The sequence below is a fragment of the Perca fluviatilis genome, chromosome 19 (assembly GCF_010015445.1).
Source record: "Perca fluviatilis chromosome 19, GENO_Pfluv_1.0, whole genome shotgun sequence".
Taxonomy (NCBI): Eukaryota; Metazoa; Chordata; class Actinopteri; order Perciformes; family Percidae; genus Perca; species Perca fluviatilis.
The window spans coordinates 13974124-14046212 of NC_053130.1; the positions used below are offsets into that span (position 1 = coordinate 13974124).

Here is a 72089-nt window from a genome sequence, read left to right on the forward strand (position 1 = left end):
TGCTGAAATCCATGAACTTGTCTTGACAGTGTTTCAATGAAATCCATTCTTTTCGCCCAACATCCATGAGACGTTTTAACGTATTATACTTTATTTGTCATGATGCAATCATTGGAGTAATCAGTGCTTCAGCTGCACTACAATAATGTTATTATTCTATGAAAACTGTTGTCTTCACTATCCTATCCATTCAGAGTCACTTTACTTATTTCCCCAACATCAAATAAACATGCTGTTGTACGTGTGCCTTGTGTCATTTTGCTATAAAACCCTTTGCTAAACCTCTGGCTATAAGCTGATGCTATGAAATGCTTCTGACAGCTGATTCCACTTTTTTCATTACTGTGCTGTCAGCTGCAGTGAAAGCTGTTTGTGATAAAAATGTGCCAGAAAGACCCACTCTGACATGAAGTACCATTAGAAATCCCATCAGACAATAATTGAGACCAAAGAGGGGCATGTCTAAAATGACACAGGGAGGACATGGGCTTTTTTTAAGGTGCGTTAGAGCTCAGAGAAGGTAAAAAGTTAAGCAGAAGTGAAGACACCACTCACTGATGTGTTTTAATAGATAGCATAATGCCCCTTGGAGAAAAACTAAACAAAAAACAGAATATCCTAATGCTGAGTGGCACAATGTGGTGAGGATAGCGTGACATTCAAATGCAACAGGATGTGACTGTAGCTCAATGACCATACATGTGTTCTTCCAGCCCCATTTCACTCAGTCAAATGTCAGGAGGAACTATTATAAAAGGCAGAGAAAACCCAATAGGAGGGGATTGGGATTCTATCGAAAGGACGGAGAACACAACTGATCCACGCAATTATTGTTTCAGTCAGCCATGGCTTAGGGAAAATCCATCAAGTCATTTCATTAGGAAAGACCTCTGCAGTGAAAAGATCCAGAGACAATGGAACCACTTTCTGGAGAACGGTGGTTACACATGAATAGGCCGCTCTCAAAGAGGTAAAATGAATAAGCAGGCTCATGTCCTGTGAAAAGGTGAATTGCTGTCAAATGAAAACACTTGATGACAATAACTAAGGGAGACCTGGGATTGCAAATGCTTTTCTTGTAATTAAAAAAAATACGGACAAAAAAAAAACATTTGAATCATCTAAAAAAAAGGGGAGATGATCTAATGAGAAATAGAAAGGTTTCTTACTAAATACTAAGGATACTATTTAGAAAGTATACATGAAATTACTGTATTTTTCTTTGCATAATGTTGTCAAGAAATGATGCAAGGCACTGGGTTGACCTGTAGCAGCTGAGGAACGACTTCAAATGAAAGGTTTTCAACACTTGTGGAACATCCACAGGAAGATCCACTGGCCTGGAGTTTTTATGTTCCCCAGTGTCTGCATCGGTTTTCCTCTGAGTGCTCCAGTTTCCTCCTACAGTGCAATCATACACAGCTTGGTTAACTGGAAACTGTAGGTGCGATTGCTTTGTCTATGCGTCAGCCCTCTGAGACTGCCTCTCGCCAAGTGTGAGAGCTGGGATAGGCTGCAGGATAAGTGCGTACAGATAATGGAGAGATGGCAAACCAATTTTAAGTTTTAAACATCACCCAGTGCTAAAAAAAAAAGTCTATCTAATGGTTTAGTACTACAATTCACACACTATGATTTATGACCAAATACCTGTAAAACTAGTGCCATTCCCATAAACCTCAGCTTGTGTTTAGTACTAATTATCAAATGTTAGCATGCTAACACACTTAGCTAAGATGGTGAACATGGTTATCATTATACCTGCTACGCAAATGGGACATAGTGCTAGTCTATGGCTGGAGAGTATTGACTGCAGTAGTGGAAAATAGGGAGTATGGATGTTTTCTGTGTGTGTGTGTGTGTGTGTGTGTGTGTGTGTGTGTGTGTGTGTGTGTGTGTGTGTGTGTGTGTGTGTGTGTGTGTGTGTGTGTGTGTGTGTGTGTGTGTGTGTGTGTGTGTGAGCCTTCACTCAATTACTGTAATACAAGCAACAACATCATCATTGACAGCAGCAGACAGACATTAGCAGGCAAGAAAGCGGAATAACGAGACAGTCATGACATTAAACCTGACAGTTTGGAAACATCTACACCTGCTGTGAACTACAAAGACTCTATATTCATTTCCATTGGTTCACTGGTGACATCACTTACTAATAGGGAGAGAAAGAAATTAAGAAAATGTATGGTACTGTGTGTAAGATCCAAGCTGACCTGATCTACTTGTTAACCATAAGACAAGAAAAAGACAACAAACTGCATGTATTTCTATGTGAGATTTTCTTAAGGATAAGACACAGGATATTAGATATTGTTTACACATACAGGACTTATATATAAATCTTCTCAGGGAGATTTTAATATTCTTTAGTTATTATCCTGAACGTAAAATGTGATTGATACTGAAATTCAGATTTTTTACCAAATGTCAAAATTTAAATGCAAAAGTGACATAATAAATACAACAAATCTGATCTGAGTCACAATTTCTCACAATATCACATAACAAAAGTGACTATCACTGCATTTTAAAGTGCACATATTATGTCTTTTGGCTTTTTCCCTTTCCTTTATTGTGTTATATCGTGTGTTATATATGTGTTATATCAGATATTGTGAGAAATTGTATCAAAGGCAGCAGTCAAATCAAGGAGGATGAGTATAGTGAGAAAACCTGAGTCAGCGGCCATCAATAGGTCATTGGTGACCTTGACTAATGCAGTTTCTGTGCTATGAAGAGGGCGAAAACCAACTATTTCAAAAGGCAATTCACACATTACATTTCAGATGATTGTCTATTCATTTCATTACAATGATCTAACTATCAATTGATACAACTGCTCAAAATGATAAGTAACTGTTGCATTACTCTTAATGCATAGTTGTATGGAAAGAGACAAACAATATACCATGATTATATCATGAAAGTTTCAAGATAACGAGATTCATTGTCACCATTAGCATGGAGCATGAACCAATTAGACTACATTATCTATGGATGTAATATTTTATCATCCTTCTTCACTGTAATGACTACTGTTTATGAGACACTGTTTCTATGGTCCCATGTACCACCTTTACTGTAATATACTACTGTATATCAGACACTGTTTCTATGGTCCCATGTACCACCTTTACTGTAATATACTACTGTTTATCAGACACTGTTTCTATGGTCCCATGTACCACCTTTAAGACTATTTACAGTATTGACAGTACTGCACTATATGGATGCAGGCCCTTGGAATTGCTTGTCCAATTCTGCCAACTCGTTACTGATGATTGAGATATATACTTTACAGTATATATACTATATATATAAAGTACTATATATATATATATATATATATATATATATATATATATATATATATATATATATTAGATCCTGCTTGCAAGTGTCCGCTCATTTAGACCACAAACTGGACTACATCCAACTTCAACGAAACTCCCAACGTGAGTTCAGAGACTGCTGTGTTTTTGTTGTGGAAACATGCCTGAATAGTGTACCGGACTGTCTAGCTACCACGCCTGCTAGCCCTCCGAGCTAGAGATGCTCTGTCGCCGGGTAAAAGAGGTGGGCTGTGTTAACACGAAGTGGTGCAGAAACGTGGTGATTTGTATCCATTTAACTGCTAACTGCTGGTGGAGTTTGTGACTGTTAAATGCCGACCATTCTACATTACACACTAATTCACGGCTGTGTTTATGCTCGATGTTTACAGCCCACCAAGCGCTAATGCTAGTATGTGTTAGCTGAACTTCACGGAGTCTATAAAGTGTGTGTACTAAATGTCGCCCGTTTACATTGTCGTCGTTTTTATATAATGTCGTTTTAATATATTTTCTTTTTATATAATGTCCGTTTTAATATAATGTCCTTTTTTATATAATGTCCTTTTTTATATAATGTCGTTTTTATATTTAAATGTGTAACACCACTTGAATCACGCATAAAACGTTGTTTCGTGTATATGGTTGAAATGACAATAAAAACGCCTTGAGTTGAGTTGAATGCCTCTGTCGGTCTGTCAAGTGGTAGGCGTGGCTTGGGAGTGGACTCAAAGCAACGAAGCAGGTGCATTCTGGGATTTGGTGTTTTTCATCCATATAAGACCAAAACACATTTTCTGGCTTTTCTCGGCCTAGAAGGCACCAATTTAAATTTTTTTTTCACATTTCTACTACATAAGTGACCCAATTTAAAGATATATTCAGCTTTCCAGCGGTGAAATATTCCTTTAATGCCGAACGATGACACAGTGGGTAGCTATGGGTAGCTTGTGTGTGGGTGATCTAAAGTAACGTTTCAATGGTATTTCACAATCAATTAGTGTTTTGATTGTGCAAGTGCAAGATTTATTTAAAGATATGAATGCACAATGCAATGTTTTGAACATTGGAAAATAATTAATAACTATTTGGAACGAATGACAAGAATGAGACATTATAAATCAATACAGATGATATGCCACCAAGAAGATCAGTGTGTTCATCAGCACATTCGTGGTGTGCTTTACCCCTTATATCATTACTAGGTGAGCAGAGATTTATAATATTTTAAGGTGTGTGTGTGTGTGTGTGTGTGTGTGTGTGTGTGTGTGTGTGTGTGTGTGTGCGTGTGCGTGTGTTTATGTGTGAAAGAAGAGTTGTTTTGAAGACCTACTTTTGAACGTCAAAGTGAAAAAGACTGAACTTGATGCATCTTAAGTATTTTTTTTAAAGCCGATTATGATTCTGATTTTTAATGGCCAAGAAAGCATGTTGGAGGAGGAATTTGACCCTGTTTCGTAGTTGCTCTCAATGTACAATAAGACTAATTATTATTCTAATAAGGGACTATTTTCAGTCTCTATTCAGAAGAATGTTAAACAAAATGAATACTTGCGTGTATTATGCAAAGTAATTTCCCTTGCATAATCAATTAGGAGAATCTAACATTGTAGATATTTTCGTCTTCTTTTTGACCAATTTTCATCAAAATGATGATAAAAATGGAGTGGTCAGAAGAAGAAAAAAATACACTGCATAGAGAAGGATTCAAACATTTAATGCACATGGGATTGCACATGGGCACTTAGCATCTGAATGTAATCTACCTTCAATTCCATGTGAGCTGTTCAAAATCTGCAGGGCTTTCTCATCAGTAGCCGAGACGAGGTGGCTAACCGTAGCTAGCGCTAGCATGCTAGCTCGTTCTCAATGGCAAAACACTGCTACAACATACTAGTTCACCATAATCTACAAAAGAACTACTTCATGTCCCTGTTCTGCGCCCTTGTTTAGAAGAAGTCTCCCGGCTAATCCTGCCTTGTACTAACTGAAGTTGTAGAAACAAAAAGATAGCTGATGTGATCCTTACCTAGCTACTGCGCAGAGTAAGCCCTGACTGCAGTACGCAGATCGAGGAGTGGCTCAATGTGGGTGGAGCTAAACGTTTGACTCCGCCCACTTGCCAAATAGCAATAGCAAATTTCTCTATCACTCTGGCAATTGGTCTGAGTGGAAAACACAGGAGTTTCAAGCTGACCGGAGATCTTTTCCCGCGTGTGAAGTTTGCTTTTCCCGTTGTTGTTGTTTTTCTTAACCCAACCCTCCATGATTGGCGTCCCCCAGAGACATGGGCTCATTCCCGCTAGTCACGTTTGCTTTCCCAGTTATCCTTTTCCTTTTCCAGCGGCGGAGTGGAACCAAAACATCTACCGGGAAATTTTGTAGACCACCGGCCGGCAGGCAGCGTCCGTCCGCGGGCAGGTAGCGTCCATCTGCGGGCAGTCAGCCGGCAGGCAGTGTCCATACTTAGGCAGGCAGCGTCCGTCCGCGGGCAGGCAGCCAGCAGGTATCGTCCGTCCGCGGGCAGGCAGCATCCGTCCGCGGGCAGGCAGCCGGCAGGCAGTGTCCATACGCGGGCAGGCAGCGTCCGTCCGCGGGCAGGCAGCGTCCGTCCGCGGGCAGGCAGCGTCCGTCCGCGGGCAGGCAGCGTCCGTCCGCGGGCAGTCAGCCGGCAGGCAGTGTCCATACGCACGCAGGCAGCCAGCGTCCATCCACGGGCAGGCAGCCAGCAGGTTTTTTAACAACCGTCAGTTGTTGTCTGGTGTTCCCCAGAGACCAGGGCTCATTTCGAGTCATGTTTGCTTTCTCCGTTCTTCTTTTCCTAAACCCAACCCTGTTCTTTTTCCTTTTTACAATTCAAATATAATTATTTATTATAATCTATATATCTATATATAATATTATATTATAAAGGTGTTGCATTGACGTTTGAGAATGTGCTGCCTGATGTCCGCCACCAGAGTCAAACGTTTAGCTCCGCCCACAACGTTTAGCTCCGCCCACATTTGGACCAACCACGATCTGCTTACTCCAGTCAGGTGCAATTGACTGCGCATGTGTGCCTCCCAACAAAGATGGCATAGAAGTGTGATGCCTCACTCTGTAGCTAAAATAGAGACCTGAATGCAGCAATGTGCAGTACAACAAAAATATGTTTTTTTTTTTTAAATCAAGCCATGTAAACCTATTCTGGTACAACTTCAAAATATAATTATGAACCTGAAATGAGCATAATATGGGCACTTTAACATGTCCATATTGTGTGGCTTTTTGCACATTGTCAGCATGTGTGAATTTCTTTGTTACAAGAATCATTCACAAAAATGTTGCATTTCTCCATTTTACCCGGATGAAATAAACAGTCCCAGCAGTGGGAATCTCTATTGTCCAATCAAATGAGATAGCAGAATGAGTTTCCTCTCACTGAAATTGAAGTCATAGCACAGTTCAACCATGACTGATTGCCTCCGCTCAGGCCCAGTAGTACACAGAGATGTATCTCTTATCTCATTCTTTTACTCTGTTTGTCTCCGCGAGGGTGAAACGAGACATGCCACCTTATGTAGCTGGCTGTTTGTGCTGCTGATGGGTGGCCACGAGTTGGCCAAAACACACACAGGACATATGCCACTGCAACACATGGCTGGTTCAACAGGGGGTTAGATGTTTGGGTTCAGTTCTGTGGAAATCAAACATGAAAATCCATCTGAAAGAATATTTCACATATTTCTATAAACTAAGCTTTTATTTGTAAATCTAAACCAGTCTTTTTATATGAACAACACAGACTGTGGTGATAATCCTGGAGCTGCTCCGTATACAGAACAACTCCTGGGACTTGATGACAGCACACATAGTGACTTTTTTTCATTTTCGGATTCACTAATTCCCTGCATTCAAATTAAATTCCTTTGGATGTAATATTTATGTTGGGTCAAATATGTTGCCTTTTTACAAACATACTGTGTTTCCCATTGTTTGCCGGGCATTTTAAATATATTTGATTTCATATTTGTTCTAGCTTTTCAGCTAGGTGATGTTTACACTGAGTGAATATTTCATGTTTTTTATTGCACATTTCCATCAAAGAAATCATCACTATTTGTTGTGCATTATTTAGGCCTACAGAATCTTTGGAAACGTTGCGGTCTCCACTGAGATTAAAAACAAAGAGTTTGAACAATGAAGATCTGATTTCCACATGAGGGAGACTTTTATTCTGGTATATTCAGACAGACAGTATAATAAAAATGTGTTGTTTTTTTACATTAAAGCATGTTCCCCATTCTTTAGTCATACAGTGACATATTTTAACATCAGCAGAATATGCCACATCTGTAACTAAAATGTGTATTCCTTTAGTAGTAGCCTTCTGCAAAAAATGTAAATTGTCTTAATTACGGACCTATTAAAAAAATTGCAATAGCGTTACAATTATGAGAATGATTCAGAATCAGGTCTGACTCTCCATCTGATTAGAGATGAACCATCATATAATTGGATTAATTAGGCTGAGTACTATCTGAATCATAGTGTCGGATGTCTGCAATCTGCTATTCTCAGTACAGTTGACAAGACTGCTTTATATTGGACGTTAATTTGTTTGCCTCAAATTACCTTTTTTGGACAAACTGAATATGGTTGTTTAATCACCTCCTATTTTTATTTTACTGTCAGCAACATCAGTTGTCTCCTGCAGACCAAAGATATTTCTTTAATGGAAAAGTTTAATTCTGTGCCAGCCAACAGCAACTAGTGGAGTTTTCAGTAAAGAACAACCAGTTTAGCAGAGGACAGTTAACAACACAAACAAAAACAGAAAATGAAGGTGAAAAAGTTAAATGGACAACAGCATGATTTGTTCCTATCCTGTACAAAACACATTTCCCAGTATTACAGACTTTTTTGGTTAGAGTGTCTGCTGATAAGTGGGTTGTTTTTTCCTCAGCACTGACGTAGACCTGAAGTATTAAGTTAACCCTGACCACAGTTCTCGTTTTGGTAAAAGCACATATGTTTTCAGCCAATTATAAAGCTTATTACAAAGCTTTTTTCCTTGTTATTTCTGTTACAGTTTGCTCTGTTGAAACCCAATCATTTGTAAAACATTGCTTTCCTCAGTCAACTGAGGAGATTGGTATAAAAATAAAATTGACCTCTGTGAGTTGATGTCAGGAGACTATCAAATGTCATTGTATATGTTAGCTAATGTGACATCACAGATACATTTTGTCATGGAGCACATCTCAATCTTTGTAAAATGTATTATCAAAAGTAAAACAATCAACATAAACAGAATAGTTTGACATTTTAGTAAATTTACTTATTTGCTTTCTTTCCAAGGGTTAGATAAGAAGATTGATACCTGTCTCACCTCCAGCTAACGTTGCAGCCAGCAACTGATTAGTTTATCTTGTAGCATTAAGACTAAATATGTGGAAACAGCTAGTCTGGCAGTTGAAGTGAAAAAGAACCAACCCAAATGGTTTTTTTTAAGCCTATCCCTAAAAATCAGTACTCCATTACACCTTTGTCTCCTTCAGTAGCTTTTGTGCTTCTGTGTTCTCCATTGATTCACTGACTAATCAACAAGCTGAGGATGCTCCAAAGCTTCAATAGCCTTCTTCCTCCCCACCATACATAATTTACTTCAGGTAATCACAGATGAGCCAAACAAAACCAAGTAGGAAGATACTTCTAGGCAAAGGATCAACATACAAATCATTTATCACATGAACTTCATCTTTTCAAACCCTTATCACTTTTGGGAAACTGCCCTTATAAAGGCACAAGAGGGTTAGACTACTGTGTCAGTTATGTTACACATTACCAGTGAAAACATGGACTTGAAAGAAACCATATCAGTGAATGCCACTGTGTTAGTGGACTGTAGGCTGATAGATGATATAATCAGTGAAAAATGTCAGTCTGTCTTTACTAGATTAACTAGTAGAAGTCAGTTCAGTTGGGAAATTTGGCTTGCAGTATGGCAAAAACAGACACACCAAAACATCTCATTCCTCAGTTAAACAAAATGAACAGAAATATCAGTTATTAAAAAAGAAACACAAAATAGCAGTGAAAAAGTAAAAAAAAACTTGTATGTAATTAATATTGTCAAGCAATCATGACAGATTGTGCTGTAGAAGGTTATTGTTTGCCATAGGCCTTTTCACAGCAAATCATTTGACCAGACATAAAGAAAAAGCACAGGTGTTACTTATAATATTAACAATTGCTTTGTTCTATTCAAGTGTCCCAGTAAGCCATGACAGTGTAACAGTGAGCCATCGTGCACAATTCCAGGACCCTGAAACTGAAGCAGCTAAATGGAATTCAGCTACAGTTATTTTTACACCTTTGCTTTTCCTACTGTAACATGCCAAAGTGTCTACGGCGAAAAAATAATACTTTTATTTTTGTATTTTGTAACATATTCAGCTTTCTCTACTAGATTGTGCTAATGAAAACATTGTTCGTTTTGGAAACTAGATTTGTTGAACCTCAGCTGTGGGTGTGCTGCAACAGTTTTCCATTTTTAATTGATGAAAAATACAAATTTCACTCTGTGACCAACTTGAGCTGATGATGATGATGATGATGATGATGACGATGATGTTTTTTTTTGTCATTTCTTAGGGTGAATGAGTTGAAACTGTGAAATTAGATGTGAAGAGAATCTTCAATTGACGCTCACCTCACTCCAGCTCCTGAAATGCATCCACCACACTCACACATAAACAAATACAAATGTGTGCAAAATACAATGTCTTGCGTCCTTGACAAAATGAAGAAATGTCAAAAGACACCTTATTGGTTTCTTCCGCCTTTGAAAATCCTGGAGAGGATTACCATAAGTATCACATGAAGAGAGCAATCAGTCAAGCCTATCTTTCTCTCTTCAGGCCTGCGGCTACCCAAACTTTGTCGTCATCCATGAGACCAATCACATTGTAAATGCACATAATCAGAGCAAAAGGTGATTATCTGGCACAGAGCCCTCCTCAGTGTCTTATCTTTGATTGTCTTTCCTCAATAAGTGCATGTTGACAATGACATAAGTAAAATGTCACCTGTAATCCGTATGGCTTTAAATGTAGTAGGTAATCAACCCAACAAGGGAGCCACAGTTAAAATGTAAAGTATCAGTTTAAAGTTCCATTGTGTAATGTTTTGAGTTGATTCTTAGTGAAAAAAAACATAATGTAGGTCAATAGCGGCCAAACGGCGTTGATAAACACGCTAAAAAGCGATTATGCGTCTTGATAACTCGCCAAAATGGCATACGAATTGGCGAGTCATACATACGCCACTTTATGAGATCAGTCTGAAATTCGAAGTTTTATAGTTGCTTGGCTAACTATAGCATGCTTGTGCATAACGCTAGAACGACGTCCAGGATACTTTTCCTCGCGTCAATGATGAAAAAGGATTGTCTACCTTAACATAAACGTAATCTATGTAATATGTGTTGTGATTTCCCTGGCAAACAACTCACGTTATGTGCAGTTGTAACACAGACTAGCTATAGCTAGAAGAGCTGCGGTAACGGTACCAAAATAACGTAAAACTATTATTACACTGGAGGGAACACTCACGGACGAAGTTTTACTTCTTGGAATAATACAGCCACCATAGGAGTTAAAATGCGCCCGGAATGGGAGGGGCTAGAAAGACATTCAGTTGGTTGTCATACAATTTCACCGCTAGATGGGAGAAATTCTTACACAATGTAGCTTTGAGCAAGCAAATGGTATTTCACAAACTCAAGTAAATTAGGCTTTCAGACAAGAACATGTTAAAGCAATTCATTATGCACACATTATTATTTTTCCATGACAGAAAAATAGTGCTATGGATCACAGGCAAGAGGATGAAGCTAAAATAGTTTTATTTTCTCCTTCATTATCACGTTACTGCTTTACAACTGCCCAATTGCAGTGGGTGACTAGCTGTGGAGCACCAAATGCTCCTATAGGATGTAAAAGCCCCAGCATTCAGAATGACTCATTCTCTTTCACCTGCAACTACAGGTTGAGAATTGTTGAATATAGTTGTCATAATCTGTCGGCCAGATTATGACAACTATATTCAACAATTCTCAAGCAAACTTGGTTTTGCTTTTTGTTTTGTTTAGTCGTATTTTTATTTGTTTATTGTGTTTTGTTTATACATATCTGAAGCAAAAGAACAATACAAAAGTTGATCACAAAAAACATTGTATCCTTGTCAGATGGTGTGATGTGTATGTGCATGTGGATATATAGGTACATTAATGTGGGTATACCATATGCAAAAAGAATTGCATTGCATTTTTTTCTATTTTTGGTCAACGTGATTTTCTGTGTAATTATTTGGGACAGATTATAAATATATATAATTATTATGATCACCTGGAGGAATTTGATTCAGGGGTTCAGTCTGGTGCCTGAAGGGTGGAGTCAGGTCATCAGGTATGATTGCTTGATACACTATTAAACTCCCTCTCGCTCTGGATTTCATCATTTTGGTTTGGTTATAATGTATTTGGTACTGATGTTTAATGTTTTATCATTGCAATGATGGCGCAGCCTAAAGATACACCTGATGGTGAGCACATTGGCCTTTAATACTGTATACGAAATACTCATAACTAAGAAATGAAATTATCATTTATAAGTCTGTATGGGGAGGCTTTAACAACCATGGCTGTATTGACCTGTATTGTATCCGACATAAAACACTGGGAGATACCACATCAGGTCTGAGGAACTGTGGAGTGTTTGGATGTTGAGTTACTGGAGTTTTGTGTTTTAGTGCCCTCTTGTGATTAATCACAGAACATGATGTCATGACATTATTGGGTCAGTAATGTTTAACAGGGTAAAACACTTGAACTGCTTGTATTGAAATATGTTGGCTTCAAAAGGTTCCTTGATCACCCACTGCACAATGCTGTAAAATCATTATAATAATATGTATCCATTGTGAGGACTGTTGACTTTCTCTTAGATGCTCTGATATCTAACATTACAAGTATAAATTAGTTTTTTTTTTTCTTTCTAGTGAAGTTAAAGAAATGGATAATAAGGGCATATTTCTTTGTATAAAAAGCCAAGTTCAAATTACCATGACCACATGATATTTAACTCAGCCATTTGAGACATACATTAAAGTGAAACTTTATCCAAAGGTGTAGATGAATGAATGTGTGGTGCATTTTGTGGACTTTTATTCGGCAGTGGCTTAATGACTTTTCAACACTGTAAAAGCATCAAATTAAAATGCAAAATCAGATTACTTTATTATTACCTTGACTAGATGAGTCATTCACATTCTTTCAAGAGCAAATAAATATCACAAACAAAACCCATAAATGTATTCAGACCTTAATAAAACTCACTATACAACTATACACCTGTGTATGAGCCCTCCCACTGTAAATTAATTTATATCAATAGGCATTCCTGCTCTAGCTCCTTGCTCCGGTTGTTCATTCACATCCTTACACATTTTCGTCCATGCTCATGTCCATTCAATTGTTACTCCAGAGCAAGGCCTTGTTGTCCAACACACTGGCCAGTTTATGGTTGAAGGGCTGGTGAAATTCCCTGAGGAGGTCTCTGCTAGCTGGAAGCATAGGACCCAGGTTTTTGTCTGCGGCCCGCCGGGTGTTTGACATAGGCCGTTTGGTCAGTGTGGCCTCCACCTGCTCCGACAGAGGACCTGTGGGGAGGATGTCAGAGTCCTTAACATTACAGAAGTGAAGGCTTAAGGCAGAAACAACCATATAAATACACAGCCAATACAGGCACTTATTGGATACGTACCAACACTCAGAAAATCAAAAACTTTCTTGATTGTCCCTTTGAGATTTGCTGCGTAGTCCTCGAGTCGAAGAACTAAAATCTGCTCCCTGTCGAAAACTGTCAGCCAATCCAGCAAGAAGATGATGTACATCCCCAAATTTAGCCTCACCTATGGGTAGAAAAATCTAAATAAGTCAACAACATAAGTCTCAAAGGTCAAAGGTGAATTTTCCATCTCAACTGTTAAAGCTATAGTGTGTAGTTTCTGTCTCCCCCATGAGGAATTCTAAGTAATAACAACAATTCCGTCGGTGCATCCGCATGACACGAGCCTTCCGTGATCGCACTTCACCCCCACCCCTCCTCCACACAGCTGCTAGTAGCCAAGGAGGACACGGAGGATTAAAAAAACACAATGAACTTTTCAGAAGTGGTAATTATCTTTAATTGAGTTTCTTCGCGCAAAAGTCGCCGGATGACATCAATTTCTAAACACAGCCATGCTGAGAAATACAGAAAGTTTTGTAGAGCCAATAAGCTTAATTAGCTTTGTATCAACTCATTTGGCAATGGCTTAAATGTAACGGACGTTCATTAATATAAAAAAGTTACGCACTAAAGCTTTAAACATGAACAAGAAGTCCTTGTCTGTGTGATCATTGTCTGTGTATCCATAGCCTGATGTACCTCGGTGTCACAGAGCTTCATCATTGTCAAACAACTATTAAAACCACCTCAATGAGCCACTCTGTTGCACTGGGTGACATGTTCCTTCATTATGATGAAAATGGGCACTGCAGTTTATTTTGAGTCACACACTGTCCTGCTGAAATAAATACTCGCAAATAGCATTTGCCAACAAATGCACTACTTACTCCTGTTTAAGCAACATTTGCTAAAAAACTAGAATGGCCAGCTTATTTAGGACATTATCCAAAGTATATAATTCAGTAGAAAGAATTTGCATTGAGCTGCGTGCCACAGACAGGGCAGGGAAGCTGGAAAGTGCATTGTTGATTTTGCTATTTTTCGTGGGATTTGTCGACAATAAAAAAAAAGGAATATAGCAAGTATTATTCTTTTCCGTTTTTCCACTTCAAAGTACGTAATCACAACAACAAACACTGTTACAATGATTGGTGATATAAGGTTAGATGTCAGCAGAAATTGGTCAGTTATTAAAGAGCTCTGCAGTCAATACTTTGAAATAATGTATGAGCAGAAAACTACATAACAATTACATATCATATAGAAACTGAAACTGTCAGCTCATGACTTCTATAAAAAATATTATTTAATCTGTTTTGGTGTTTAAGTGTGCTTAAGGTCAGACCAGTGAAAATAACAAAAAAAAATATTGTTTTTTTAAAGAGAATATAAAACCAACCAACTGGATATATGGTGGACATTTTCCATATAGGGACACGATTTCTAATTGTGAGGCAACCTAATGTGACCCACACTTACAGCAGTGATTTTACTGGTCATTGTGTGCCTTTAAAGTCTGAGTCCTTCATTAAGCCATTGTTTAATTCCTTTTGTTGAATCTTAAAATAAAGAGTGAGTTTTTTTCATTTATTCCAGATGCACAGACACTCATAGTCCTCAAGAGGGAACCACAGTGCAACACAAAAACTAAAATACTGTGCTGTGATTCAAGCAGAGTGGCAGAAACAGATTTTGAAAGCCCTCATCTTCCTCTCATCCGTAGCAGAAAAGTCATGTAAACAAAAAGAACCTAATGGTGTTTTTCTGAATGTTTTTTTTTTTTTTGTTACATTTGAGACAGATTCTGTTTCTGTTCCAATGGTTTCAGGTCGAGCTGATTGCTGCTTTTACTGTAGTAAATCTCCCTGGATAATAGTGCTGTCTCTGACATGTTGTGATTAAGGGTGACAACCAACAGAGCTCATAACTCAGCTTACTGTCTGATAGGATGTATGCTGAAGGGTCTGAAGTGATTCTGGGCAGCTAGTTGGTTGTATTTTTCACTACACAGAACCAGAGTGCAGTAAACTCCATTTACAATCACTCACAGGACAGGTAGAAAGTTTCAAGAAGAAATTCTGTGTTTGCCGTTAGGTTTAATTCAATATAGTTATAAATCTGTAATCTTATGTAAACTCAGTTAAAAGTGAGAACATCATTTCAGCTAACCGGCATGGCGTTGGAGAGGCTAGTGTTGTAGACGCAGGAACGAAGTGACCTCTCATACAGGCAGGACTGAAACAACTGTACAGAGTCTAGGACCTTCTGGTGGAAGTCCTCTGCTGACTTGTTGGCCATCTTAAAGTACAGGTAGTCAGAATAAAGTCTGGGAACAGAAAATAACAGAGTTGTAAGCCTGTTGGAACTACAAAAAGGACATTTTGCTGGATGATGATGGGCGAACAATAGGAGTTATGATTTTAAACATATATGCTCCGCAGGAAAATCCTTCAGAAGCAATCTAAACTGAAAATCACATTTGTATATATACAAACAGATGTGTGGATGGATTTCACTACAGTACCTCTCTACTGGATCTCTAAGCATAATGATGATTTTGGCACCGGGCTGGACTGTGTGGATGAAGTCCTGGGCCAGGAAAGGAGGCTGTGTCTCCTCCCTGTCTCCGTGAAGATACCTCCAGGCTTGGTTGTCCCACATAGTGGATGCACTGGCTTCACCTGTCAATTTATAATGCAGCAAGTATTGCAGACACTGCATAATTGGCACAGTTGAGCTGAACATTGCAGACCAAAATATGCAAGAGATGTTGCAAACCCTTTCCTTATGTGGTAACATTATGTTCTCCAAATCCACACATAAAGAGATTTGTGACGGTGCAGTTGCAACTTTTTAGATTTGATTGAAATGTATTAATACAAAAATTAAAAAATTAAATAGTGTCATTTCATTATCATCCTTATTATCCTTGCAAAATCTAAATAAGGAGTTTGTTTCACTTCCACAACCAAAGCTTTAATTTAACCAAGATCATTTATTTATTTATGTATTAGATGGTGCTGTCTACTGTCTCTCAGGGCCAGGCCCAAAGTTTGAGTCAACCTTATTTATAATCGTAGATGCATGGAGAGAGAATAAAGGTGGCTGTGACAGGCCCCAGGGGCATTTGAGACTCTGTGTACACTTCTTAAGACACTGTGTTGTTAGACCACAGAATATCTAGAATATGTGAGCACCACTATGAGCTCCTGAGGTGAGCCACTGAAAAAGAATGAGGCCTGACACGAAAGAAAAGGAAAACAAAAGAGACCTGTAATTTGGATCATGGACAGGATCCAATTGTTTTGCCGGTCAAATGTCCTCAGAAAACACCAAAAGCATGTCTGAATGATAAATGGTGCTAATAAAAAAATCATATAAATAAAAAGAAAACACCAAATGAAAACTATAAAGGCAAAAGATTATTCCATCTGATGCACAATGGACACCCACACACACAAACACTCTCACATGTGTTCACCTGTTATGAGTGTGCGGTAGTCTCCAGATGAATTTCCACTGATTCCATCTTGGATGTTTTGGGCTGCCAAGTCAAACAGATCCAGGTAATCTTCTACAGGAAAATTTTCCTGGAAGCCATCTTTGAAACGGATATAACCTGCACCCCAAAGTACAGCCAAAAATAACAATCATTATGAGCACTTTTTTATAGACTTCAGCATCATAAAATTATCTCAATGGATTGTTCAGTAAGCTTTGAATCAGGTTGACTTAAAAGCCTTAGTTACTTGAGAATAATCAGAAGTGTTTGGTCAGGTCTACCTAAACATAGAAGAAGTTTATTGGGAGATGGCAAGAAATGCTCAATCTGGAAGCACTGTCTGGAGTCATGACTGTTTAACTACTTATATGTAGAAGCAAGTAAATTGGAACAGATTGCAGTGAGTTTAGAAGTCAGGAATGGGTTTATCCATTATTATTTTTTGTTTACTATACACAGCACTACTAATTAATCCTGTTTAATTCCTTGAAGATACATAATCAATTTTCCAGAGGAGTCCTGATGAAGCTACACGTTTACATACGTGTATTACATAAAACACAGACATTACATCACAGTTACCCTAAATTAGTAGTAGAAGTAGGTTTTAAAAACTGCAGCCAAGCAACAAATATTTTCTTTGTATATTAATCTGCCTTATTTTCTTGATTAATTGATTAACCATTTAGTCTGTAAATCATCAGAAAACTGGAAAATGCACAAAACAATATCCTAGAGCATTGGTTTTCAAACTGTGGTACAAGTACCACTGGTGGTACGTGACCTCCCTCTAGTGGTACGCTGGTGGAATCTCTAATATATTTTTAAAAAATGAAATAAATTAAGTTAAAAACATATAGAAATACTACAAAATTTGTTTGTTTAAGTGAAAACATTTTTTTTTAGATATCAGCTTGCTACATAGTTACTTTCATGAACGGTGTGCGCATACATCCACGATTAGTTATGAGTTGTGATGGCAAGATAGTAAGCAGAGGTAAAATAAATGGTTCAAAAACACTGCATTGTGTCTCCAAACTTTAACTATTGGGAAGAGACGTGTGAATGAGGAGAATATTTCGAGAAGCCCTGTTGAAACTATATATGGACGAGCACAAGTGCTAGTCGCTACTGAAGCAGCGGCGGTGAAGTCTCCACAGTACCTGCTAACAGCAAATGATGCAAAACAGTAAGAAGTTATCTCAAACCTCAAATTTAGATTCAGTTGGAGCAGGACGGATGATGTACAGCGTGGCTGTCGACAATATTGTTTATAGGAATAAACCTGCCTCCTGCGTGAACTGTCCGTATCTGAATAAGGTAGGCCTATGCCATCTATTTTAACGTGGGCCTTATGGTGGTACTAAGAGAGTCTAATATTTTTTCAGAACCACTGTCCTAGAGCACAAGGTGACATTAATAAATGTCTTGTTTTGCCCAGTCTATAACCAAAACCTAAAAATATTAAATTTACTATGATGTTAGACCTGGGAAAGCAGCTACTTGATCAAAATAGTTGCTTCTTTAAATCAATGAATCAACTAATCATCGCAGCTCTTTTCTAAATACGTGTATTTTCTGCCATCTGTTTCGGTCTTTTGGATGCATTCAATCTGCAGTTATAACTTTTTTCAATCCATTAGCTAGCTTCCACAGTCAATGTTTCAAAACATTTAGATGACTTACCAAAGCGTTTCCTGGTCCACCAGTGGGGCTCCTTCATCGTGTTGAACTTTACCTCTGGATGCAGCAGCAGCCTGTGGAACAAGTCAGTCGTGCCACACTTGGGCTGGCCGATGATGTAGAAGAAAGGCAAGCAGCGTAGACGAAACAGTTTGCCGCCTCTGTGGTATAAGTGCTGGTGGAAGTTGGTCCTCAGGTGGTCACACACAGTCTTGAAACTCTTTGAACGCAGAGTGAAGCGGTTCCTCCTGTACAGATCAGTGCTGAGTTCAGTAGAGAACTCCTCATACCAGCAAGGGCTCTTGATGCCGGGCAGGAAATGGCGAGGAATTACAGAGAACAACTGTAGAGAGGAACAAAAAGGAAATCAGGCAATACAGAGGATTGACAAAATAATGGAAATACTGGCCCTCTAGCCCATTGGTGAATCATGATTTGGAGAACGATATCATGTTTTTCATGAAACTCTGAGAGGTAACAATTGTCATTCTTGTGAAAATTGCAGCTTTTGGTTACAGGTGGTGGCTGGTAAAAGAGATTCTACTTTCATTGGGAACAGCAGATACTTTATATTCATGTAATTTACACTGTAGGACAGCAGTTACAAGTTCTCATGACATAAAAAGTATCAAAACATCCATAATTTATGGCCACATGACATGATTTTGCAGCTGTGCAAGTGATGCATCCCAACCTGCAGTGTTTGAAAACTGAATTAGATATAACACTGACACACAACACTAATTGGTCATTCAACTTACTAACTTACTTGTGTTGCTTTCTCTGTAATTGTGATTCAGGGAGTTGATGATGCCTTAGTCATAAACACTCCAAAATCACGTACAGTAACGTGGAGACGCATGATGAGAACATACACCAAACACAGGAGAATTACAGTACATTAGCACATAGTAACAGCAGTCTTTAGGGCCTTAGCAACACATAGCGAGACATGTAACCTGATATTTACTTAACATCCCTGCGAACGTGGGCTCCAAGTTGAATTAACACCTCTGTCAGTCTCAACAAACACCAGTCATTATGAGCTTCACAAAACAGGCAATTACTGTAGAGTTGATTGTAAGGTGTTTGTTGTTTGTCAGTCTCCTACTATTCACTTATCTCAACAAAAAATAAAGCAATCATAGCGGTCACTTCTTAATATTTTCTAGTGTGGCCTGAATTATCATTTGCCAGCATTTTGTTTGAGTGAAAACATTGCTTAATTGCAGCCTGGAGCTGTAATAAAAACATCCTTTATTTTGGTTGGCCAACTCATGCACAGCAAAACTGAGTCAGACACATTTTCCACAGACTTACATGGGAGTCCGTTCCAACGACATCCTTTTCATCAGGCACCTTCCTTGGTGTGTATTCAAGTTTAGAGCCGATGAGCTTCACTAGCAGTTTCATGTCTCCTAAGTTGTTTTCAGAGGAAATTTCAGCTGCTGCTGTGCTGGTTGGCATGACCACAGGTCTGAGCTGATAGGGTAAGGGGGTAAGCAAGAGTCTTTTCCTATCCCACATCAGGATGTAGGACGCCATGATAAGAAAAGTCATTATCAAGCCCATCAGGAAGCTAACCACTTTGACTTTTGAGACGCTCCGCAGGTTAGTCCGGGACAACAGAGAAACCCACTTGACATCCAGATTCTCAGTCACGTTTGTGTGCCTGAAGTCAAACAATGTCCTAACAGGACTTTTCACATAGTTCTCAGTCATGGGCAAGGTGTGAAGGCTGTAAGTGTGCTCCGTATGAGTCTTGCTCCCATATTTGCAGTCTGATAGTGACATACTGACATAAAAGCGCAGTATGCATGTAGAAAGAGGAGAATTATTCTCTCAAGAAAAAGTTTCACCTACAGGAGGTTGTGTGCTCTGATGTATCCATATTCTCTATGTCACTTGTCTTCATTTCTTACATGCTCCCCAGTCTTCAGCAGGACCTCCTGTAAATCACAAACACTTGTTAAAACATGGCTTTTTATTAATATCACTTCAACTTTCTTTTCACCAAAATTGCAGCAGTGTTGTTTCCTTTGAAGTATTTCAGTCATCTCCCATTATTCCAAGAAAGGTGGTATGAACATTTTTAATATTAGGGTATCTGAGAGAGCTTAATCCCACTCCGAGGCATCAGTCAGTGAATTTCAAACTATACTCCCTTCTATAGCACCAGTCACCTCTAAAAATGTTTGAGGTTAGCTGCAGAGTGTGTGGTCTGCTGCATGGAGATCCCTTGCTTCATGATGAGGGCTATATAGCACAGCTTTACTAAGAGACTTTCAAGGTCAGAATAATAGTTACTCTGTAATTCAAAACTAAAAACACACGATTATTCTCTATGAGCTAAAAGCCTGCTGCGAGTTTCATTTTGTTAACCTGGAAGTATCATTTTCAAGATCAAGGTTTTTCACAGAGAAAACCAAGTTCGGTATTGATACAGGTGAACATGCAGTGTAGCAAGTGCAAGTATTTTCTTTTCTTTTCCCACCCCCTGAATAATAAGAAAGTAGCCATTGTTATTTCAGTGCTAATGAACTCCAGACATCGAAGTGTAAAATGTTTTTAAAACACTTCTGACACTTCCTCAGCCAGTAACATATTTCTTTTTCTTTTTTTGTAGTTTGTAGAGTTTAACAATCCCACTGGACCTGGGGTTTGAAATCCTGCACCAGTATACTACAATTCTCTAATTTTAGAGTTTTTTTTTTTTACTGCACAACAGGGGCCTGATAAAGTGCAGCCAACATTATGTGACTCAACATGTTCACACTTACATCAATGAAGGTGCATATTTAGAGCATAATGAAAGGCCACTCTGTATCATTTTAGGTGACTACGCTGGATTGAGTCTAATACACAATCAAAAGTGCATTATGGAAAGTGTAGGATCAAGTCTTTTTGTAGCTTGAAGCATACAAATGGTCATATCAAATCATCATTTGCCGACGCAAATGACGTGAGGCAAATGGCACGATTACAAGAAAAAGGTTTTTTTAACCCTCTGAGGACAAAAGACGCACCGGCGTGATGTTTGACAACAGTCCTACTCAAAAAGCAATATTACAAAATTTAATTTCAGACATTTATTTACTATTTAAATCATATATAACCTAAGACTTTGGTAAACTAATTTCAAGAATTTTTTCAAAATTCTTTTGAGGAATTTCATAAAAAGCGAACATCAACGTTTCAGCTTTAGCGCCAAATTATCTCTTTACACATTGCTCTAGAAAAACTTTGGGCTTTTTCCTTTTATTACAGTGACAGTGCATTGACATGAAAGGGGGAGAGAGATGGGGGATGACACACAGCAAAGGGCCACAGGTTGGATTTGAACCTGGACCTTTGCAGGACTCAGCCAACATGGGGTGAACACTCTTACTGGGTGAGCTAGAGGATGGAGGAAAATTTGCTTCGTTTTTTTTATATTTCAGCCTATGTTGCTTTGATTTGGACCGTTGTTTTTTGATCATGCCTCTTGTGAGTCCCCCAACTTTATGGAAGTGAAATCCTATTTTGGTGGAGTACTCCCTTAAGATATAAAAAAAAAAAAATGGGACAGCTCTCAGACCATGTAGACTTATCAGGAATACATGGCAATATCTGAAAGCCCACATGCGATTGGGCAAAGAATTTATTTTCAATCCATCTAGAGGGCCTAACTTAATAAAAAATCAGTAGACAGAGGTGGGCGTTTTAAAATGCCAATGACAACCCTTGCTTAACAGACTGACATCTAGAGTAGTCAATAGTTTAAGTTAGGGCTGGGCGATATGGATAAAATCAAATATCACAATATCTTTGACCAAATACCTCAATATCGATACTGCAACGATATTGTAGTGTTGACTATTGGTGCTTTCACAAAATATTTACACAATGACATTTTTGATAAATAATTATCAGTAATGTGAATATAATGACTAAGTGGGTAAAGGCAAATAATAGAACAGTTACAACAGTCTGGTAAGTTCAGAAAATGACATCACTTTACTTTAATGCAGCCAAGAAATGACAATACTTATGGCATATTACGATATTACGATATCCAAAATCTAAGACGAAATCTAGTCTCATACCATCATATCGACATAATATTGATATATTGCCCAGCTTTAGTTTAAGTGATCTGTGAATAATGCTGCTTTTGATACAAATCGTGATTCCTGCCTTACCCTTTTCTTAAATTCCCATATTTTGATGTTGTTTTATACTTTATATTGATGTGTAAAGCCCTTGCTAGCTGTGTTTTGAAAAGTATATTAATGAATGCTACTGTTCTCATTTTGTTCATGCCTCTGCATATCTTTATTTCTACAAATCCAGGTAATTGTTATCCTCTCGGTTATGTACTATCAATCTAGTAGTCCCATTAAATATTAATGTCTAGTTAATGTGACAGAGCATAAAGAGGACAGTAAGAGTCAAGGGTAAAGCATAGAGTGGAGAAGTGAAGCAGCAGAGATGAGAAAAACTGTGAGAAAGAGCAGAAAAGACAGCCTTTATTAGACCTTTGGTCTAAAAATCGATCTGAGGTGGGAAGAAAACAGCAGGTGGGATTGACTGATGTGAAACTCAGAATCAGAATCTTGCTGACTCAAAAGCCTGCATTCATCATTGCATTAGATGCCTTTGTTGTCCTAAGTGCACAAAATTTCAAGACTCATCTGGTATCAAAAACATTTTTACTCATGTTGTTGGTGAAATGTGTTGGGTTGTTTACACTATAAATACGTGAATTCATCTGAAATCTTGACTCACGGCTGCTTGTTTTGAACTGATGATGACACTAGATGAAAAGCCATTATTACAATTTATCACGAATGGGATACCACATTTCATGGTTATTCATGCAAAAACACAAACGTGAACCTCATTGTGGCACTCGAGAAAGCGTTCAGGGAATCATATAGTTGTTGAGACATTTTGGTCTGGACCAAAGTGGTGAACCATGGGGCCTGATGATGGGGATGTTGTCAGTCTGTCCAACACTTCAAATCAACACATCACAACAACTGATTTATTGATGTATTGATTGTTGATAGTCCCCAGAAAGGTTTGATAAACCCCAGACCTTCCCTCCAAAGTTTCCTTTCTATTAAATGGGCAGAACACAACTATGCTCCCACAGTATGAGCTTTATTCCATTTTGGACACTAAGTATCCCTCTTTCCCATCCTCAGGGCAAAATACCAACTATCCAATGAAATGAGGTGCAGACTGCCATGAAATTTGTTGAATCTATTCAGGCTCAGTAGGTACAACCATTTGATTGTATTAACCCAAAGCTTTTTATTTCTAACAACACCAGTGAGGCCAAGAATGTAAGAGCTGCTATTTCTTACATTTACTGTAATTGAGATTACTATAAACCCAGGAGTCTTTTCTAGAGAATTAATATTTTTGTAAACTCCACTCTTCTGTTAGCATATACTGTCAAACAACCAACAAAATCCAACAGGAAATTACACATATTGAAAACAACTTAAATGTTTTGAAAACCCAGTCTCTCCTGTATCATACAGATTCAATTCAATTTCAATTCAATTGTATTTATAGTATCAAATCATAACAAGAGTTATCTCGAGACACTTTACAGATAGAGTAGGTCTAGACCACACTCTATAATTTACAAAGACCCAAATACTAATTAATTCCCCAAGAGCAGCAGTGCGCGGGGAAGTGGGAAAACCCCTATTAGGAAGAAACCCCGGACAGACCCAGGCTCTTGGTAGGGGGCGTCTGACGGTGCAGGTTGGGGATGTGATGAACAGTGGCAATAATAGTCACATTAATAATGGAAGCAGTGTAAAAATTGTAGTCGTAGTAGTTCATGTCATATCAGGCGTGCGGCCAGGGTGCGCGTGCAGGGTGCAGGGCACCGGCCATGGATGGACATAGCAGGAAGCAGCAGGGTTCAGCAGGACACAGCATGACATTGCAGGGCACCACAGAGCTTAGTAGGGAGTGCAGCAGGACCCAAGGCGACAGCTGCAACCAAGATCTTGATGTCATTGTGGCAGTGGTGAAAGGTTAAAGAAGCAAGCTTGTGACCGGGAGGTTGTCGGTTCAATCCCCAGACCGACGGGATAAAAATCTGGGTGGGGAAAGTGAAAGATCAGCGCTGGTCCCTCCCTCATTACCACCACTGAGGTGCCCTTGTGCAAAGCCCTTAACCCCAACCGCTCCAGTGGAGTTGCTCAATGGCCAGCAGATCAGACTGTGGTTGTACTGGGCAGCTTCCAGGTATGAATGTGTGCATGTGACAGGTCGTCACATAAATGTAATTTGTAGAATATGCCACTTTCAAGAACTGTAAATTATAAAATTAGTGTCTATACTTTTGAGATGATACGTCTTCTGTCTGGACGCTATTGAACCTTACAAAGGCAAAACAATTTTTACCGATTTGTAATAACAATATATTCAGCTGTGATAAAGGTCTATCATATCAGTAGTTTGTGCCTGTTACAGGGACAAACCATGAAGCTCATTATTTTTAATTAGTCAAGGTTGTACAGATTCTACAGCTGTGTGTCAAATTTGGAATTTAACCTTTTGCGCTGCTAATAAATATTAACAAAGTGCAGACCAACAACTTGTTCCTTCTCCGTTCTTCCTTCTAGTCCTACCTCCTTCAGTTAGAAGACAAGGTGACAGTTTTTTAAATGTGATTGCATTTACTTTGACATTTCAGAATTCAGATGGGCTCTCATGCATCTGCTTGAAATTCTGTTTGGGGTGTTAAACTGGGTGCAGGTTATGCCATTACATGGGAGTGTCTTGCACCCTCTCATTTATCCCCCTCTGTATAACCTTTGTGACAAAATGATGCCAATCAGCCTCAGCCCAGTCTGCGCTGCAAAGATACCAACTGAACAGCAAATGAAAATCAGCATCCCTGCAGAGCTCTTCCAGAGACAATATGCTGCATGCTGCATGCAGATGTTCAGCTCAGTTTAGCATCGACATTATGAAATCTGATACCTGAAATAGAGCTTCTGCAAATGTGACAAACGCCTTTCAAAAATCCAATGTGACCACAAAATCAGTTAGAGAGCAGAGGGGAAAATCAGTTGCAAGAGTCAGCACTCATTACACACACATATTCTCGCCTCTCCTGAAACATGTTTTAATCATGTCTTCATGTTTATAACTGTGTAAACAAAGCCTGACCTTGTTCAGTACACTCTTTGACTGGGACTTGGCTGAATCCCAGCGCTGGGAAATGGGAGGCACAAGAGAAACTAATGCCACAAAAGGAAATAAGACAGCCTCCCTGTTGATGGTGAAGTCAAACAAAGATGGATGGGATACCAAAACTGCAGTAATAATAGAATTTTCTCTATGTAGATGAAAAAGAAATCAAAAGTCAAAGTAATTTGAGCAACAGAAAATAACATCACTGCTGGGACGTACTCTTTCTCTGGCCATTTTCACAATCAGATCATGGATCAAATTTTGGCAGGAAATCTAACAGCTCCCTAAGAGAACAAATATCTCAGGAAGTGGGCTTCATCCATCTCATGATGCTGAACTAGTCCTCCCTTTCTTTTTCACTTCCAACTAAGAAGGAATGAGCGGGTTGATTTTCTATCACTCGACTTCACAGGAATCTGACTCCTTAATCTGTTAAGTAAGCACGCTGTTGAAGCAATAGTACAGTCTAAACAAAACAGACATGGCAAAAAAAAAAAAAAAAGCACGAGAAATATTAAAACCTTTTGTTTAACAGTAGTGACTGTCTTGATCAGCCAGGTCAACACAGTCCACTCTGACATCTGGAGTGCAGATGATCCTATTAAGCTAAACTGCATATTTGTGCATGCATGTAGATGTATATATTTGCATGCATTCAAGACATTTATATTGGACCTGGAACTTATTGTGGTACTACAAAGACTCACTTCCAACTTTCAGAAAAGCACAGAAAAAAGGTCTTCAGCCAGTGGGTGTCATGTGACCTGCAATAACAGTTGTGGCCAATAAGCCAAAATAACACCAGACAGTTAAGGTGATCATTTGCAAAAGTTAAGGCCGACTTTGGGTTTGCTTAGATCGGGTTCGGATCATCTGACTGCTAAAGTTTCTTGCTTCACCTGTGTTCTTAGATCTCAGCAATTAATTTACAATGTTACTTAGTGATTAGTCTATATCCTTGACGTTCCACTTCCAGGATTGCTCCGGCACCGCTGGAAATTCCGCCGGATGCATGTATTTTCTGTTTCCTTCCGCTTTCTTTGTGTTGGCATTTTAAACCCCAGCGGATTTATGAGGACTATGGTTAACTGCTCCTCAGATCTCTGCAGGGTAAATCCAGACAGCTAGCTAGAATATCAGTACAATCTGAGTTTTCTCTCGCACAACTATTTTGCAGCGGCTCTGTGCAGAGTTTAACGTGACGATTCTGATTGGTTTAAAGCGCCCATATTATACTCATTTTCAGGTTCATAATTGTATTTTAAGGTTGTACCAGAATAGGTTTACATGGTTTAATTTTCAAAAAACACCATATTTTAGTTGTACTGCACAGCTCTCTCTCACTGCTGCAGATCCTCTTTTCACCTGGTTTCTGTTTTAGCTACAGAGTGAGACCTCTTTTCTTCTACTTCTTCTGTACTATCTTTGATTGCACTCGCACATGCTCAGTAGCTCAGATGTAGATCATGTCAGCTAGCTAGCTCCATAGAAGTAAAAGAAAGGCTGTTTCTCCAACTTCAGTCAGTTACAAGGCAGGATTAGCTGGGAGACTTCTAAATGAGGGAGCACATGTAAGTAGTTCTTTTGTAGATTATGGTGAACTTGTGTGTGTTGTAGCAGTGCTTTGCTATTGAGAACGAGGTACCATGCTAGTGTTAGCATTAGCGTTAGCATTCTAACGCTAACGCTACGAGCTAACAGTTGCGGTTAGCCACCTCGTTTCGGATTGTGACGTCACAGTCCGAGCCGATTTTGAACTGCTCACCAGGAGACTGAAGGCAGGACACGTTCAGAAACCATATCTCACTCAAAACAGCATGGATGGATTTTTTTCAAAGTTTATATGTGTGTGGAAGCACCAGAGACACAAAAGAACACCCCAAATACCAGAAAAAGTGTATTTTTCATAATATGGGCACTTTAAATTATTGCTGTCAGTTAAAAGCGTTATTAACTGGGTCAATTTTTTTATCGCGATATTAACGTTCTTTTTGGCCTAGCAAACTCTGTAGTTTTTTTCACATGCTGTTGCAACAACTAGTAACACCACACAGGATCTAGCTAGACAGCTACACACTTGTTTGGGCTTGCGAGCCGGCCAAAGAGTAGTAGGCTAACGTTACGTTTTGAGTGGATGGCAAGCGCGAGAGGCCGAAACGGATGCCAATAAGATTCTGAATGGAAAGTTTACTTTTAAAAAGTTGCCAAATGGTTCCATTGACAAGACCAAAGTGATCTGTGTGTGTTTTGTCGTTGTGAACTGAGCTATCATCGCAGCACGTCCAGTCTGAAATACCACTTGATGGCCAAGCACACAGCTGATGCCAATTCTCCGCCCCCTTGTCAAAGCCAGGCGACAAAAGCACAAAGCAAGCCAATCTACTTTTGCATGTTGATAAGAGCATTAAAATGAGAAAAAATAAAAAAGGGACAAATAAATAAATCAAGGGACATTTAGAATAGATAAAACGCGATTAAAAATTTGAATCGTTTGACAGCACTAGTTTAAAGAAATGCCATTAAACCAGAGCACATTTTCCTCCCATCCCTGAATGCTATGTGGAGTAGCCAGACCCTCCTTCAGCGTGCTTTGGAGGAGGGTCTTGCAAAGCAAGACTACTGACTGATAAATCAAAAATCAAAGTTGTAATAAAGCGGAATGATCCTTTAATGCCCTGGACCCTTCAGATTACATCATTCTAAATATTACAAAAGTATTTGATTTCATTTTGCTATGTTGGTCTGATTACAAAATGATGATGAGGCTAATTCATTCTTTTCAAGAACATCTGACCACAGTGGACTTGCATCTGCCACCATCCAAATGCTGATAACACAAGATTGAAGAAAGCTTTTGAATATATAGATTATTGAAAGCCTGATTGAGCTTATTGATTTGTGTTGATAACACCACCTTTTCAGTCCTTAATGGCAACAAAACTGCATGTACTTACTAAGCCTGCACGATTTTGGAAAAAATATGAATCACTATTTTTTTGCTTAGAATTGATATCACGATTCTCTGCCACAATTGTTTTCTCACAAAGTGTAATGTCTATTGCACACTTGAACCATGAAAAAACAAAACAAATTGGCAGTACCAAACATAGATTTTTTTTGGCACCTATAGCACATTGCACATCACACAAGCCTATAAACATAGAGGCTTCAATGAATAAAGAAAATAAAGTACATACTGGCCATTTAAGTACAGTAGGCTACCAAAAATAGTGACATATAACACATTGAACTAAATATGGCCCTGATACAGGCTCTATCTGAACTCCTTGAACATGTCTTAACATAATTAAAACATGTCAATGTCAAATGCTTTCAATAAATTAATTGAAGAAAAAATAGGTGTGAATCAAGATCGTGATTTTATAACGATTTATCGTGCAGGCCTAGTACTTATTCTTTATTGTTGCTCAAGAACCATGGTAAAAAAAACAACCTGTTACAACTGAGCAGGGTAACTCCTCTGCCAGATCACTTTCTTTCCATTAAAAGTAGCAAAAGTTCAGCTATGGCTTTGGTTAGTAAACAAAGTTTGATGCTTTCCTCAATCCTGACACATGTTTCTTCTTGAGTTGCAACCAGGAGAGCATTTGGCTGCAGATTACGGTGATGAAAAACGCTTAAAGACACAACCTGTCAGTGCGGTTCCACTGCCGCAGCTTTTGAATGTGTGTGTGACAACCTACGACTGCAATAATGTTTGCACACACAAAACACGCACAACGTGACATGTAGAAGCTTGATCATACTTGTTGGATTTCTTTATGAACTCCTGTGAGCCAAAATCTGTTCACACACTTAAAAAGCATCTAAAAAGGTGCGAGAGGTAAAACTAAGTAAAAAGTAATTCTCATTTTTAAACATTTATAATTAGACTGTAATTAGTATGCGTCACTAACATAATAATTATATCTTATGAATCATGCATGATTTCTGTGCCTACTGTATGTTTCACTTTGAGCACTGACTACATTTAATCATTCTTTCTCAAACTGAAATAATGCAGAACCAATCTTGCATTACTAAGGATTGTTGTCATCTCAAGTAAAACAAACTACCAACTCTTGAAATAGAAACTTGGAGCTGTTGCCAAAACAATTTAGTATCATGCAAATCTCCCACATTCCTAATGCGCTGTGAGTGTACAGAATAATTTTCTTCCATTTGTGGTGGACCCCCAGAGTCCAGTCTAAACAATCTGATATGGTTCAACCCTCTCGCTCTCCCTCTCCGCTCATACTTTTAGCATTACCTAAGCCTTCAAGCATCAGCCAAAAGAAGCATGGCTTTGACATCTCACCCTCTCCAGCCAGACATTTGTTCCACAAACTCGGGGGGCAACCTAAAACCTTCCTGCCCAGTAGAGTAGACCTGACAGACTGCAGGGCTGGGCGCAGCAGCAGGACTGAGGTTTATCTTGGGTGTGTGCAGAGTTTTGGAGGGTGGAGAGGTGCTACATACTGTCACCACACCTACACGTATGTCCTCCTTCTCTCACTCTCAGCTCCTACTCTTTCTCCCTCCGATTAACAATAAAATACAACTTTAGTGATTTAGAAGCTGCACTGATTCCACAGAGGCCGGGTTTGTCCAAAGGTCTGCCTGCCTGTCAGGACCGCCACGCTGCAGCCTCTTTAATAGAGTAGAATGGGGAAAGCAAGGGGAGAAAAATGAATCAAATGTCAAACAGAAATTGTGAGTGTGCAAACATCTCACACATCAACAGATCTCACCCCAGACGTCAACCAAACCCCGGCAATGAGCCACTGGAAAACAAATACACAAGTCCCTTCGTGGCTTGTTTGCTGGGATGCATGAAAGAAACCATTTAGGCATAATGGAAGGAATTAGGGGAATATGTCAAATAGTCAGATGTAGACAGAGAACACTCCAGTTTATGTTACTATAAACAGAAAAATAAGTACAAGAAAAGCGCAAGACGTTGTGAGAGTGTGTACAAATGTTTACAGTACAGCCGTTTATGTTTGCCTCATAACACAGTCAGTCTCTGGTAGAACAAGAGTCTTTTACCCCATGGAGACATGACACGGAGATATTCTGCAGCTGTTCAGTGAGGGAGAAGATGTAACCAGGAGAATAGTTGCAAGCATTACAAAGCCTTAAACACATAGTATCGCTTTGGGGACTTTCTATCTCATTTCAGGACACTTATTAAAGAAGCTATGTGCAGTTTGTTTTTTCCCTAATGTTTCAGTTAAGTTTAGGCTATAATGGGGTGTTGCTACATACAGGCTGTCAATTCATAGACACAGCTATACTACTCTGCAGTCAAAGTGTTTGATATCAGATTACCACAACGTTTTTTGGGGGGATTTATGATCAAAACTGACAAAAAGGTGGGGAAAATACTAATAATTCACTTGAAAAAAGAATTATCAAAAACGTTCATTCAGCTGAGGAATAATCTCTAATTACGCCAGACATCTAACAAAATCCTTTTTCTTGAATCTTTTTGTAATTGATTATTTTGTTGAACAAAGATACTCACACTGGAGTTGAGTCTGCACGCGCCTCTTGTGTAGCCTCTCACGAGCCACGATGACGACCAATCAAGGCGATTAAAACCACTTGACGGGCGTCTGTATGAAACGATAAGTGAAACAAATGAGAATGTTTCCTCAGCATTAACGGTGTTCATGTTGACAAACGCCGGCTGGGTTTTGACGCGGAAATGCGAGACTTTCCGGAGTCTCCATCTGACTGAGCTCCCCTGCGCGCGGCACACAGTCAGAGGAGAGAGGGGAGGTGCGCGTGAGGAGCAGCGCAGGAAACACCGGGCACCGGAACCAATCTTATCTACATCTCAACCCCGAAATGCTTTTGATTTGGTTTGACCTGCCGTTATGATGAACTGTAAATCACTGCAAATCAATAGATGCAGGCTACTCATTCTGCCAGTTTAGGGGTCCCTCTCTGGGTCTCCATATTGGTCGCTGTGTGGAGTTACCGCAAAATAATTGTTCACCTACCAACTTCGTTAAAAGCTATCCTAATTAGGGGAATCAACAGAAGCAACAGTCCCTGGATGAAAATCTGTGACATAAAATGCATTTATGTGTTATTTCACGTTAGAAACCCCCTTATTGAAGCTACTGCATAAGATCTGATGCACAATGCGTGTCCTCATGAATCTCCACACAAACCATTAACATGCACACCATGTGCTGTAAATGGTGCATTTTATTTAATTTGGTAGCATCACAGCGTTTTCATTTTCATGGACAAACCAGAGTCTTTGAATACATAGCAGCACGCCAGCCTTGAAATAATCTCCATATTATTATTTAATCTCTGCTTGGATGGATACCCCACTGCCCATAATGATACAAAAATTGGGAAGGTATTGAAGTAAAACACTATATGGCCTTGAGTGAATTGGAGCTAGATATCTTAGAAGCTCATAGTTAATCATTCACCAGCGGTATGTTTTTATACCTTATTATAATTTTTAAAATGGATTTGTATTCTGAAGGACAAGCTGTTCTTATAGTGTACTGACTAAATGTCAGTACACTATAAAAGGTTTACACAACAATAAATGTTTTTGAAAGCAATATTGTGCAATTAGGGACTTTTATTGCTTACAGTATATTACCAGAAGAGCTGTGCATTACCACTGGTCTTCAAATAAATTCACACTGTTCCTTTATTCTAACTGACTTAGTTGTCATGTCACATTGTGGGAGTCATTGTGGATGTTTCACAATGGCACTATTGGCCTAATGATAAAACCACAAGCTCTGCTGAAACAAAACTGAACTGCAGGTCCACACAAATGTGGAGCAATGGTATTTATCACTTTGTTTATTAAAAAGCACAGAGCACATATTTATCCAATTAATCATTTTCAAAAGTGATGGGCATGTTTTGCTGTTTACCATTTGCCATCTCAAGATTCTTAAAAAATAGTTAATAGTATTTAAAGTGGGGTTGGCTGGGGTTGTATTGTTCGTCAAAAACAGTAATTTAACCTTGCAGAACACGGGAGTTGCTGGTGCTGCCTCGATCGGTTAGTTTGTGTTATTGTGTGAACTAATGGAGGTAGCGGAACTCATGTGTCCTGCGAGGTAAAGTTACTATTTTTGTTGAAGGAGTCTGGTGGCTTTAAAGAGAGCATAGAATGGCTTCAGTTCCCCGTCGTAAAGGCCCTGTTTGACAGCAAGGTAAAGCGGTGCAAATATTACAAGTATAGTGTACACTAACACAGATTTTTTTTTTTTAGGTGGACCTTTCTTAGGTGGCTACAATACGTTTTGCTGTATGGCCCTGTCAACAGCTGCTTAGCTTCCATGTTGGGACGTCTGTCTGCTTCTCCACAACTGGGGGCGTGCCGACCGTCATCTACACTGACTGGATAAGTAACTCGTATAACCCCACTTCAAAAGATTCAATCTGCCCTTTTACCCTTGTATTGTCTTCCTGTTGACCATGCACTTGTTGTCCTCCCAGGTCAAAACAGAAAATGAACACTGTTTTTGACGTTTTTGTCACTTTTTTGAGATTTCTGTTGCTTTTTCTAACGGTTTTGGTGCTTTTCCCCACTACCACTAGCATTTTTTTGAATTCATGGTCAATAAACCTCATTTATATGATTTAATACCAATTTTTTTTGTTAAAAAGCTGAAATTGTGAATTATTTTTGACTGTTATGATCATAGGAAGAGTTTTGTCAAAGTCTAGTCAGATACTGTTTTGAAACCATTTAAACCGTTTTTCTCAAATGCTATAAAATTAAATAAAACCAATCCGATCATCCGATCATCATCATCATCAAGAGTGTTGTATGGGACCAACCATGTTTTTGGGCAATTTGGTTGAAAGAAACCCAAATTTCCGAGTCTGGCTATCACCAGACCAAGCTCAATCTTTGAAGATTGAACATTAGTCTGGGGAATCTGCTTTGTATTTTTTTACTGCACAAGAGGCGTGATCAACGGGCGTAGTTCAAATGACTTTGTATACGCAATTGGATAGTCCTTCAACCAATCAGACCAGCGATCCGGGTGACGTAGCAGCGACAGCAGCATCAACGGGTTGCTGCGCTTCGGGGGCCGCTATGTTGAATGTAAACAAGAAGCTGCTTCTCTATCGTCATTGTGTTAAACCCGGCAATAGCGCGCCAGGTGGATAAGCCAGTTTGTGATTGGTCCCCGCAAAATTATAACGGAAGCAGGATAGATAAATGTACAGGTTTCCAGGTAGGTTTCGCCGGCAGATCGGGCCAGGTTTACCAGTCTACAAATTTTCGATACAGAAATTTCAAAAATGGGTCAAATTCGACCCATGGGTTAAAGGAAAAATCTGGAAAAATTACAGAAGTGTCATGATATGTTACTGCAGCAAGCTAGCCAACCACACTTTGAACACTGGTGTGCATCTGTGATCACTACCATGTCCTTTACTAAACACAGAAAAAGAAAAGAACCTATCATAATGAATTGAAATCCTTTCAGCTCACTCTACATCACAAAAAGAAGTATTCTCTATGAACCCTGCCATTGACACTATTCTTCCTCTTTACAGGAAGGAAATTAATTTTGTTGTCAAAAGCCGACTCCCTCGCCATTTATCATGACATCTGTTTCTAAAGAGAAAAAAAATGAGAGAAACAAAATGACATGTTGAGGACTGCTACAACGTTCATCTTTGGAGCTCCCATCGTTGGAACTTTTAAGAGGTGAGATGGTTCATTTATGACAAGTGAAAGAGTCTGCCCTGGGAAGCTGACACTGCTCTATGAAGATAAAGTCTCATTTGAATAAACTGCCTCCCCTTCAGAGCAGATCCATATGCATGAGACTTTGAGTCTAATTGCTGTTAATTCCTGTTAAATTGATTGTGATTTATTCACATCTCACAGAGATGCACAAGCTGTGTGTGTGTGTGTGTGTGTGTGTGTGTGTGTGTGTGTGTGTGTGTGTGTGTGTGTGTGTGTGTGTGTGTGTGTGTGTGTGTGGTGTGGGGTGTGTGTGTTTGTGAATAAAGTCTAACAGATATATTTCCCTACAGGAGTCATCTGAATCCGTTTTGATTAGTTGAATTGTAAGATGTGGTTTATGTTAATAGATGTACTTATATTCAAACATACCATTAAAATATGTTACTCTGGCAAAGTTGGTGTGTCGGTTGGTCCAGCACTAGTCTCGCATTGCCCGACCTTCCTCCACAGCGCTGCGTAGGAGGGTCTGGCTAGTCCACACAGCATTCCGGGATGGGAGAAAAATGTGCTCTGGTTTATTGGCATTTCTTTAAGCCAATCACAATCATCATGGGCGGTGCATAGCGCTGGACGTAGGCACGGCGCCGCTGCAAAATAAACTCGTGAAGGAACTTGTTATGGTGGAAGTGGAACGTCATGGATATAAACTAGTCCAACACCAGACTGAAATATCCCAACAACTATTGAATGGATTCCATTGATACACACATTAATGTTCCCCTAAGGATGAATTGTAACAATATTGATGACCTTACCTTTTTTAGCACCATCATCAAGTCAAATGTACGATTTGTCAAATACTTTGGTTTATGACCAAATACTGGCAAAACCAATGACATTTCCTCAGCTAACACACTCAATTAAGATGGTGAACATGGTAAACATTATATCTGCTAAAGTATTTTAGCATTGTCATTGTGAGCATGACACATGCTCAAAACACTGCTGAGCCTAAGTGCAGCCTGCTGGAATGACAGTAGTAGTAAGGCTCCACCTTGGCCTTGCGAAGCTTTATAACGACTTTCAGCTCATTGCCTGTGCGGCCCGCAACTTTACTGCTTTGGTTCATCCTCACCACATTAAAAAGCCAGATATTTCCTTTAGTAGTAGAGACCAAAAACAGAGCTAAAAGAGAGTGAATATTGGAATCTCATACGCCAGGTGGACACATACATGACTCCAAATAAATGCTAATGTTGCTCTGTAGCTGCTGTATAAATAAGCAACTTTTTTGCCAACAAGTTTGCCATATCAACTCAAAAGATGATGATATGTTGATGTTGTGTTCACAACTTCTTTCCACTGCCCCCAAGGCATAAAAAAAATATGTTACTGCAGGTTTGAAACTCACCTTATTGCAATCATTACATTGCCTTCTTTTTACTTTTACTTACTTTTAGTCCTTTTTCTTTAACATTTGAAGACATTCATTCTCCTACATTACAAGAATCTATCATATTACACAACACACAGACAACACTCTGTCATCTCTGCAAAGTTGACACTTTCTTCAAAGGCGTGCAGAAGTATTCCACAGGGTAAAAAGTACTTTTTTTATACTGTTATTTGATATCCTTGAAGAAAAGCCAGGCTCATAAAAAGCTGAAATGTTCTTCTCTGCATGCTGCCTCCATCTCTACCTTTCCAAATGAGTCAGATATATGGATGTCAGCTCACCTTGGAGTGTTCACTATCCAGCACATCAGGATTTCAACAGCAAATAGAGGCTTAGCTCTCTTAAATCCTTTGCAATTGTGCATAATCTGTGCATGAGAGGTGAGATGAAGACAGACTGTTGCATCTCTTTTTCAAATCTAACTGCAGAAACCACGTTCATTACACTGCCATTAGTTCACTCAGCAGCCGTTGCGAGATAATGTCCTCTAATGAGCGTGTGTGCGAGGGAGGACGAGTTCTCTTCCAGCACTGTGGGCTTTGACTTTGAGACAGACTGTAATTAACAGCGTTCTGTCCTCTTCTGTGTTATTAGCACCGCTGACCTTTGAATGCATCAGATGAGTAAAACAACACATCTGGTAAAGCTGCAGTGTTTGGGGAGAGGAGAGGTGAAGAGAATATTAAACAGAGATTGTCAATGAGACGAAGTTTCACAGATTATTGCAGGGCTTTTAACGCCTGATGCATTGTTTTGACCAGAGGGTACATCAATACCCAGACTCTGCTTGAATATCCATTTTGGATTTTCAATATTTATTCTCTCTGAAAACTATTATATAAGACTTTATACAAAATTTATCACAGAAGTACAACTTTTTTTTCACTGGAGGATTTAACTAATGATGTCTCTGTCACTGGCCCAAGCTGATCAGATGGTAGAATGATTTTATACTAATGGGCCCAATGTTACAAGAGTCAAAAACAGCTTTGCCTGTGTTCAGTCCAGAGTTTGAGTTGATTTAAGGATCTGGAATTCCCCCTCATTTTACTCACGATGAAATCACATTAGACTTATTTCCCAAACCATGAAGCCTTTTCCTTGGAAAATCTGTTTTCAGCCACTGCTTGACCACTTGACTCCTGTGCCAGTAGTCTTGTAATCATATCAGCGTGTCTGCGCTGGCCTGTATGCAAAGATTAGATCACATAGTCAAAAGATTTGTGTGGGAGGGGAAAAGATTGACTAGGCGAGCTTAATCAAGATTGCCTGCAAGAGATTTCTCCAAGACACAGCACACATGCTGCCATGCCGTTTCATGCAAAAACCCTAACTTGGAAGTTATCCAAGTACAGTATTTCACCATAAGTCAGATCAGGGCTGAAGTCTCACTCTAAATCATAAATGCTCTTGCTGTTGTCTTACTTTGAATTTTATGCCTCTCACAGGGAACTTTTTCACTCTTGCGAGGCACTTCTTTGCTTTATCAAAACCACATTGTTCATTATAGAAGGATTAAATCAATTAAGGAGGGCAAGCCAGACAAAATAGGACAAAATATTTACTTTTTGAACACACTGCACTTCCTAAGGGAAATCCAAAGACAAAATCCATTCGGTTACACCAAAAGGATTTAATTATGAATATGGAAAAGATGATACTTTCTTACTTTTAACACTTGGAGATTACATTGTTTCCTAATGGCTGGTAACAGCTGGAGAAGACAGCTAAAATGATGGCAGAGTGCAGGCAAACAGAAGGGAGCGTTTGGATTGTCAAGCATTTAGCAAATTTTCTTCCTTCTCACACTGCTGTAGTCTGATGTCTGGGTAATTTGTGTTTTAGCTTTCGAGGATTTAGTCAGAATGAAGAAAACAGCTGGTGTTACAACCATAATGTAAATATTCTGCATGTATAAAACAATTGATGTTCAACAGATCTTGTTCTTGGTAATGGTGCTGTTTAAGTTTTTATGACTTTCACGGTTTGTCATTGAACTGACCCAGATATGAGGTCAGACAGTACAGCTCACTTCTGGATTCCCAAACAGGTAAGTCCTAAACCTCCGAGGACTCGCCCCCTCTTCTAAACCTCAACCCTGACTTTTACTTTCTACAACTGATTAAAAGACCATTAACAGTTGGCTCCTTCTGCCGAATGACTGCCGCATGGTACTGAAAAAAAATCAGTTTTATCTCCTCCTGCCTTGGCTGGGGTCCCTGCTGTGCTGGAGGATGCAGCTGAAATACAAAGCATCTGAGAGAGATGTCAAGCAAAACTCTAACGATTCAAGCAAAAACAGGACGCCTGCAAACTCTCCGGGACCAGCTTTCACTTTCTTTTCATTCTTTTTTTCTTGGCCTGCATATTACTCACAGCAAGGCGGTAATGTTGATGAACAGACACATACAGTATATGCTTCAAAACCTACTTGATTCTATTATATTACACCCTTCATAAAGTCGGTGGAGGTGGTTAGATGTAACACAATTTACAAGAGCAGATTAACAGAAATTAGAAATTAGCTGCAGTTAAACATTAATAGTAAAAACCTGGGACCGTCTTCAGAGTGCATGTTGATTCTCCCATCCATCACACCGTTCAGATATTACTGATAATGAGATCCGAGTGGTATTTTAATCTTTCTGTAAAAATTGGCGTGCCCACTGTATTCTGCAGCATTAGAATAAAATCAGCGCTTTATAGAAATCAAAGTTCACAAAACTTATATCACCCACATATTTTACTCAGAACACCCTGTGAAATTGTATAATCAAAGAAAAATGCACAGTTTTAAATATGCAGCCACAGTATGGTGTGTGTAGGTGCACATATCTGAACTGTTGCCATTGTGGTTTATAAATAAACCTATAGCGTCAGGATTATGTCATATCTTGCGAAGGCGATAAAACATGCTTACGAGCAAATTTTATCATTTCACACACACAGATATTACTCTTTACATCCATCATAGAAGGGCTTGTCTCACATTGGCAAAAGTTGTGGATTGTACCTGGTACATGGTACGTTTCTTTGGTCCCATCTTGGTCGAGGTTTTTCTGAAGCTGAGCCAATACCAAAAGGGGGAGTTAAAACACTGCAAACCACTGATTGGTCAGAGAGAATCATCACTTACGTGACACAGGACATGCTGCACAAACCCGCCATTTTTAAATAGCTGAGCTACTAACAGCCAATAGTGGCTGTAATTTTTTTAATCACTCAACCCAGATATTGATAGATATTTGAATGGCAGCCTGCAAAACTAGCTTGTAGCTTGTAGTTTGGTAGCTGATGAAATGATTCAGCGAGTGTCACGGCAGTTCCATGTGGCGTTGCTATGAGGATCAGCTAAGATCCCCACCTACACTGAGGGGGTACTATATGCAGTGGAAAACAAAATAGATAAAAGCACCTGGTACCAAAACTGAGTTGAGTCGAGTCGAGCTGAACAATGCAGAGGAAATGAGGCATAGGTTATTGACTAGCTGATGAACATAGTGGAGCATTTAGCAGCTAAAGAGCCAGATATTTTTTCTCATGAGAATGCAAACAGAGCTAAAAGGAGAGTGGATATTGGACTCTGTATCAGCTGGATGTATATAGTCAAATGTTTGCTCACAAGTTTAACATATGAAGGTGATAATGTGTCATTGCAGCTTAAAGATGCTTTGGACATAAATCTTAAATCATTCTAAGATTAAATCAGCATGAAAACCTGTTTTCATATAGCAAGAAGTAAGTGCTAATTAAGGCGAGTGAGTAATAGGCCTAAATAAAATATCAAGATAGATAAAAATGTTAATTTTGTAAATTATTAGAGGCAATCAGAAATTGTCAGTGCGTACATATGGTTGTATCCTGATAAAACACAATGTTTTACCTGGAAACCTATTTCTTTCTGTTTTCCCATATCTCACTCCTCCCAATCCACCTCTCCTCCTCTTCCCATCTGACCTGTGAACCTCAGTTGAAACGATGCCGGACCACCACGGCTGAAAATAGCACACACACACACACACACACACACACCAGGAAATCCCCAGCTCCATATTATTTATTCAAGCCTCCTACCCGTTTCTCTGCAAAAGATAAGTACAGCGAACAGGGGCTGTAGATGGAATTTTCTCCCCATACCCCCGCACACACATCCACACACACAGACAGGAAAGCAACTGACCTTGTCCCAGAGCATTCTCCAACATGAATTATAAACATGTGCCCTCTTCACCCAGACCTAAATGACCCTCTCAAATATCTTGCAAAATTATTCAACACATATAACAGTTGCCTCAAGCCAAAATAGAGGATGGGTTCCTTATGCGGTATTTCCCAGAGTATTGATCAAAACTGTCAAATTCTTCGGCTGCATGCCAGGCCTTGTTGGAATGAAAAATATCACTGAACCAAAAAGAGGGACATCCATATGCATCAGTCAGAACAAACAAATGGAATATGTTTTATTAATTTGTGTTGTGCATGTTTGTAAGCATGTGCAAATGCAGGCATATGTTAAAGAGGGAAAATTGCAGCTACAGTACACTAACACCAGCACCTCAGCGACAGGTTGACATTGGCCAGGTTTTGACAGCAGTCGGAAAATCCCATCTAATTGAAGGATGCTTGTCAGCCTTCCAACCGTCAAACTGATGTCAGGAGGAAAATTGCCTACCAGCCATTCTCAGTGTGCGCTCCTCCTGTCTCTTCCCCCCAGCAGCACACTAGTGCAGATATGGACAGAAGCCTCTTATTTAACCACTGTATTGTAGATCAAAGTAGTGAAAGCACAACATATCGTTGAAAGATGTCAACTAATGACACTGGCTTGACAGTGGGTTTGAAGCTCTCCTATCTCAGTCCTTTGCTGTAGGACTGCATAGTTCATCCTGGCTACCTATAGCTGTTGTACCAGATTTATTTTTTTGGTCTGTCCTGTTCTGCTGGTTTGCTTCGCTCGGCTCTGTGGGAATATGTTACATCCGTCATGCATCAGTGCTACACATGGCATAAATGGAGGTAAATGAAAAGCAATAGAAGAGTGTAGAGTGTACACCAATTCCACCAATTAACAGGAGATCTGCAATTAACTGTGGCTGCATGTCTCTATTTTTCAATTGTATCTCTATGTAAATAATATTTGTGCATACTGAAAATGCTGCCATGACGTTTTCATATACTGTTTTATTCACATGCTGTTACCAAAGAAGGAATATGTGAATGCCTGATATATAACTTAATTTCACAAGGAAAGGGCCTCACTGACTTATAATAAATTAGAATATGAAGAGAATAATCAAGCTTTACAAAACACATTAGATCAATATGATAAAGTAACATGGTTAAACTAAAAGCAACACATATATCATAAAAAGTTTATACAATAAAAAATACGTATGGATTAATACATGCTTAAACAGATGACACAGATGCTATCCAAAATTCCATGAAGTATTTTCATCCATTAGTGTGAGATTATGTAGAGAGAAAGGAAGGAAATGGTGACACTGTGTGGTTGTAATATGTAAGTGAAGGTTGTAGACTCAGTATAACCAGTAGTGGAAGAAGTATTCAGAGTAAAGCATTCAAGTAAAAGTCCTGTATTCACTAGTTTTGTAAAGTAAAAGGGCAGACATATTAGCAGCAAAATGTACTTAAGTATAAAAAGTAGCTCATTACTAAGCTGTGAGTGACAGTTGGTAAGTCACCCATAATTATAAATGTTAATAAATCATTGATAAAGGGTTCTTTCAATAATCTATCAAGTCTGCGGTTGTTGATGTTAATAAGTTGCTAATAAATCCATAGATTCTGGTCCAGATTTTGTGCCGTAAAACTGACCATGTCTGCTGGATGAATAAATACAAAACTGTTACACCATTAAACTTAAAAGGTGATGATATGTGGATGCTGTGTTCACAGCTTGTTTCTGCTGCCACCAAGTAGCCAAAAGTTGTTCTTATTAATGGCTTAGAAAGGATCTATAAAGCATTAGCATTAGTTACATCTTATCACCCCTTTAAGAAGTATGCCTTATTAGAAGGTGGTGCCCCAATAATATTGGATTATTATAATTGACATTTACTTTGATATATGATATATATACTATTGGGGTAGTTCATTCGATAACAATGCAGCATATTAAATAAGCATATCATGTTTTGTATGTACAATCTTTATCTGCAAGGTAACTTCTGCTGTCATAATGTACAAAATAACAATATTTACCTCTGAAATGCACTAGTAGATATGTAAACTGAAATGGAAATAGTTGAGTACATGTCGCACAATTCTTTACTTGAGGAAATATACCAGTGTATATAATACCAGTGTATATAATACATTTGGTAAGGTTTTAAAGTTAATAATGTGTGCTTAAATGACTTGTGTCTGTGCGATTTAAATATTACGTTTGCTCTCATAGATGCTTCAGTCTCTGGTCATGTAGTCCATACCCACGACGTTCCACTTCCACTGGGATTGTTCCGTTGCCGCCGGAAATTCCGCCTGATGTCACTCTTTTCAGCCAGATGTCGGTTACCTTACGCTTTCTTTGTGTTGGAATTTTAAACTCCGGTCGATTTATGAGGACTATGGTTAAATGCTCCTCAGATTTCTGCAGGGTAAATCCAGACAGCTAGCTAGACTTTCTGTTGAATCTAAGTTTTCTGTTGCACGACTAAAACAACCTTTGAACGTACACATTCCGCCAAAACGAGTTCCTTCCTGAGGCTATTTTGCAGCGCACAGTGGCTCTGTCCGGCGCTAAGCGCTGCCCATGACAATTGTTATTGGTTTAAAGAAATGCCAATAAACCAGTGCACGATTTTCTCCCATCTCAGAATGTTGTGTGGACTGGCCAGACAGACCCTCCTCCGCAGTGCTGTGAAGGAAGGTCTGGCAAAGCGAGACTATTGTTCATGAAGTAATTAAGATCCCTCTTCTTGCACTTTGTTGCCCAGGAGATGGCAGCATATGATTCATTTTCAATGGGCCCTTAAACAAGGACATGATCCACCACTATTACAAACCTATTACTGATGTCACATCTCACCAAATTAATATGAAGATGGATGTGACATGTCCAGCAATTCATTCTTATTTGATATCTAATGTTTTTCCTTTGTAATACACGAGCCACACACAGATGTTTTATGTTTTTTTTAATTTAGTTACACTGATAATGTTGTATAAATGGCAACAGAAGTGACCTGTGCAAGCCTTTGAGAGGTAGACACAAAGCTGGGTATTGGATGGTTGCAATGTGCCACAGTTTGAGATGTAAGACAGTACACCGATGCAGAAAATGATACGGTATGAGCTGTCAAATATACATCATTAGCAGGCGTTTCAGCAAACACAATGATAGACAACCAGTGCATACTGGTGCAGTCTTTTCACATAGCTATAAAGGAACATGAATGTTTGAATAATTTTTGGACTCTGTCACAGATTTCATTTTGTCTTTTGTTATGATGTTCAAGTTTTTGGAAAAGGTCCATGACAAAAGATTAAAGACAGTCAACAGCCTATTAGAGTTTCATATGGAAGTTTTCTCTAAAGGTAACCCAGTTACGGAAAATTATAACGGACATGACAAAAGCTGTCAAACAGGAGCCTCCTTCTCTCCTGAGTTTGTAGAACATGATATGACATTAATGCAACCGTTACAATGATTCTGGGCAGTGAAAGCTCAGCTGTGAGTAGTTATATTTTTTTGCCCAAAAGTATCACCGGCTGCAATATGTCAGTATTGGCTTCTCTCATAAATGTGGATTAAAATAAGTCGGCTGGACGAAACCACTGGACATGAAGGGATGCAAGAGCCCCCCAGTGGATGAAAGCGGAACACCACCGGCAGTGTGGAAGATCACATTCCCAGAGCTGAAGTTGGGGAAAGTTTGGTGGAAACTGGCGGGGCTTGCCCCACAGGTAGGCGGGTTTGGACTGACGTTGACCAGGGAGTTTGATCCGGGCTGCAAAGTGCTGTCCGCCCCAGGGTTCTGCTTTTTCCATTTGGTCCTTCTGTTCTGGAACCAGATTTTCACCTGGGTTTCGGTCAGACTCAAGGACAGAGCCAGGTTTAGTCTCTCGCACACAGACAGGTACCGGGTCGCGCGGAACTTGTTTTCCAGAGCCACCAGTTGCTCGTACGTGAACGCTGTTCTGGCACGCCGTGGTTTGGCACAGGCCTGGTCCAGACGCCGCCGCTTGTGCTGTGAGGGGTCCTGCAGGGTGGCAGTTGACTCTCCCTCATCCTGCTCCCCGGTGAGACAGGGCTCTGTTTCAGCCGGTGGGGAGAGCAAAAGGGGGTCAGCAACAACCGCAGGATGCCTGGAGGCTGCAGAATGTTCATCTCCTGTCTCTTCCCCTGAAAATAAAAGAAGTAGTTAGTTCACATCCTGCAAACATCGGATCTACAGCAAATTTAGCATCTGGATAGTGTAAGGACTTGTTAGATTTGAGTCATATTAATTTCTTTTCCAGTCCTTGGGGTACTTATAAACTATGTACGGTGAAACTGTACATGCCCTAATCATCTTCGGTTCAATGTTGAAGGTTAAAAATCGTTTTAAGGGCGGGAACACATTCAGTGCTTTCATTTAAAATATGACAACAATATTGAACATCAAGGCTTGGCTTCCCTGGTGGTTCTTACTATATTTTTGAAAATTTGATTTTCTAGAAAAAAATAAAAGTATAATTAAAATTTGATAGTTGACCGTTTGGTGTGTCTGTGTAAATTGGCCGTGGTGCTGAAAGGACAGCTCCCGATAAGACCGAAGTCAAATCTCAAAGCTGAAGGCCCACACCTGCCTAAGAAATGTGTCTTCATTGTGCAGAGATGTTCCTCTTAGTCCTGTTTAAACCGCAGTTTAAATACCAAACACAGAAGGCCCAGAAGTTTACATCTGTAAAGCGTTTGATTTGGATCCCGAAGTCGCTCGAGCGGAACAGAGCATAGATCCAGAGGAGAGGGGGAGACTTGGTCACTAATCCTTAAATAATTTATAAACCACACAGCGCCTCAAATGTCATGTTGCGGAAAGAAATCCCGTCTAAATCCAGCTACGCCACCTCAGCCGTGACGTGCTAATGGAGTTTCATATTTGCTGGTGGATCGATAAATGTCATCTATTTAAAGGGAAGTTTTAATCGAACGATATTTAGGATCAGACATGGATGGGGTGTGAAGTTTGTACCTGCAAGGTGCTGGAGGGAGATATGCAGGATGCAGTAATGGGATATCGATCAAAGCGCGCAGAGGCATCCTCAATGGGACGATTTAAACAATTATCTAGCCTGCCTGTCCCAGTGCCAATCACACGCTGGGGCTCTGGGAGCAAGCCTTTGTGGCTTCCTTGAAAGGAAACGCAGCCTTAGAAATTAAGGGAAGGTCATACAGAGATGACATTAAATCTGATAGAAAATACCGTCTCACTTGCTGATGTTTAGTTTAATCACGGAGAAAAAAAAGTTAGTATTGTACGATTTCACAAGAAAGATGTATTTTATTCATGCACTTTTATTTTACAATGTTAAGATGTGACAGTATATGGATGCGTATATTGAGTCTGGATGTTTTGAAATAAATGACACATGCAATAATATTAAACAAGACAAAATATTACAAACTAACGTTTGATCCATAGGAATATGTTCTAAAATGGTTTGTTTTCTCTACCTGCTTTCGTGCACTCAACTCTGAAGTTTTCGGTTGCAGTGCTGTCCGAGTCCAAACTTGTTCCCTCTTCATGAGGCACAGGGAACTTTTCCTTGACGATTGAAAGTTCGTTTCCCCTTTTGCTGTTGAATTTGTTCGGATCCAATATATCAATTATAGAAAAGGAAATCTTATGACTGGACATCATAGTCACCCCACTGTCCTTGGGGTCCAGCATCCTTTTATAAAAGAAACACCGTGGAAGACGGAAACGGACTGACGTGCGTAATTACGCGTGTGGAGAAAAACTTCTCATAGTTTAGCCTACTTCTTGTCTTCAAGCTTCATCAAACCGGAATAGTGGTGATGATCCCTTGGTGTGTGGACTTCGCTCCTCTGCTTCTGCCTGTCAGTCTTGCAGCGTGAATGAGATGACCTGCGCGCGGTCTTTAAAGCGACTGTCCCCCCCCAGTCTCTCCACCAGACACGTCACATAAACACTATTAGTGTTTCACGCGACCACCTCATAGGCTCAAAGCATTCGTCGATAAACACCCATATCATTAAATTCAATAATCCACGACCTGAAAGTAAATTGGGCACAGATGGCACTTGATTCATATCAGGGATCTTCCCAAATTGGACTCTTTTAGAGGCGATGCTGTTAGGAAGGAGGTTTTCGTGTCCCTTGAGCCACATAAAAACATTCTCTTAATCGAAACCAAACTGTTTATGCTTATAAACTCAAAGAGTCATAACTCCTATATGGGCTAATAACTTTTATATTATAATGTTAAACGCATTGCATGTCGCTCTGTCTAATTTATATATCAACATTGGAGGCATAAGTAATCATTAAGCACAGATGTTAGATGTGCAATAAGTGAAAAAGAAAAACACCTTGATATCTACTTATATTGTATCCGGGTGATTAATAGGTGTTGATGTAATTAGGAGCACACAAATGATGGTTATATCCAGGTATTATAAATATATTGTGTTTCATTAACACTTAATATGCTGAGGCAATTTAAATTGGCTTAAACGAAAAAATTTGATACAATGACGGTAACTAATTGTTATAGCATCCTATATACTTCAGAAGTTCTGCTTAGTTATAATTGCACGTGTTTTCTGTTATTCATTTTGTATATCTTTGTTATTGTTGTATTATCTTCATATTATTCCAGGTATTGCAATTTCAGTATCTTTTCCCTACATTACACTACACAGCAACTTTCTTCCAATTTCTTGGCATAAAATAACGGTTACCACCCCATTGGCTTGACAACCTATACCAAATGACAGTAACTTATATTCGCTGATTAGAGAAAACTAAATATGGATGTGTGTTTTGGACAGACTAAAAGGATCCATGATGAATCACTGTAAAGCATCCTAAACTAAATTGCAGGCTTACAATGAATATGGCTGATTGTTTTCTCACCTGAGGTGATAGATTTATATTCACAATCAGCCGGCTCCCTAATCTCTGCTATTAGTATTCAATATAAAGTGACATAGGGTTGTTTAAAGCTTGATGCCTGGTGATGGCTAAAATGGTGAAACCAGCACAGGATCAATATTCTCAGCAGGTGTTCAATACAGATAAAACCTGATGGCTACAGACAGTCATTTTGGATACAGGAAGGCCAAACCAGTAACTGCAACAGCACAGGAGCTTCCTTCCCTGAACAACGTGCATCTTCAGTGAATGTGTTTCCTATAATTTAATAATAGTCATTTGTATTTTTGTCGGATTTGCATAGGTTCAAATTGGTGGTAAAAATGTTTTTCTTTTTTCTAAGGATAGCTGTGGTTTGGTGTTACTCTTTCAAAAAATATTAACATATTTTACCATACCATTTACCTAAGCCTGTGAGGTCTACATTGTGTGTGGATGAGACAGATGCTATTTCTCTGCCTGTAGTTCTGTCTTGTTTTTGTGACATGGGTGATCCGATCATGTTTACACACTGTTTACACATTCAAATTCCTCCCTACACAATTTCCTGTGTTACTTATACAGTTCAGGGTGATTACTCTGCTACATGGAGGTTTCATTGCAGCCCCAGTCACAGTTTTGGTGCACTGACATGGTCTGCAGTAGTTACATAGTCAAACATTTGTTAAAGCCGCCCCTACAGGGTGCCTTCGTGTCTGCATTTGCATGTGTATGGCACTTGCACGGCTATTACTGTAGCCCTTCCATATGAATAGAGCCCACTGCACACTGGAGGTTTACAACTTCCTACGAGAAAGCACAGTGGCTGGTCATCTGTTTGTGTGGGTCAACAGGACAAAGGGACAGGCCCAGAGGACAAAGAGGCCCTCAGGTAGACTTCAGAGAGCGGGAACAGCAGCTGGAGCAGCTCTGAGTCTGTAAGGGCCAGAGCAAGACTTCAGAGAGGAGGAGTGTTCCCTGTCAGACACCGCAGGGAGCCAAAGAGACACACTTCCATCCAAGACCCCCCTCTAAGGTCAATAAAGTCATCACTTCACGGGGAGGCTGCCCCCAGTCTGCTAAACGTCAGATAATTTGTCTAATGGCAGGAGCAGCATCATGAGCTGTGGGTCTACTCACAGACTTTAGTGTCTATTGTTTTCTCTAAAGTCCTCCACTGTCTCCCGACTCTCCTGTAAAGTGGGACTCAAACAAAGGGTCAGCAAGTGTCTGGTGAATTATTAAGCGAAGCTGTTAGATCCTCCGTGCCAGATTCCTAAACTTTGTAGTTGTTTCTAAGATACAGTAACATCACTGAAGAATGTGCTAATGGTTTTGCCCCATAACTGTACACTTTCCATTACTGCTCAGTTCCAGAAGTGTACCAAACTAGATTGATTTTCTACCTTCCTATCTCTATCTCTATTCATTTCAGTATGAGTATCAACTTGCAAAGACCTCCTTGATTTATTTGTATTTGTATTTTCCAAATCAACATCATCCCTTTCACAGCATCTTGGATGCAGCACTTTGACAAAAAACAAAGAATTCAAATGATAGAATGATGGATTGCAAATCATACACAGCTTCTTTGCTAAGATGAAATCAAACTTGTTACCTATAGTATTATATGGAAAATTGTCAGTAAGGTTTGATTATTTGAGTGCTGCGTCTAACAATTCAATTCAATGAAATTGTATTTATAGTATCAAATCATAACAAGAGTTAAGACCCAACAATTCCAGTAATTCCCCCAAGAGCAAGCATTTAGTTGCGAGGAAAATCTCCTTTTAGGGAGAAACCTCGGACAGACCCAGGCTCTTGATAGGCGGTGTCTGACGGTGCCGGTTGGGGGTGTGATGAACAGTGGCAATAATAGTCACAATAAAGATACTGGAAAAATGACCAGAAATAATAGTTGTAGTAGTTCCTGGCATAGCAGGGCACTGCAGGGCGTTACAGGACATAGCAGGGCACAGCAGAGCATAGCAAGGCGTAGAAGGACGTAGCAGGGCACTGCAGAGCGTAGCAGGGTGTAACAGGGAGCAGGACCACCGGGACAGCTGCAACCATAGTCCAAGGAAACATGCTGGGCAAAAGAAACACATAAGGACTCCGGGAAATAAGCTCCCCAGAGCTGAGTTAGTAACAAGCATTTTTGGGACAAGGATGCACACAGATGGAACGAGAGACGCTACTTTTGAGCTATGTTTCTACTTTATCTGCACTCAGAGGTAGTTGGCATTGATGTGTGCCACTGTAGATCAATACAGTAAAATTTTCCCTAACAGACATGAAGCTTCCCTCATTTGCCAAATATCCTGTCTGCACTGCATGCCTACATGTTTTGCTGCCAGGCCTCCTTTCAGTTAGACCTCTGTGTTTGTTTGACTCTCTCTAACAACAAGGTCAGTGGCATTGCCCAGTAATTGTCCTAACGGCCTGTATACCTGTTGGGTGGAGGCGAGTAATGAGAGTTTTTCATTATGGGTAGGACGGGTGAGTGCGCCTGGCAGATGCTGACAGGCAGCAGATGTGTAAAGTTGGGGGTGATTTGTAAAGGGGTCAACTGCATCACAGAGGAGACGGAGGGCGATGTGGGGTGGGGGTAAATTATGCTGATGGACACTGTCAGTCATACTGCACCCCTGTCACAACAAGGTAAAGGTCAGTTCAAATGCTGATGTTGTCAACTAACGACCAGCAGCAAAGTGTGCAAACTTTCTGCCACATACTGACCGGAGAGAGAAAAATCAGGAGAAACAGAGGACAAAGCTGAAGTCTTATTTCTGTTTCCATGTCATTGTTGTGGAGACTCAAGAGAAGAGAAAAACAGTGATTTATGCTGAATCGCTTCTCATTAATGACACACACAATATGCATTAGTTTCCTCAGGCATTCACATGGCTTTGCTGGTATACATGGATTCAGGAATCAATGGAAATCATGAGATAGCTGTGGGTGATGCACCAAAGGATCAGAACATTTTATCTCATTTCTATTCCTTAAGCTCAGGCTCACTTTTAATTATAACAGCAGAGAGCAATGGTGTGATACACGTGAAAATCATGAAAGACTAAATTAAATACTAATAGTAAGCATTCCTCTTTGTGCAAAACAATTAGGTGACAAAACAGCATTTTGTCTTCCATGGCACAAGGACTGGGTACTAAGCTAAGCTATTTTGGCCTAATGCCTCGGCTAGACCTTTAGATTGTTCTGTCTGTAAATTAGGTTACACAGATATTTTGGCCTGTCCTCTTCATACAAAAATTGTAACAGCAGCCACAGGGACGTTAGTGTAATGGAGAGTGTAGATATAAGCGAAAACAGAGCTGCAGCTGCCTGTTTTCCACAAGGCTGAGGCCTGCTAGTGGCTCTGTGGTCTCTGGCATCTGCACAGAGCGCACTGTCACTCAACGTGAGCATTGATTAGCCATTGTTCTGAGAAGGTCACATCATAATTCATTTACAATAATTAGTCCCGCGGTGCCACCTGCACTCCTTCTCTCGATTGCCCTGTTAAATTACGAGCAACCATCACGGTTCACGCGTGGAACAATGAAGATGTATCCGCAACGCAATGGCAAGAGCTATTAGTTACATTATTTAAATGGACCCCGTTTAAACCTGGGGAGCTGTCTTTATGAAGGGCAATTAGGCCCTAACCGTAATTGATAATTCGTGCTAATTACAATTAGGAAATATAAATAGTGGGTATAGGATTAATCATCATTGCGGTTAAGCGAGGAGCAGCCACAGTGCAGGCTGGGTAGGTGTGATGGAAGGCAATGGATTGTGCCCCATTCATCTCCATCTAGTGCAGAAACAGATTGTGTTTGTCCCTTTATATTTCTCAATTGACCATTATCTCTTTTTTGTTTCTGTGCCCTTGCCAAATGGTTCACTAGGTTGTGAAACTGTGAGGCTGCAGAATGAGAGCACAGTGGCTCATGTTACTGGGAGGCCTGGTTTCTTTTCATCCATTCCCAATCTGAAATTATGACATTAAAGCCTGACAGAGGGGCTCCTTTTACTCCTGAGCAACATTTCCAACATTTTTTCTTTTCCAGTTCCGATGTGTCCAATCATCAACATGAGTTTGGTAGTTTTAGTTTTAATATAGATATTAAATTGTTATTTGTTTCTAGTTCCAGTAGAGATGGCATTTTTCTGAAGATATATTTATTTAAGTTAAGAGTAGGTGTTTTTGATGCAGTTGCAATAAGTTACATTCTTAACTGAGGCTGTTTTTTTATACTGCCCATTTCCTAGAAGACCACTTACTCACGATGCATCAGAAATATAATATATCATATTTATTTATTCTCTCAAATATTTATAAAATCGCATATGTATGGCTTTCCCTTTTGACAAAAGTAAGAGTTGCTAATGTAGAGGCGTAATAAACCATTATTTAATATATTGGAGAGTAAAAAGAGCCAGAAATTCTCGAAAACGTACAAAGAGTAATTCAAACTACTAAACATTTTATTTTATTTAGATAATTTTTTTTTCCCTTCTAGTTTTATTATTATAATATTTAAGTTTATATAAATAAAATCATCATTTGGGTCAGTTTAATGTTTTTGTGAACACCCTCATGCTCGCAGAGCAACTGGTCACATTTCTGATTAAATCTTGGTCCTTCACCTCCACCTAATTAGACGATGGTTCTCTCCCTATGTCATATCATTTGACCTCGGCCACATGGATGAAGATCTATGTTCTAATCTAGAACATTCACTTGCTTTTTAGTGGACGATGACAATATAATGTGACACAATAAGATGTAACCAAGTGATTCAGAATACGTGTTGTCTTATTGGTATGCAACTGTTAAATTTAAACTACATACAATTCATCACCATGCTAAGAGAGGATGCTGTTTTGAGCTACCGAGGCATGTGAGTGTCTGCAATCTAAACAACTGCATTGATAAATCAACATACACATCAATTGCCTGACAGCATCTTTGGTCTAAGAAGAGACAACAGTCTGATTTAAATACAAATACAAAGCTGTCTTAGCTGAGCAAACAAACGAATGGAAATGACCAGATTGGCCTCCGCGGTAGGTATGTGGCCATGTAGACTCAGATGTGGCCCCATAAGACTTTATTGCTTTATTCACGAGGGATTTGAATTAATCATTGGTGTTAGTTTGTATGTTTGTAGAAGAGAGACAAAAAGAGGAAGACTGTGCTTTATTCTGCACTATCATATGCAGATCCAAGCATGCTCTGCTGCATGTGTATAGTCAAGGGTTTCGGTAAATGTGGTGAAACAAAGGGACAGGGAACTATTTATGATAATGAGGAGCAGGTCCTACACAGTAAACGCTATGCTCCATCCAGCTGACCCGAAATCAACCCTAAAACTCCTTTCCCCTGAGCCCAGAGGTGCATTCATTACCATTTTGTATCTATTATGTATCTTGCCTCTACTCTTTTTTTAATTAGTATTATGTAGCTGTTTATAAAATAGCAGAATATTCAATCTAAAATCATGTAATTATTCAAAAAAAAAAGAAAAAGTAATTTTATGGAAAAGTGAGGGACATTCTGTTTAGTTCAATCTAAAATTAAAGGCTGGTGTTGTTGCTTTCTGTCAAATATAGTCAAACATATAGACAAAACTGCTTCCTCTCTTCGCGTCTTTCACGTCGGGGTCTTCAAATGGGGCCCTGCACCATCCGGCCCCCACTAGCACCAGGCGGGTAATTGCTACAGTGAGAGCTAGATCAGTGAGGCTGCTCTAATCAATAAAGTCTTCATCAGCCATTTCCCCTGATGATTCTCCCTCATTTCTCCCTTAATTGTTCTTTTCATCAAACAAGGTCTGTGCCATGAGCATGTGTGTGTGTCTTTGTATGTTTGTGTGCTCCCAGGAGCTCACGCTTCAGTCCTCCCTCTCAATGGACTGAGACTAACAGATTGCTAATGGAAGTTGGGCCGAAAACAGCGGAGGGAACCTTTGCCTCCTATAACTAGACTGTGACCTCCATGGGAGAAGGATTACTGTTGATCCAGGCTCAAGCTTCCCCAGAGCAGCTTCACTTCTGACACTGAGCACGACCACTGACTCAGACAGACCTTAATGTGTTGAGGCGACCGCTCAGCTGTGTTGTACTTTAACCCTGCACAAGAAAAAGGAATGTTGTTTCAGCCTTGAACAGATGATGAAGATAACTGAGATCCAACATGCTCTTTAGGAACCTTTGTTGAATTCATTGTAATCAGCTATATATATTTTTTTACAAACTGGTACGTGTATGTGGAGAGCATTTCTTTAAAGGGTCTGTCCACCCAGATTATAGAAAAAACTAATTTTTCATTCAACTTTCTAAAAAGTCATATCAGCCATTTTTTCAAACATTTTGAGCCCCTTTTGTTACCCAACAAAGTGTTTCATATCATTTTCTTCATAAGTGCCTAATATTTTTGTTTGTCAGTATGGTTTTTAAGCATAAAGCCCTTTTGAACACATTGGTCAGTGTTCATAGTTGCCCTCTGCTGCTTTGTAACCTTCATCCTCAAGACAGTTTTGGCCCATGACTACCAAAGAATAGGAAATGATTGGGGCATAATTGTGCTAGTAAAACGGTGAGAGTCCTCTCTTTCCCCCGGGGGAGGAGTTGCTGGCTTTCACAAGGCGTCCAACCTGGCTGTCTGGCTCTGCAGGCATCACTGCCCATGTGGAGCATCCAGCAGTCAAAGGGCTAACTCTGGTGCAGAGGAGAGTAAAAGGGTGTGTGTGTGTGTGTGTGTGTGTGTGTGTGTGTGTGTGTGTGTGTGTGTGTGTGTGTGTGTGTGTGTGTGTGTGTGTGTGTGTGTGTGTGTGTGTGTGTGCGTGTGTGTGCTGCTGTTGTTTGTGTGTTTCAGTTTTTCTGTGACGAGCCACATCTGTACCTTTTTATATAATGACCTATAGTCACTGTAGTTCATACAGTTCTTATTAACATAAAATGAAATCTAGGAATAAAAAAATGCTGTCAAAAAGCTATCAAAAAAGGTCAAAGAGTTTACAGATTTTCAGAAGTCAATGCACATTAAGAATTCTTCATTAAATACTCAAAATTACATCTCGTAAAATAACCAATAACTCTGGCAAGTTGAACTGAAGATCATCTGCTAGGGTGGACTGTGGATCATTAACTGCTCTTAATAAGATATGACTAGCCTTGAAATTAAAAGGAACTGCCATCACTTTAACCTTATTGATTTCACACTTGCAGTACAAAACAGGGAATAAAGAATCATGAAAAAGTCACTGACAAAATACTTTTTTGTTCACTATGACGGATGCACCAGCTCTGAGTCTGTGTCATCATCATTATTTTCCCCCCACATTATACTTATATAAATGCACAAGAGCCAAACTCTGAGGGAGCAGGAAAGTTGGTTTTATAATTGTGGTATAATTATGATTCTTAAAGGTGCTGTAGGTAGGATTGCAAAGATCCAGGACTTAGCCCAAAAATTTGAACATCCACAACTTCTCAGTCCCTCCCCCCTTTCTGCTAAAGCCTAAAACGGTCTCCTAAGCCCCTCCCCCCACTAGAGAGAATGAATGCATGTGCATGAGCAGTGATTGACACGCAGTTAGGACTGCTTCATGTAGTTCTACTGGAACATAGGGTCAGTTTCAGCAAATATGACAGAAAGTTAGTTTTATAAGTCTTACCTACTGCACCTTTAATTGCCTGAAAATGTACGCCTAAACTAAAATCCATTCCCTAATTTACAGAATTTCAATTAAAGCTACATACACAACAAAGTGGCCATCACTATTTAAATGATTTGATGATTATTTCCCTGTCTTATTTTATCCTATATTCTCCCTAAAAATCAATAATTGCAATGAAAACTATAGACACCTTGATTGAGACTTGAGCTTTTCTTTAAATCATTATAATTCAATTGAGTTTGAAATTTAGAAATTAAAACTTGTATAAAACCTGAATTCTTGAATAATTGCATAGCTAGAATAACTCTGTATGAGATGGTGTATATATATTAACAAGGAAAATGGCTAATTTTGCCATTAGAGCACATACAGAGATAGGATTAATGCTGCAGTGGCACTCTGCCATAACAATAAATACAGTCTTGATTAATCTGTCCTGTATCATGATTTATGGACGCTTTAGGGTTGTTGACTTACAGGGCTTTATTGAGAAAATTAGATTTGAGTTGTCTAACAGCCGGGCCACTCATCTCCTCAGTAAACTGCCATAGATTGTGCCGCTGTGGGTTTTATCGGCATATCCCATTACTGAAGTCTTCACGTTTTATGACTATATCCATAAATTCTCTCAGGGACAATCTCCGCTCTCTGTGGGGCTGATGGAAAGATCATCTCAGGGCTGTCGTTTGACGCTCCAACAGCCCCTCACATCCACATTTATACACAAACACACACACACACACACACACATACATTCATCTCTAGTATATACTATGAGCTGTGTGGCTCACTCCCTTCCCTCTCTCTATCTCAAGATCAGAGATGCTCCCTTTGCTCAGTGATGGAAATAATTCAGACTCTCCCAGACATCAAGGGAGAAAGGACGCAGAGTGTTGAATGAGTTTACAGATGATGGGAGTCTTAGTTCAGGTCAAGCTGTATTTACAACTCAATCACTTAACAGAGCAGGTCTCTCTATTAGACCTCTATCTATTTAGCTGGGTGGCAGTCAGCAGCAAATAGGGCCATGTAAGGGACAAGGAGGGCAACTGATAAGACCTCTGGGACAAAGTGAGCACTCTCAGGGGGGTTTGCTCCATTTTCCTCCCATCCCCACTCCACTATTAATCCATTTATGGCAAGCATTAGGTTATTCATCAATTATAGGCCATGCCCTTAATTAAAGGATGCATTGGTAAGGCTTAATTGGCTGTAACCAGTTTCCACCAGTAGTTTTCTGTTTCTATGTCTAAGGGGAATCGGTTTATTTTGGTTTGTGTAGAAAAAAACTGACAAATGTAATTAGTCCACTTTGTCTCACTTAAAGGAAAATGTGTAGGATTTAGTGGCATCTAGCGGTGAGGTTGCAGATTGCAACTAACTGAATACCCCTTCCCTAACCCCTACCTTTCAAAGCGTGTGAGGACACCTACAAAAAGTAAGGCCCTCTCTCGAGCCAGTGTTTGGTTTGTGCATTCTGGGCCACTGTAGATGTACATGGTGCTGCAACATGGTGGGCTCTGTGGATGAGGACCTGCCTCCTGAGTAGATATGAAGGGCTCATTCTAAACAAATGAAAACCCAACGATTCGTAGTTTCAGGTGATTATACACTAATAGAAACATAATAACATAGTTATGAATATTATATTGTATTTTTGCCAACATGATACCCCTAAATCCGACACACTGCTCCTTTAACACAACGTAACAGAATTAATCATACTTTTCAGCACATATCGTGTGGGATGTTTTGTTGATATCATCCTAATCCCCCATTAGTATCCGTGCAGCGTAAATTTAAAACTTTTAGAAATATATGCATTGAGGACTAAAAAGACCAATTCAGTCCAAATACTTTTAATTCACCAAGTTACAAAGAAAAAAAATCTCCTTAGCATCTAATGGCAAATGAGATTTCTGCCTCCACCTGTAATACAATGGAGGTGAATGTTGAATTCAGTCAGTCATGCTCACAGCATTGAAAATTATTTTATTTTCAAAAATTCAACAAAAAAAGGATATTTAGGATATTTTGTCTACAAGATATTTTTCTCAAAACCTGGACAAACAAAATCAAAACTATCTGTGTGGCTGGATACCTTTGAAGGTAAGTGTCTATGTCACATTATTTACACGGTGAGGTGTGCTACTGTTCGTAATTTGTTTCTGTGTCAGAAGAGGGAGCAGTGACCTAAGAGATCTCAAACTCAACATTCATCAGAGGAGTTTCTCTGGAGGTTTGCATGTGTTTCATGATAAATAATTAACAGAAATAATTGACTGATAAACTGCGGTTTATTGAATTATATTCCTATGCTTGTGACTTCCAGTGCAGCAACAACACACAAAATAACCTTTTATTTTAAGAACATAAAAACTCTCACTCACACAAAATGTATTGAGGGAGAGTCATAGACACTATGAAACATAACTAAAATATGTGTGTAGTTTGTGAGGTAAATGTCAGAACATTGAACTCATCACCTCATCACCACATTTACTGTAACAGAAGAATGGTGCCATCTGCTGGCTCTGCACTGTAATGAGGTGCAACAGAGTGAGCTGGCAGGAGAGTTTTCCCACAAATTACATGATTTCTTATGATGGGCTTTATTATTTTGGTGACTGGATTTAGCCTTTACATGCTCAGAGTTACTTACAGTCATGAAACTCTCCAGGCTCAAATATTGCGAGATTGTGTGTGTGTGTGTGTGTGTGTGTGTGTGTGTGTGTGTGTGTGTGTGTGTGTGTGTGTGTGTGTGTGTGTGTGTGTGTGTGTGTGTGTGTGCTGAATGCCTTTGTTAAGTATGAGTGTTATTGGCAGCACAGTATGTTCCTTGGAGCCAGTGAAAGGTTTTGTGCAACAGTCTGTGGAATGATTAGTGGCCCCGGCAAGGACTATTAGAAGATGAGCCTGAGGGGTCAGGGAGGGGTTATCAAAGGATATAAACATACACACAAACATGTACTCCCTGTCACCTGTCTTTGTTAAACATTAACAGTATTAATCTGATTTATTCCAGCAGTTAGATGAAGGAAGTTTAAATGCCACATTGTTGTCTTATATCTGTGCACAGACACACACACACACACACACACACACACACAAACAGTTGCCATGCTGAAGTCAGAGCCATGTAGCGCTCCACCCAGCTTCATCTATCTTCTCCCACAAAGGCTCTGATCAGGTTCAAAGCCATGGGGAGTGTTTGACTGCGCATCCCTGACAGCTGCCTCTTGGCCAGGGTGTTGAATAATCATCACTGGGCTTATTGGTTTGGATATGGCTTCTCAAATTTCCTGTCCTTCTGCCAGATAGGAATCTAGATGACTTTTGACTGGAGCACAGTGCAATAGAATGGCATTTCAGGAAGAGGATGTAAATATATTGTGTTTCTATGTCCATTAACATTGCACTTAAATGCAACTTGTAATGTGTTTTGTATTTGCTCAAGGCCAAAAACAAAAGCTTTGGTTCACTGCATAAAACGTTATGTGCTGCCTTACTCAAATCTGTTTATGCCTTGCTGTGTTTTCTAACACTGCTCTGCAGGGGCAGACCAGCTGATTAGCTGAGATTATTTTACCAAGTCCATTTTACCAAGGAATTTAAAAACAACCTGCTTGTTCCGTTTTATTCTCTTTCTATTAGCTCATATTAGTACTATTACACTGCCTTTTCAAGTAAATGGTGTACCCACTTTACTCAGCAAATGAAAAGCAAATATAGGAAGATTATTAGGGAGTTCTTAAAGTTGAGAAATCTGCTTCTCTGTGTTCTGGGATTTTGGATGGGCTGGCATCAATCTCATTGCCATTTTTAAGTGAAGTCATTATCCCTATGGGAATTTATTGTTCCAGGACTGTTTATGTACATGATGTAAAGAGATGTGGGCCCTGCTGACACTCACTCTCTATACCTAGTTTCTCCTCCTTGTCCTCTCTTTTCATTTAGATATCTATGTGCTAGACCATTAGCTATTCTGGGATCTCTCTCCCTCTCTTTCCTGTCGTTGCTTCATTTCCAGAATTTTTGGTTCTGGGTGATCATCCTGGCATCCAGCCTCACCTCTTGTGTTTCTCCTGTGTGTGAATGATGCCTTTTCCTGCAGTCTGTTTGTGCAGTCTGTCCTCTTTTTAGGTCTCCATAGTGGAGAAGAGGTCATTTGGCTCAGGTTCTATCTGTTTGGTTTACAATATTTCTATGATATTGTCATCCTGAATTTCCATATAATTTAGCTAGTTTGGTCTATTGTACACACGTCATCTATTGCAGTTTCTTCATGTTATGTAAAGCCTCTTAAGGCAAATTTGTTGAGTTGAAAATTGACTTGACAAAGGACTGTATGAACGGCTAAATGGAGAGTGATACACAGAGCTGAAATTATTCCAAAAATTAAAAGAGAATGTAACGCTCATAATGGGGGATCCTGTGCATGGCTTAATGGGAAAGCTGTTTTTCCCAAATAACATTTCTACAGTACATTGTTCAGACCGACATCAACAGAATCCATCTGTATGTTGATGTTTCCCAGACTCATCTATAAAACGTTGCACAAGTCAAAGCCATTCAACAGGTTTTCTTATCTCAGAGGAGCTCGCATCGAGTTCTGATTTATCAAGCTTTACAGAGGAGAGTGTTGAATAAGTTGGCCGGCGTGAGACAGTGTCATTCACTTCAGTGCTAAAGGTAAAACCATGGGTCAGCATTCATATGATGCATACAAAGAGCAGGCCTGGTTGTGAACAATCTTATGAAACCACGTCACTAACATTTAAAGAAGAATTGCATGCTGCATTAGTTACATACATACCACGTTATTCCAACAGTTAAAGATCATATCAGTGTGATTTATAGCCTAATACATTATTTCCAGTATTAACTGCTAAATTCTTGTTAAATCATTTTTTTCAACATCACCGGGAGCGCATCCTGTGGGACACAATATAGAGGAGTTACATTAATTCATGGCTTTTCCCAAACCAGCAGATTAATTTCACACTTTTAGAGACTCGTGTCCCAGAGCTATATCAGCTCTGCGAGTGAGCAAACATTTCTGAACAAATGTCACTAAAACTTGTGGAAAATGTACTGTTGATCCTGAGTAAATGCTCACTACACTATGCTGGTGTTAATGGTAAATTCATACTTTTGTTGCAGGAAAAGGGGGAAATTGTGGCAAAAAAAATGCTATTGTGAATAAAGTCATATTGGTTTTGGCATTTCAAGTTCACATTTTCACATTAGATTCAGCTGTACTCTATACACATTAGCAAAGCCCTGTGCATGTCATCACCAGGAAAACAAACACACAAATCAGTAAACTGACGGTCAGTGTAAACTCCAAACATCCTCTGGACCTTTGCTGCCTTGCTCCTCAGTTTCCCACATGCTGTCCTCTCCTGCGCAAAGATTGTTTCCCTTCCTTTAGATTTATGATTGAACATAGATTCTTAATTTGCATACATTTTATGAGAAATCCTGCCCAGTTCTCAACTTGTCTGCTGTGTCCTCCTCCACATCACTTCCAGATAAGTGCTGGCATCCTGTATTGTTGTGCCAGCCTTCCATGCACACAGCCACAGGGTCTCAGATCACTCACCAATTAGGCGGCACACACACACAACCACATGGAGCAGAGAAGAGAGAGAGTGAGGAATGTTAAAAAGACACAGAAAGCGTGAACAAACATGATTGTTGATTTCTGCCATCATCATCATCACAAAAGTTTTTGCATGCTATGATATATTTGAATACATGTCATTACTTAACAATATGCACAGATATAGGAACACAAAGAAGTCTTCAGGTAGGTCTGTCTCACTTCCCTGTCTGAATAGGTTTTTTTGTGCCCATTCAGAGGGATACATTCTGTGCCTTTAAAATCTTTATTCTTTCTGTCTGAATTTTTGTTTTGTGAAATCTTGACTGTCTTCATTCCTTAAAAGGCTCTTATCTTCGTCCTGGTTTATCCCGAGGTGGCATCCTTTGTATCGTCCTGTTCTCATAACATAACTCATCCCTCTGACCCCTCCAGCTCTTGCCCATAAACACCCATTTTCCCCTCTCTGCACCCCTCCTCCAATAGCAAACCTTGACTCATGCACCCTAGGGGCCACCCAATGTGAAAAAGCAGACACCCCACCCCCACATCTACTTGCCCATGACCCCCTAAGACCACAACAGGAACCACATTCTTTCCTTTGTGGCTGGTCTTTCATCCTTCTCCACCACCGGGGCACCAGAAATAACCTGCAAGGAGTATTGTGTGGCAAAAAACCTTTTGTTCGAGCCATGCCACGATGAACAGATAAAGTAAACACACCACGCTCCGTCTTACTCACTGTCTCCTCATGCCTCATGCACTTTATTGAGTATGTGTGGGAGTGACAGGTAAAGCTGACTAATGCATATTTTCATCAAGGAAATATTCTTTTAAGGCCCAGACACACCGACCCTCGGCAGAAAAGGCAGTTGGACTGATCAGTCTGCCTGAGTTGGTCAAAAAAGTGCCTCGGAACACCTATAACAGCAGGTGGCTCCAGCGGCGTCTCCAGTGTTGTGCCTGAACGCGTTCATATTTTGGGCGAACGTGAACTGAGCGTACTGTATAACTGCCTGATGAACGTTACTGTGAACTCGTTCATTCTGGTGTCTGTGAACGGCACGCTCTCTCAGTTAAATTTCGTTCAATAGGGTGCCAGATTTCTATAGAGCCTTCCAGGCGAAAACCTGGTTAAAACCTAAAACACACCGTAAAAAGGCCTTAATATGTAGCGGAAAAAACACCCAATCTGGCAACACCGTAGACAGTACATAACACCAGCCACCAGTTACGCACCGCCGCATGCGTCATCAAAACAAAAAGCAGCATGGAGGCGACGAAGCAACAAGGAGGCGTCGAGACGTCGATCATTTATGACAAGGTCGGTGAGGATGGGAAAAATCTTACATTTCTGTGCAAACCTTGCCCGCCGGCTTTCCAAAAGAAAATCCACACTTCAGTCACATCCACAGCAAACCTGAAACGGCACATTGAACTGATTGGATAAGAAGATGAAATCTGATGCATAGTTTCAGTGTTAAAACTGATAAAATAATTGCTGTCTGTGGTTCTATATGGGCTCTAGCAATAATTTTGAAAAATAGCTCGCAGCAACATATGGAAAATTTTTTGAAACTGTGAACTATGAACTGAACTAGTCCTTTTAAAATTTTTTGAACTGAACTTTGAACTAGTTCATGTAGAAAGTGAACTTTCCCAACACTGTCAGTCTCCCCGAGTTGGTCAAAAAAGTGCCTCGGAACACACCAAAGCGATGAGACGTAATATCTCCATAACAGCAGGCAGCGCCAATCTGTAATGAGAAACTTCAAAAATGAAAACCGGCATCTGATTGTACTAAAATAGTTCACCGAAACGTGTTTCTGAAAACATATTAAGCAAGAAATAGGCCATACAGTTGCTGAATCTGTCTTCATTTCAGATTGACAAAGGTCAGTTTAAAAGATTTTCGTCAGATTTTGAGAGACTCTAGTCACGCTCATTCCGCTGCCCGTTTCTGGGTTAGCACTCTACCAATCAGATGGGTCATTTGAGTCCGACTGCCGGCAGTGCCCGCCCGGCCGATTATACATGTCAAATCGGCCAAAATGAAGGCCGACGGCCCCTCTGACAGACGACGGCATGGAACACACCAAACAGACTCAAGTCACTGACCTCGCCAGATGGCCAATTATCGGCTCGGTGTGTCTGAGCCTTAAGCAATCATGAGTTCATAGGTAGGAGTATGATTAAGGAGTGTCAGTTAGTGCATCTTTCTCCTGTGAACACAAGCTGAAACTGAGATAATTGTGTGCATTTAACACACCTAGTTCCATGGTTTTTCTTAGCAGTTTGCACATGGATATAGTATTTCCTTCAAAGAGGAGTGCTGCAACAGATTTGATGCTTTCGGGACAACAAAAGCTAAGCCTGGAAGCGATTTATATAGTCATGTATAGGCTACTGCGTGCTGCAGCTCCTGTTGACCCAGAGGCAGCAGCAGCAGTCAGGCAGAATGAGACAGAATCTGACAGGACAAGACAGTACGAGGTGTGGTGTGTTTATCTTTTAGTAAGGCTTCCTTCATTACACACGCACTTCCTGCATTACAGATAACCCCTTGGAATTGTGGTAAACATCACCCTATTTTTGCACTGCGAATTCATGTGCATGTATAAGGACGTTCCCTTTAAGTATGTGCTTGTTTGCATAAATTTAAAAGAATAGTTTTACATTTGAGGAAATACACTTATTCACTTTCTGGATGGAAGATATATGAGAAGATCGCTACCACTCTCGAAGCTACAGCCAGCAACTGGTTAGCTTAGCACAAAGAGTGGAAACAAGTAGAAACAGCTAGCCTGGCTCTGTCCATCCCCCAGAACCTCTAAAGAAAATTACAATTTGACCATTTACAGGCAGTTATGTGCTAGACAATTACTTGGCTTTTGTTGGCAAGACACGCCCTGAGCCAGCAATTGTGTGAAGAGTTAACTTAATTTGATATTGTATGTGGCATTTTCATTTGCAGAGTGCAAATGTTCCACAAAAACACGCTCCTTCCTGAGACCATTTTGCAGAGCCATCGTCTCTGTGTCCGGAGCATAGTGTGGCCTAAGACAATTGTGATTGGTTAAAAGAAATGCAAACAACCCAGAGTGTCTTTTTTTTCTCCTATCCTGGAATGTATGTGTGGAGGAGCCAGACCTTACTCCGCAACGCTCCGCAGAGTAAGGTCTGGCAATGTGAGACTAGAAGGATGGTGACCTTCCCTAATTGAAAGAGCATCTATAGCATCACTGTCATCTTTGAAACCAACCCACAAAAGAGGCTGACAGGGATCTCACTCAATCACAAAATCAGTAAGTAAATACATAAACTCACCAGAATATACCTAAACAGTGACTTCTACTAATACAGAAGAAGAGAGTGATGATGCCATTGCACTCTCTCAGTAACTTATTTACCATCAGAGAAAGTCAGGCATCTTAATTGTGTTTCTCATGATCAAGTATTAGCTTAACTGGGTTACTCTAACAGAGTTTGCATGTGTCAATTCAGGTTATTTGAGTGCGTGGGTTAGAAAGGCTTCTCTGTGCAATTTTATTGAACACGGCCATTAGTGGGGGGAAAAGACAGGGGGGCAGGGAAGGTATACAGCCGCACAGATGGGAGGCAGAAACCTTACACCAATCTGTGGATGAGGGGGGCAGGACCTGTCTGAAATGTTTAAAGTAGAAGAACTTTTCTGATCAACAGTGATTCAACATGTTTACTTTGAATCCCTCATCATCAGCACTGCATTTATCAGAAAAACAAATTTAGGATTTCCTTGATAAGATTTTTGACTGACCAATGGCAGTTTGAAGTTAAACCTCCCTCCATGATTTCACAAAAGAAGGAAGAATGCTGTTTGTTTTGTATGTCAGCTCACTCCCTCTTTCACAAACCCACAATTTCCATGTCAGCGCTGAGAGCTTTTCCCTGTCTGACACTCTCTGTTGGACAACCACCTTTAGTAATCCAAAGGGCTTTATGCCAGTAACAAGATAATGCTCAAGTAGTTTCAAGTACAACATATAGATAGATAGATAGAGACAGAGATAGAGATACTTTATTTATCCCGAAGGAAATTAAGGTGTCCAATAGCTTATACACAACATACATACACATAGGCACACAGACATATGACATCCACGCACACATACTGGAGACACATTTGGAGAAGTGTAATAATATAGTTATTATTATTATTAATAATAATAATAATAACTATAGTGTGGACGCTAGGCGTAAACGTAGCAAAATAAACAATTTAGTGTGGATGTAGCCTCAGTCTCACTGTTCTCATCAACCTTGTTTCCAGCTGTAGCAGGCAGATGTTTTCAGCAAAAAAATGCTCTGGTAAAGTCACTGTACACTACTACCCCCGCACCAAACAGAAAACAGTTTCAGTTCAGAGTCTAGCTGGTGAACAGAGTGGATCATTTATCAGCTTCCACCTTTCCTTCAGGAGTTGGTGGAGACCAAAAACAGAGCTAAAAGAGTGAATATTGAACTTACATTTATCAGGTGGCCAGGAACTCAACTCCAAATGAATGCTCATGTTGTTCCATGTAAACAGGCAAGGTATGATAACACATTCTCCTTAACAATGTTAAAAGGTGATATTATATCAACATTATGTTTATGCACTGCCCCCAATTGGCCAAAAAAATTAAATAAATGCAGGTTCAAAGTTGTTTGCACTTCAATTAAATTCATCAAAGAGTTTAGAAATACATAATCACTACCCAGTGCTGTAGTTATTTTTGCTGCCTGTATCTGTAGAGCAACCTACTGTATATGAAGTTCTGACGGCTCACATCCTTGGATCCTACAGGATCACCTGCCACAGTGACTGTTTCAATGATTGGCCGCCCTCCAAAATCTGATGTATGGGACGGATTTTTGCCTCATGTCCTGAACATGAAATCTTCTGAATAGGAGGAAGCTTTGAGTAAATATTTACATAGAGCTAAATTACAGATATGTACAAAACAGAAAGCAGATCAACTGTGTTTATACGTTAATCTGTCTAAATAAAAAGTCTATACACTGGTGTCGAACATCCAATGCATTCAGCCTTTATGTCACAATGGCTGCAGTTTTTTAAGTGGTGAGGCCGTGGGGAGAGCAAAGCACAGATGACACAGATTTGAAAGCACTTTGTGGCCGGTTTTAGCAGCTGGAAACACCACTATAGCATCCATGGTATGCACCAGGGGAAGATAAAACAGAGTGAAGAAAATAAAAGAAAAGAAGGAAATTGCTTTAAATGAAACCTCCTTTTTCTGTAGGGAGTCTCTGTGTCTACTCAGAGCTGTAGATGGCTCCATATGAGCTTAGATTTGTGAATATACTGTATGTTTACCATTGTTTTCCTGGTTGAGGATATTGGAGAACAGGAAAGCAAAATCTTATAATCTTTACAACTCCACAAAGGTCAAGCAGAACGTCAGATTGTAGAGAAAAAATGGGAAAACCCAATCATGGCAAATTGAAAAGTGAACCAATTTTCGAAACAAACACAAACACCCTTTGATACTGAAAAAGATATGCGCTGCATAGATAATTTACACGTGTTCCTATCACTAAACTTGCAATGAAATAAAGAAGAGAAGTTAGTGGGAAACAGAAAGAGGTAATAGTGACTAATGTTGAAAAAAGAAACTGGAGCTTAAAACTCATAAAGCTCCTTCCTCCTGCTCTCCTGATACCCAATCAACCTGTCCCTGACGTCCTGTTTTCTGCTCAGGTCCACCAATGAACACGGGCCTTTTCACATGGTACCATTTTGTTCTGTGCAGGTTATGTAACAGTTTGTTATAACACAAGGCCTGGATGTTACAAGCTGTCATTCGCTGACAGAACTTTCATTGTTAACAGTGTACACATATACGTGACGTCAGTGTGATTGACTGGTACAGACATATTCATCAGATACTATAATTTAGCTTTCATCCCTAGAATAGCAGTTCACTTCCTTGAGATGTATTATGGTTAAAAAACAAGCTGTGCAAATGCAAGCAGGGTCCCTGCCTTCTTGGTGCATTCAAGTGCTTGTGTGAAACTTCAGCATCAGACACTTGAGAGCCAGCGGCTTCACGAATAGCTTCCAACTATCCATTAACGTTTTAAAGGGCATGCTCAAGTCGATCTTTATACGACGCTCACATGTCCATATGTACATTGAAACAGTTTTTGGGAGCTGTGACAATCTTTTAACAGTAATTCTATTGTAAGTGACATGGGGACAAAAACCACAGTCCTTGTATTGCGCAAAAAATATTCTGAAGTTCATGTAAAGCCACGACAGTCTGAGTTACACAAATCGACTGGGTCTCTTATGAAACAACTAGATATCCACCGTGACTCAGAGGGATTTATTGACCAATACAGCGACCAATAACTGTTTCAATGTGCATAATATGGCCATTTAAGTATTGGTTGAAGATACACTTGAAAACAATGTGAAGTTATCCTTTAATAGCATCCACAAAGAAAGACAGATTTTTATTATTATTAATAATAATAATAACTATATATATAGCACATTTGAAAACAGAGTTTACAAAGTGCTTTGACACACAAGCAAGGCAGAAGAGGCCAATAAAACAGATAAAACAGTGGGGCCAAACATTAGCAAGACAACATTGGGTAAATAAAGCAAGAAGGCAAAAGACACAAAACATAGTTCATATAAGCAATAAAATAGAATAAGTTCACTGAGCCTTTTAAATGTATACTCTGATTATTGATTATTAAAATCCAGGTTTGAATGTGATGATGAGCATTGTATAATTAAGTATGAGTGATATAATGGGCAGAAACATAAAGAACCTCTCGGTGTAGTCCCCTAACTCAGTGGTTCCTAACCTTTGTGGCTTGAACCCCCTAAAATAAAGCTTTGTCTACTTGTGACCCCTCACCACCGGTTCCCAATTCAACAAAAGAATTCTTATATTTGAATACACCCAGGATTCGCAAGCAAGACGAAAAGACTAGAAAAGAGAAATATAATTTTTGTGTAGCAGAAGTGTTTCTTCTGATGTCCTTTCTGTTGATCGTCTTGTAAACCCTTCATATTTATCTTGTGACCCCAGAGCAGAAATCTTTGTCCTGCAGCTGTTGTACAAGTTCAAACTGAGTCATAGGCTTCACAGAGAGTCCTCTCTGTGCCGGTGTGTCTGGAAGCCAGCTTTTGTTGCCTGCGTGTGTTTTTTGTCTCAGTGTCTGGCAGTGGTACCAGTAACTGAGCGGGTGACTTGTATCTCACGCCTCGTGCCAAGATATGTTTTGCCTGCTGACTGTTTCTCCTCTCCTCCTTTGCCTCCTCTTGTTTTTTTCTCTCCACTCTGCCCATGTTTTCTTCTTTTATGTCTTTGTTTGTTTACATTCACAGTGGATGGAAATCACAGACTTCAGAAGGATGTAGCCAGAAACAAGGCTGTTCTCTCCTTTTCTTCCCCTTTTTTCCCTCCACTGAAATGCAGGCGGTCGGGCATGCTTGGGGTTTCCAAACTAGAGTCTGTGTTGGGGGTCCCTGGAGAGCAACCTTGCCATAATAGCCGGGTGGAGTGGGCTGGCGAGCGCATAGGAGGGAAAATGAATTGCATGCTATGGGGCTTTCCAAACCCTAACTCCTTACAAGGCCTTTGTGGACTACATTGTGCTGAATTTATCCGCATTTACCCAAGCTTACAAACCATCCAGCGTGTGATGAATGACAAAGGTTGAAAAATGTTTTGTGGCTTTCTCACACTTGCATGCTTGGTGAAAATTACTGCCGTCAGTCTTGTAACAAAAGAGAAGTAGCTTAAATCTTGCCTGTTTGTGTTACATTGTGGCACTCAATCCTTGATTCATCTCTCCCCTATATTTCACAACTCATCCTCTCCCTGTTTCCTCTTTTTCTCAGTGAGAGAAGTGTGGCGAGAGTGTGCACGTGTACGTACATATATACGCTTACATGATGGAGTGCCTGTGGTATGCATGTCACTGCCCATGCATGTGTCCATGTAGTGTGTGTGTGTATGTGTGTGTGTGTGTGTGTGTGTGTGTGTGTGTGTGTGTGTGTGTGTGTGTGTGTGTGTGTGTGTGTGTGTGTGTGTGTGTGTGTGTGTGTGTGCATCTCACTCTTTACAGCAGCCTGTGGATTCTTGTGCAAAGGAGTAGACCACGGTACAGCTGTAAATCTTAAAGGGAAGCTGATAAATTGGAGCACCAGTGACAGTTCGACTTCCTCCCCTCCGAATAGACTTTGCTCCCTAACCTTGGGAAAGAACGGCCACGTGCTCCTGAGAGGATGGATCAGACAACTCAGTAACAAAGTAAAGAAAAGGAGAAAGTAGAAAAAAGAAGAGACCCCCCATCTCTGCTCCCTCCTCTGACACTCCTCCCATCCTTTAATCTCCCTGATTATGTACGTCAAAGGAAGGGAGGAGCGATAAAAAAAAAGACCAGGATGAAAAGTCCAAATCTCAGACAGGCGTGAAGTGCATCAAGTTGACTCACTCAGTATGATACACAAACACTGAGTGACTCCTACACAGACGGCCGCATTGTTTGATCACACAGACTGTACACAAACAGTACAGAAGCAGGGTGCACACTTGGTAAGCAATCACTGTGTAAACATGGGAAGGGGCCCGTCTCTTTTGTCACAGACATACAGGGAGGTAGAAATACCAGACACCAGCCCCATCTTTGCTTAGAGTTCTATTGTCCTCTCTAGTCTTTTTCATTTACTCATATCCCTATGATGGCACAGTGTACATTATAAAGACACCCACTATTTGCACTTGATCCTCCTGTAGAGCTTTTACACAATGGTCGATTTTGCATTGAGGCCATAGATGTAAGGAGAAGTGAAAACATGAGACAGACACAACAGTCGAGTCTTTACAAAGAAAGTTAAAGACTGCACACGGATGAATGTATACGTACCGTACAGTAAGCCTCCCTCCCACCTCGCTCTCTTTGTCAGTTATAGGTGTAACCTTTCCCCCTTTTCTGAAGAAGAGATTAAAAATGAAAACTATTCATTTTAACCTTGAGGGCTTTACTTGGCTGAGAAAAGTTAAATGAGTGCGACACATGATGTGCTACTTCTACAGAGAGAATGGCAAGCTGCTGATGCTTTACCAAGGATTTTCTAAGCACTCTAATTTTCTCTTTTCCCAGCTAGATCAAACAGGACTATCTGTGCCTATCCTTGACAGAGACCCACACCAAAGCAACAACACTGGCTCACCCAGATTAGTAATATGCCAGTACTCGGTGGGAACCTGAAACACTGAAACCAGCCACATCAAGAATATCTTCTCCCACAGGATCTGAGGGCATTCCAAGATCCTGTTTGTTCCTCCTCCCCTCAGATTTTTGGAAACAAAATGAAAACATTCATCAAACCGAATCCATTCATCACGCAGCTACAGTCTCTTAATGAGCACTTTGCTGAATAAAATACGGGAGTTGTTATAATTGTCTTACAGGAAAAAGGAAGAGGTGGTTCAAATCATGCCAGATTCAAGAATCATGCCAGATATCTAATGAGCTGCAGGATAAGGTGCAAATTAGTTTTGCAAGATACATTTCACCAGTTTCTGAGTCTGTCCATTGAAAATGGGCTTCCTCCTTCTTCCTCAAAATGCGGACCCATGAATTTCATCTTCATCTAATAAACATGATTATATTCCATAATAAGTGTGTGTCTGCCAGTTCATTTTTAGATCTGAGTTTTAAAATGTAATATGCGTTTCTCTTGTTGTTAATTAGGATCTTCCCTTGTGTCCCAAGTTTTTGCCAGTATGTAACTTAAGCTGTGAGAAGAAAAAAATGGTTATTGAAAGAATGGATATTTTTGTTATCTGAACACCAAATATACAATTGCTATGTTCTGGCAAAATATATCTACAGAAACATTAGCATTAAAGCTATAGTGCATAGTTTCTGTCGCCCCCATGAGGAATTCTAAGTAATGACAACAAAACTGCGCGTCCACATGATACAAGCATTTCGTGATCGCGCATCACCCACCTCCTCCACGCAGTTGCTAGTAGCCAAGAAGGACACAGAGGATTAAAAATACACGATGGACTCTTCAGAATAGGTCATTATCTTCACTCGAGCTTCTGCACAGGAAAGTCACTGGACAACACAATCTTCCGAGCATAGCCATACTGAGAAATACAGAGAGAGTTTTGTGGAGCTGATAGTCTTAATTAGCTTTGTAGCAACTCATTTGGCAATGGCTTGAACGTAAAGGACGTTCATTAATATCAAAAAGTTACGCACTTAAGCTTTAAAGGGAAACAAATCAATGAATAAGAGATAATAAGAGATAATTCCAAGAAGCATTCTTCAATAAAAGAACTATTTTTACAAATAGTACAAAGTAGTGACAAAAAGAAGGTTTGGACAATGGTTCAGAAATGTACTAATCCTCTTTAAAATAAATACTGTTTTAATCCCATCTGAGATAGTGTAATGTATTTAAAGTGTCTTCTACAGTATCTGTGTTTGTTGATCAATCAGAAACCTAACCAGTTTATCCAGGAACTTAATTTGAACCCAATTACCATTTTCATGTTAATTTGCTGTCTGCTCCGAGGCTAATGTCTGCAGTGATAACATCTGCTGCCTCCTCGTCTGCCCATGTTTACAGATGTGTGTCCGACGGCAGGCGCCTTTCCTGTGTGCACCCACAGCCGGAGGGTGGTAGAGTATCTGATGGATGTCAGCGTTATTATTCTCACTTTGATTGTGTAATCTACACAACATAGCCATGGGTTACCTGCTAAATTCAAGTCATGTACACAGCTCTTTGAGGCAGCCTTTTGTGTGTTGGTCTGCAAATATGCACTTTAATGAACCCACTTTTTCAAAGACCTGGTGTTGTGTGTCTTTTTCATATATTAGTATACATGCAAACTGTATCAATGTATGTTATGAAAATGTATATTTTAGTCATTTGTTTTACTGTTTTGATGAACAGGAAAATATTAGATGCCTGTAAGCTACTCTGAGCAGTAGAAACACATATGCAAATCATCAAGTTTGAGAAATAAGTGACCAATCAGAGCTTTGAAGGCAGGAATAATAATCGTGCTGGCAAAAATTAAACGAATGAATTCTCTTCGAACTGGATCCAGGAAATAGCCACAGCCTTGCACTCTTAAAGTGCCTATATTATAAAAAAATAACTTTTTTCTGGGATTTGGGGTGTGATTTTGTGTCTCTGGTGCTTCCACACGCATACAAACTTGGAAAAAAAAACATCCATGCTGTTTTGAGTGAGATACGGTTTCTGAATGTGTCCTGCCTTCAGTCTCTGGGTGAGCTGTTCAAAATCTGCACGGCTTTCTACGTCACTAGCCGAAATGCAGAGTTGTCAAGTAACGAAGTACAAATACTTTGTTAACTTACTTAAGTAGAAATTTTGGGTATCTATACTTTACTGGAGTAATTATTTTACAGCAGACTTTTTACTTCTACTCCTTACATTTTCACACAATTATCTGTACTTTCTACTCCTTACATTTTAAAATAGCCTCGTTACTCCTATTTCAGTTCGGCTTGTTTTCATTCCGGCTTGTCATCGTTCAAAAAAACACACAAAAAAAAAACCTATCCAGAAAAATCGCGGCATCTGGAGAGAGTGAATTTGATTGTTGTTGGATGAGAAGTATAAACATATACCATTCCGACACCCTATTGGTTTGTACGCGATCCACCGCACCTGCACAGACCTGGTGCTAATACGGCACCGGTGCCTTAACGACCGTTATCTACCGGACCGATTTCGGTGCCTTATTTAGGTGCCACTTAAATGACTGCGCTTCTCTCTGATGCTCTGAAAACGGACCTTAGAGGGAACTGAAACATCGCTGCACAGGACGCTAGTTAACACTACACTTGACAGCAGGTAGCGTTAGCCTACTGTTAGCTAGTAAACACGGTTAACAATGCTGACAGCTAAACGGTGTAAAAGTGTGTCTGTATTTCACTGGAGAGGATTGTAACACCAGACTGTAACTGTCCTTGTCTGAAAA

The 72089-nt window shown here is 39.8% G+C and overlaps 2 protein-coding genes across 3 annotated transcripts; both read right to left on the bottom strand.

The window, feature by feature from the left end:
- Window positions 1-12398: 12398 nt before the first annotated feature.
- LOC120548571 (carbohydrate sulfotransferase 15-like) lies at window positions 12399-31289 on the bottom strand. 2 transcript variants are annotated; one of them, XM_039784923.1, is made up of 8 exons: window positions 31027-31289; window positions 19614-20242; window positions 18297-18636; window positions 16590-16727; window positions 15633-15789; window positions 15278-15434; window positions 13142-13289; window positions 12399-13037 (listed from the first exon to the last, which is right to left on the bottom strand). In XM_039784923.1, the coding sequence occupies exons 2-8, from the start codon at window positions 20085-20087 to the stop codon at window positions 12847-12849; spliced, it is 1605 nt and encodes a 534-aa protein (XP_039640857.1). In that variant the 5' UTR covers window positions 20088-20242; window positions 31027-31289; the 3' UTR covers window positions 12399-12846. The 2 variants fall into 2 exon arrangements, with proteins under 2 accessions (XP_039640857.1, XP_039640859.1); XM_039784925.1 differs by lacking the exon at window positions 31027-31289 and adding an exon at window positions 29770-29870.
- A 12086-nt stretch (window positions 31290-43375) lies between these two features.
- nkx1.2la (NK1 transcription factor related 2-like,a) lies at window positions 43376-45552 on the bottom strand. Its single transcript, XM_039784487.1, has 2 exons — window positions 45336-45552; window positions 43376-44021 (listed from the first exon to the last, which is right to left on the bottom strand). Exons 1-2 carry the CDS (start codon window positions 45550-45552, stop codon window positions 43414-43416), a joined length of 825 nt encoding a protein of 274 aa, XP_039640421.1. The 3' UTR covers window positions 43376-43413.
- Between the last annotated feature and the right edge of the window lie 26537 nt (window positions 45553-72089).

Excerpts from the sequence above, each read along its gene's own strand:
- nkx1.2la (XM_039784487.1), bottom strand. The coding sequence starts at position 45,552 with ATGCTGGACCCCAAGGACAGTGGGGTGACTATGATGTCCAGTCATAAG. Across the intron at positions 44,022-45,335 it reads AGTTGAGTGCACGAAAGCAG|GGGAAGAGACAGGAGATGAA; the intron begins GTAGAGAAAACA and ends TTTTATTTTCAG.
- LOC120548571 (XM_039784923.1), bottom strand. The coding sequence starts at position 20,087 with ATGTCACTATCAGACTGCAAATATGGGAGCAAGACTCATACGGAGCAC. Across the intron at positions 18,637-19,613 it reads TCGTTGGAACGGACTCCCAT|TTGTTCTCTGTAATTCCTCG; the intron begins GTAAGTCTGTGG and ends TCCTCTCTACAG. Across the intron at positions 15,790-16,589 it reads CTACCGCACACTCATAACAG|GTGAAGCCAGTGCATCCACT; the intron begins GTGAACACATGT and ends ATAAATTGACAG.